Consider the following 72089-nt stretch of genomic DNA (forward strand, 5'->3'; position numbering starts at 1 on the left):
TTGCCCTTCTACATTGGTGACTTATTGCTTCTATTCAGACTTTGTTTAGAAAGCCAACACTTTCTTTGATGGTTTCAGTTCAAATATAATTTAGTTACCTTAAAACCCCAATGTCTGGCCAGTTGACATGTAGCTATTTTACAACTCAGCCCTCTCCACGCTGGGAGAAGCTGGATAACCACAAGCTATTTTATTTGGCTTTGCTCAGACATCAGTGTAGCATCTGTCTCAGTATCTTATAAGGTACAAAGTCAAGTTTTCTGAGTCTTAAAGTATCTTCTCACTGGCTTAACATGATTATTGTTTATCTCCTCACTCACACAGATAGCACAGCTCTTAGCACCTTTGTACAAAGGAGTTCATTCTCAGATTCTCTCTCTCTGTACCCTCAGCCACTTAAAGGTTACTGATGTGGATTTTGAAGTAAGATTTGCAAGGCAGAATGGCAGGCATCCTCCCTTGCAATCCTCAGTAGCCAGAGTCAAGCTACTTGCTTTAGATCTGTGGCTTTGGTCTCTGACATCAGGGCCTCAGTCAAATTTGAAACAGAGAAGTTCTACTTTGAAATCCTATTACATAAAGAGCCATAAAGAGCTGTTGTAAGTGTTATAATGAGATTAACTTAGTCAATCATGTAACACAATGCTTAAAACTTATTTCTTTTTTATTGTCTTTGCTAAACTACACTCTTGTTGCAGTTATTAAAATAATAGATAGGATTCTAGTCCATAATTGCATTTCCTTGGAAATTTTAAAGCATATAAGAGAAGTTGTATTTTTATTATTCAAAGAAGGAAAAAAAATAAATAAGAAAACACCCAAGATCACCATAAATACTTTACATGTAAGTTATCGTATTTATTTTTTCCCTGACAAGAATATATCATCTTCTGCTACTAATTTTAAATTTCACTTTCAGTGTGCAAGCTAGGCAATTTTAAATTGTCAGAGTCACATAAATTACGAACTTACTTTAATAGCAAAGGCTATTTTTTGATATCTAGTGATTAGATGTGAAATATGCTTTATAGCAAAGTATGAGATTAAAGAGTTTCACCTTTAAGGGTGGTATGCATGTGCTTTTGGTACTCCCCTTAAAAATTAACTATTCATCTTTAGTAGAGAGTGAAATTCATCAGGGACACAGCATTGCAGGTGAGCTCATTCTCCTGTTACCTTGATGTATGGAATTATTCCCTCAGCTTCAAATCTAATCAAATATGACCACAATTCATCTAATACTTTTTTCTGGATCTGTTCAGCCTTACCAGTATTACCAGCTAATTAATTCTACAGAGGCACCTATAGGAAAATCCCTCTGTAACCCAGTAATTCTTTGGGTTATTCTATTTTGTTTGGGAAATTGAAGTAGCTTTGAGTTACAAGTACTCTAAGAACTTTGCTGGTTACCTGAGTATAGTGGTGTGTGGTGCAGGATGAATTTAAATATTTTTGCCAAATGCCATAGCCACTTACAAGGAGCTAAATAATATGTACTAGAACAATAGTGTAATATGGCACAAGGTATTTGGATATACCATTTGTGGAATTCCTATTTCAAATCATGGTCTCATCTGTAAGAAATAGTTAGCATGTATAGCCTCCTCCATCTGAACTGCATTTATCACAAAGGTAATCTGTGAGAGTCCCATTTGAGTACCAACTCAAAGCCTAAGACAAACCCTCAGAGAGGGAAATCAAGTAAATCATTATCAAATCTTTTATACTTCTGTCTGTATAAAAAATAATGTACCCAGCTGGGAAGGTGGCTTACTGGTAGAGCGCTTGCGTTGCATGTCTGAGGCCCTGGGTTCGATTCCTCAGCACCACATAAGCAGAAAAAAAAAGCCAGAAGTGGTGCTGTGGCTCAAGTGGTAGAGCGCTAGCCTTGAGCTGAAGAGCTGAGGGACAGCGCCCAGACCCAGAGTTCAGGCCTATGACCAGACCCCCCCCCCAAAAAAAATGTAGGTACATCATGAGTCTCAACAATCTTATATAGCATCAAAATATAAAATTCAAATCCCTAATCCATGCTGACCATGAGCACACACTCCAGTGGCGACCCCCACACAATGCCTTCTGCCAGCTTCCTCAGAATTCTCCTTTGATGCCTGCAGTGCTCAACAATGCTGCTGTCTTGGACTACACAGTGTGTTGCAGTGATTACAATCAGTATGTTGCCAGCCGCTGATGGCTCTTACCTGAAGTCCTAGATATTCAAGAAGCTGGGATATGAGGATCTCAGTTTGAAAACAGTCTGAGCAAACAAATCTGAAAGACTTCTATCTACATTTAACCTGTAAAAAGCCAGAAGTAGAATGTGGCTCAAGTGGTGGACAAGAAAGCTAAAAGATAGTGCCCAAGTACTGAGTTCAAGCCCCAGTATTGATATTAAAAAAATCAATATATTTGAAAGTTAATCAACCTGATTTCAGGTTCTATCAGATAACTTTATTGGTGTGTGGTTCTTCTGAATGGATTTGTCTTCTATGAGCTTCAGTTGCTTATCTGATGAGAAAAGTAAATCAGATATTTAAAATATTTACCATGAGTCCTAGTATATATTACAAAGCAAATGTTAGCCATTTGCATATATATCCTTAAAATGATCATAGTTGAATAATGAATTATGGTCTAAACAATTACAGGTTATGAGGATGGATGAGCACGAGATGTCAATGTCCTAGCAGACAGAAGACCCTAGGAACAGAGAAATCAAAAGTACAGAGTATTCAGAAATTCGATGAGCCATGGGGAATTAGGACTATTGGTCATCAGGAAACAGCATCTGACCTGAGGCCTGAGCTACAGATGAAGAGTTGGCCGCAGTGTCTGTTCTGGAGGAGAGAGAAGGAAAGGTTTTGGTGCCAGATGACAAGACATGCTTCCTGGAGAAGATGGAAGACAGGAATTTAAACACAAGGAAAACAATATGGGACCTCATAGTGTCTGCTAGTGACCACAGTGAGTGACAGCATTCATGTGGCAACACACATCTATCAAAAGTTGGGTTGATCAGCAAAATGATGACTAATCATGGCTCATCTTGGGAAGTCATGGAATTTTACACTATATAGCCATAAATACCCAGAGAAGGGAGAACATTGGTGATAATTTTGATCAAAGCGTGGCTATAAGAGTAGATTATGATCAGTATTTTTTGTGTGTGCCTATTCTATGACTAGAATTCAGGGTCTTACATCCTTGCTTGGCTTGTTCATGCTTGGCTACTACTTGAATCATGCCTATAATGAAGCTTTTGTGCAGTATTTTGGAAGTGGAGTCTTAAGGACTTTTTGGCAAAGGCTGGCTTCAAACCACAATTCTCCAGGTGACAGAATCCTGCATACCTAGGATTACATGTATAAACAACCACTGCCCAGCTAGATAGCTTGATAATTTTCAGGGTCTGGGTGCTGTCCCTGAGTCTTTTTGCTCAAGTCTATTTCTCTACCACTTGAAGCACTGCTCTACTTCCCATTTTTTTTATTGATTAATTGGAGATAAGAGTCTCACAGACATTCCTTCCTGGGCTGGCTTTCAGCCACAATCCTCAGATCTCAGCTTCCTGAAAAGTTAAGATTACAGGCTAGCTCAATATTTTAATTTATTCTATTTATTTTTATTTCTTATGTTTTTTTATTGCAAAAATACTATGTATAGGGGTTACAGTTACATGCATAAGGCAATGAGTACATTTCATATCCAGCATTATTACCTCCTCTTTTGTTTTTCCCCTACCATCCCTTCCTTCCACACCTCCCCCACTTCCCCCCCTTACCCCCTCCCCCCCCACAGAAATTGTAAAGTTTGTTTTCAACATCATGTCTTGTACATCTCATTGTTACAATGGGTCAACCTGTATCCTTATTTAAGGATTTTGTTATTTCCCTTCCCCTCTCCAAATTAGAAAAACAAGATGCAGGGCATCAGAATCAAATACAGTGAAAACAGGTATACTATGGGGGAGGAACATACAAAAGAAACAAAAAAATCACATAGTACATTATAAATACTTTAAAAAACAATTAGCTCAATATTTTTAAAGTAAACATGTTGAATAAATATTTGCTGCCTTCACCTGCATAGGATGATCAAAGAAATAGCTTTAATTCAGCTTTGGTACCAATTTCCAAAAGAAATCTCGTTAATTTGATTTCTGTGGTCTTAAGAAAGTCCCAACTATTTCAGGGTCATAGAAAAAGAAGATAATGGCATGGGTCACATATCCTTTTCTTAGTTTTCTCCTTCTCTGACCTTTCTAACCAAGATTTTTTACTTTTATATCCTTTATTGATATAGTAATAAAACCTAGCATAAAATGTATCACTAGTGCCACCTTATATGTTTGTAATATTGTACAATCATCAATACTGATTAAGCTAAGAACTTTTTTTTTTTTTTTTTGTCGGTCATGGGCTTCAATTCTGGGCTTGGGCACTGTCCCTCAGCTCTTCAGCTCAAGGCTAGCACTCTACCACATGAGCCACAGTGCCACTTCTGGTTTTCTGGTGGTTTATTGGAGATGAGAGTTTCATGGCTTTTCTTGCCAGGGCTGGCTTTGAATCGCAATCCTCAGATCTCAGCCTCCTGAGTAGCTAGGATTACAGGCATGAGCCACTGACTTGAACACTTTCTTTACTATGGAAAGAAACCCAAGTCCATAAACCACTCATACACTATTATTACTTCCTTGAATCTGTAAAATTCCTTGCACTGGTTATTTTGTACTGGAATCATACAGTATCTGGGCATTTGTATCTCGCTTCTTTAATGTATTCTTTGTTTTCCAGGTTTACGCATGCTACAACATGTATAAGTAGTTCCTTCCTCCCTATGGCTAAATAATGTCCATTGTTTACATATATAACACTATCCATTAATCGGTTAATGAACATTTATTTTTTCTCTGTCTTTTGGTAATTATTAATAGTGCTGTTATCAACATCTGTGTATGAGTTTTGTTTGAACACCTGTTATAAAATTATTTGAGTACAAACCCAAAAGTATAATTGTATGGTTATTCTATATAACTTATTAAGGAACTGCCAAACTGTTTTTCTGCAACAGCGGTACCATTTTATAGTCCTATCAGCAATGTACACAGAATCTACTTTCTCTGTAGCCTTGCCAGTATGTTTGTTATTTTTCTTGCTTGTTTATTTTTAATTAAAGTTATTTTAATGGAAATTATATGATATCTGATTTTAGCTTTGACTTGCATTTCCCAAATGATGAACGATGTTAAAACTTGTTGGTTCTTTATACTTGGAGAAATCTGTGCTTGTTACCTTGGTCCATTTTTAAATTGGACATCTTAACTTCTGTTTTGAGTTGTAAGTGCTCTTTGTATATTGTAGATAGTAGGCCCTTGTGAGACAGGTTTTATAATTTCCTTATTCTATGAGCTATTTTTTCCCTTTAATTTCTTGGATAATATCCTTTGATCCTGCCTCTAGTATTTGCTTCCAATGTCACCTTTAGTTATTTTTTTTTTACAGAAACAAATATTGTCATTTCTCACATGTAAAGAAACAGTACTGGATTCTTTCCAAATTGTGCCAATCCAACTCAGTCATTAGGGTATACATTTGATTAGGTATCATGTTGAGTGATCTTAGCAAAGACTGCTCTGCATAAAGTGAAAAGTCATACCAGCAGCTAAGACAATAATGTAGTCTCCATATACTTTTCAAAAATTCTGCTCATATACTGAGCAAAGATTTTTTTCAAAATGTTACATAAAATAATAGGATATGCTACTATAAAGCAATCATTCCTAGCAAAGAAGTGAATGCAACGATTGTTTGTGGATTTTAAGGAAGTAGTAACTTTTCCCTAGGAGCATTAACGACTCTGTTACAGGCATTCCAACCACAGTCCTTGCCAAATCTGCAATTTGGTAAATACCCAGATAGATTGCTCTATTTTAAAGTGATTATCCTGCAGTCTTCAGCTTGATAGGATTAGATCATGTGTGGAATATTGTATACCTCGATTACTTACAATGGGAATGAAATGGGAATAAAAATACATACTAGTTTGTGAATTAACTCAGTCATAAACAAAAAAATCTATCTTATGATTTGAGACAGAAGCATGTTTTTTTCTTTTTTACCATCAATAATATATTTCAGTCTATCCTTATCCCTGTGTTATATAAAAAATCAGCTTGATATGTCTTTACTTTGACATTCCTTTTCTCTCCAAGCTGGCTTGATAGTAGTACCTACAGAACAAATATTGGGTAACTTTTACAGACAGTGACAGAGCAGGCAATGGAAGGGAAACACAACTGCTCCCTTAAGGAGGAAATGTTTCCAGTTGGTTTCACATCTGCATCCAGTTTGACAGCAACTCCCCAACAATTCTGGGGAAAGATTTCTTTACTCCTATGAATTTTATTTTATCAAATAAAGTGTTTATAAAGTGTTATAAAAGTCTGATAAAGTGTTATAAAAGTCTGCCCTAAAGAAAAAGACATTAAAGGGATCCGCATAGGGAAAGAAGAAGTGAAACTATCCCTTTTTGCAGACGACATGATACTATACCTCCACGATCCCAAAAACTCCATCCCCAAACTTTTAGAAATCATAAGTCACTTCGGCAAAATAGCAGGATACAAAATAAACCCACAAAAATCAGTTGCCTTCCTATACACTGATAACGCACAGGAAGAGAGGGAAATAAAGGGAGCAACCCCATTCACAATAACCTCCCAAAAAATAAAATATTTAGGAATTAACCTAACCAAAGATGTAAAAGAACTATTTAATGAGAACTATAAAAAGTTAAAGAAAGAAATTGCAGAAGACACTAGGAAATGGAAAGACCTCCCATGCTCCTGGATAGGCCGACTTAATATAGTAAAGATGGTGATACTTCCAAAATTAATATACAAATTCAATGCAATTCCTATTAAAATCCCAATGACGTACATCACTGAAATACAGAAAACGGTCCAAAAATTTATATGGAACAACAAAAGACCTAGAATAGCCAAAACAATTCTAGGGGATAAAGACAATATGGGAGGGCTATCCATGCCGAACTTCAAACTCTACTACAGAGCTATAATCACAAAGACAGCATGGTACTGGCACAAAAACAGACCCGAAGACCAATGGAACAGAATAGAAGATCCAGATATAAATCCACAGGCCTACAGCCAGCTGATATTCGACAAAGGAGCCAAAGACATACAATGGAAGAAACACAGCCTCTTCAACCGCTGGTGCTGGGAAAACTGGGCAGCCACATGCAGAAAACTAAAAGTGGACCCCAGCCTATCACCATGCACCAACATCAACTCAAAATGGATTAAAGACCTTAACATTAAACCTGAATCTCTGAAACTACTGCAGGACAGAGTAGGAGAGACACTTGAACTAATAGGCACAGGAAGGAACTTCCTGAACAGAGTCCCAGGGTCACAACAAGTTGGAGAGAGACTCGACAAATGGGACTACCTTAAAATAAAAAGCTTCTGCACAGCTAAATCTATCGCAACTAAGCTAGAAAGACAACCAACTAATTGGGAAAAAATATTTACCAGCAATATATCAGACAAGGGGTTAACATCCTGTATATACAGGGAACTCAAGAAACTAATCCCTCCCAAACCTAACAAACCAATTACTAAATGGGCAAGGGAACTAAAGAGGGACTTCTCAAATGAAGAAATAAAAATGGCAAAGAAACACATGAGGAAATGTTCATCATCCCTGGTGGTGAAGGAAATGCAAATAAAGACAACCCTGAGATACCACCTTACCCCAGTCAGAATGTCCCACATCCACAAATCAGCCAACGACAAATGCTGGAGGGGATGTGGAGAAAGAGGAACCCTATTACACTGCTGGTGGGAATGTACACTTATACAACCACTTTGGAAAGCAGTCTGGAGGGTCCTTAGAAAGCTAAAGATTGACCTCCCTTACGACCCAGTCATACCACTTCTAGGCATCTACCCTGAACAACAGGAACCAATATACAAGGACACGTGCACCTCCATGTTTATTGCAGCACTGTTCGCAATAGCTAGGATATGGAAACAACCTAGGTGCCCCACCACAGATGAATGGATCCAAAAATTGTGGTATCTATACACAATGGAATATTATGCAGCCATTAGAAATGACAAAATAATGGCATTTGCAGGGAAATGGATGGAGCTAGAAGGAATCATGTTGAGCGAGGTAAGCCAAGAACGAAGAGACAAACGGTACATGGTCTCCCTGATAAGTGGATGCTAAATCCAAAAGGTTAGTGATACGACAAAACTAACAGGACTTAAGAAACAAAGAACTCCCGCTCATCTGGTTGAACCACTACTAAATATCCTCATGCTGCTGATCACAAATATGGTATATAACATGTGAACACTGTTATATATTACAGACTGTGGTAGACAATTTGCTCCAGGGAAGTTAGAATGAACTTGTGACTTTGAAATTATGTAATCATTTAATCACAATCAAAAAAAAAAAAAAAAAAAAAAAAAGAACCTCGGGGAAGGGAGGGAGGGAGGGGATGGTAGGGGGAAAACAATGGAGGGGGTAACAATGTTCAAGAGGAAGTGTACTCATAACCTCACTCATGTAACTGTGACCCTCTGTATAGTAGCTTTACAATAAAAAAAAAAAAAAAAAAAACAATAGCAAGAAAGAAAAACAAAAAAAAAAAAAACAAAAAAAAAAAAAAAAAAAAAAAAAATAAAAGTCTGCCCTAAAAATGTTCAAAATTTAGAAGAAAAAAAAAGAGGGGGAGGATTGGATAGGGGGGTGGGGGGAGGCTGGGAAGGGATGGGAAGGGTAAACAAAGGAGGAGACTACAATGCTTGATAGGAAATGTACTCATTATCTTGCCCATGTAATTGTAACCCTCTGTACAGTTTGTTCACAATAAAAAAAGGTATTAAAAAATAAAAAATAAAATAAATTTTAAAAAAAGAAAATGTTCAAATTTTATGTGTAGGCTGAATTCTAGAATCATTAAAGAGGTAAATTTGTTCCATAATTTTCAACTTTACAGAATTGTATTCATATTCAGTGTACCTATATATACTTTTGTAATTCTATATGTTCTCATGCATGCACATATATGTATCGGTACATATACTCACCCACATGCACACATGGTCACAGGCAGTTAGTTCACTGTAATAAGTGGTGGCCTCCTAGATGTGAGGCACAGGTCATAATTCCTGGTAATTCTAAATGTGACAATTGGAAAAAATAAGGTTTTAATAAATGTAATCAATTCAATCATATTGAGGTAATATTTACCCAGTATTGGTGGATGCCCAATTCAGTCAGTCATTGTCTTTAGAGAAGTGAGCATGGATTTATTGTCAAACATAGGAGAAGAAGACACAGAAGACAAGGCAATGCTGCTGATGGTTGGTTACAGAACTCCCTCCAGATACCAAATTCTGGAAATGCACATGTTCCTAAAATAGCTTAAAGCTGGCACTGGTGTCTCAAGCCTGAAATCCTAGCTCTTTATAAGGCTGTAATCTGAGGATTATGATTCAAAGCCATCCTGGATAGGAAATTTCATGAGACTCTTACTTCCAGTTAACCACTAAAAATGTCAGAAGTGACTAAAGTAGTAGAGCACTAGCTTTGAGTTCCCAGGCTTTGACTTCAAGCTTTAGGACTGGCCCCCACACACATATACAGTTTAGTGTTTGCTTATATTCTGTACATACTGTCCACTATACTTCAATTACCTCTAGCTTATTTATGATACCTAATATAATGTCACTACCATGTAAGTATTTGTTTCATCACATTGCTTAGGGAATAAAGACAAGAAGAGGGATCTATGTATATTTAGTACAGAAAAATAGGCCTATATTTGCTGATGTGGGAGCCAAGGATTGCAGCAGACTAGCTCTGCTTTTTTAATGGGCTGCCAAAGCTTGCAGACAGCCAACAGAAGCTGGAAGAGATAAGACAATATCCCCTCCCCTAAAGCTTTTGTGGAAACATGTGGCACTGGAATGCTTGATTTCAAACTCCTTGCCTCCAGAATCATGAAAGAATATTGTTTGTTTTTGTTTTAGCAGTCTTAAGTTTGTGGTCGTTTCTTGTGGCAATCCTAGGAATCAAATGTACTGGCAGGTGTGCTGCTGCTGTAAAATTACTGAAAATGTGGAGGTGCCTCTGGGATTAAAACATGACTAGAGACAGGAAGAATTCTGAAGACAATTACAGATAGATTTCCTTGAGGAGGCTATTGGGTAGAAATATGGATACACAAGTGATTTTGCTGAGTTCTCAGAAGGAAATGAGGAGCATGTTATTAAAAACTATAGGAAACTAGTTCTTTGTCGTACAATGGCAGAAACCATAGCAAAATTATTTCCTACAGTTGATTAGAAAACAGACCTTGCGAGCAGTGAATAAACTTGGATACTTAACTGAGCATATTTCTAAACAATGTAATAAACAAGTGGCTTGGTTACTACTTGCTGCCTATAACAAAAGAGGAAGAAAGAGATAAACTCAGGAAAGCACTGTTAAGCAGAATGGAATCCACATTTGGCTATTTGTAGGAGTTCTGAGCCTGTACTGATTTAATAACATACCCACATTAGGCTGTTCACTGTTGGAAAGCCATGCTCTGGAGAAAGGTTCAAAGACATGGCCGGAAAACATTTGCTGAAGTGATTGGGTATGTAACTCATGGACCCAATTAACTTGCTCAATGAGGTTATTATCCAGGGATTACCAAGCAGGATCTGTGGAGATTCCTCGTTGCCAGCAGTGTGTGTCCATGGGACATGCACAGAAAACAGAGCAGGGTTTTGAGAATGCTGTATTAGCAGAACAGTGTCAACTAGGCAGAAAAGGACAAGGATGGGATGGAATGCAGGGTGGCGTGTGTACACTTTTGAAATTCTAGAGGCAAGACGTGAGCTGATAGTGATCACATGGAAAGCAGTTGCCATCGCTCAGGGGAGACACAGAATGGAAGCAAGGACAAGAGCCACATGCAGGTTCCAAAGCCAGAAAAGTGGGTGCAAGAGGGACAGACTCGGAGTCCTAGCCCTTGGGGGAGGATGCAGCTCTGGTTTAGATGACCAAGTCACTGGCAATTCATTACAGCAGTCCAGAAAACAAACGCCTTTGTACTTCATGACATTTTAATTTGTCATTGGCTTTCTCTTTTACGTAATAATTTAAGCCATTTTCCCAACAAAATGGGTGCCTCACATGCACGCTTTCTCTCTTCCTCTCCCTTTCTCTCTCTCCTTTTCTCTCTTTCTTTCTATTACTGTCTTTCTACATCTTCCCTATTTCCCTCTTTCCATCCTTTTTTTTTTTTGTCAGTCGTGGGGCTTGAACTCTGGGCTTGGGTGCTGTCCCTCAAGACAAGCGCTCTACCACTTGAGCCACAGCGCCACTTCCGGTTTTCTAGTGGTTTATTGGAGATAAGAGTCTCGTGGACTTTCCTGCCCGGGCTGGCTTTAGAACCGTGATCCTCAGATCTCAGCCTCCTGAGTAGCTAGGATTACAATATTCTTTTTCTTGTATACATATAAAACCTACACAAAAGCAGAGTTGTAAATATGGCATAGTGGAAAGTATATTAGTATTGGTTAATCCAATTTTAAACCCTTCTATGTAACTTTGAGCAAATGAGTTAACCTCTATAAACATACATAAAACATGTTAGATAGAGATAATGATCTAGCTTATATGAATTTTAACTTACAAAATATATTCTATTTCATTCATTCCTTTCCCTTTTCCCAGTAGAAATATTGTGAATAAGTAATAGGAGGAGGTGACTCTGTAATCACGTACTGGTAATTGCAAATTTTGAACACTGAAAATGGTTTAAATTCATATGACAGAGTTGACAGAATGATCAGAAAGACTAGGGTTTGAGTTTACTGTTAAAATTCCTGTCTGTATTTTTTTGTCTGTTTGAGTGGTAGAGCACTAGCTTTAAGTTCTCAGTCCCTGAGTTCAAGCCTTACAAATGGCACACACAAAAGACAATTCAGTATTTGCTTATAATCTATGCGTGCTGTCTAGACTGGCACCTATGCTTCATGCCTGATCCCAGCAGGAGGCTGAGATCTGAGCATCACAGTTTGAAGCCAGCCTTGGCAGGAAAGCCCATGAGACTTTTATCTCCAATGAACTACCAGGAAACTGGAAGTGGTGTTGTGGCTCAAAGTGGTAGAGTACTTTACTACCCTTCAGTGAAAAAGCTTAGGGACAGCACCCAGGCCCTGAGTTCAAGCCCCATAATGGACCAAAAAAGTCCTATCTGCTATATCTGACTATGATTATTAAGACATGACATAAATATATTGGTTCAAATTATGAAAGCTTTTTATCAACTCATACTTGAGGTCCTTCTTTCCTTCTTTCCTCCCTCCCTCCACCTCCCTCCCTCCCTCCACATCCCTCCCTCCTTCCCTCCTTCCCTCCCTCCCTCCCTTCCTTCCTTCCTCCCTTCCTTCTTTCTATCCTTCCTGTTTTCTTTCTCTCTTTCTCTAAATTCTTTCTTTCTTCTTATCAGGGCCACACCTCTACTTGTAGCTTTTGGTGGTTAATTGGAGATAGAGTTTCATGGACTTTCCTTCCCCAGACTGGCTTTGAACTGTGATCCTAATATCGCAGCCTCCTGGTTAGCTAGGATTACAGTCATGAACCACCAGGGCCCTCCTTGGGGTTTCATTTCTGAAGACACTTGCAAAGTATATCCATGCTATTTTCCTCCTCCTGAATCAGGTTCATTTCACCTCAAATGGGCAGGGTAAAAATATCCTGAAAGGTTGTGTCTATCTGTATGAACGGCTTCTGCAACTTTGTGGTTTCCTAGTGTTCGTGTACAATAACCCTGAATTTGATTCCTCAAAATTATAATAAAACTGGAAGTAAATTTGAAATAAATAGTGCTCTAAAAATAACTGAAGTATAGGAAGAGTCACCCACTACTTTACACAATGTCTAATAAATATTTCTGTTCTCCCCTTAGCTCTTCCTAAGGCAGTGACTCTATGTTCTTTCCTTTGCCCTAGAGTCTAGAGTCGTCATATCTGGGTTGAGTGTGTGCACATGGAAGCCAGAGGCAGAGGATCTCAAGGCCCACAGTAAGTTCCTTTTTTTCTAAAAATTCTATCACCAAATGTCATTGAACATGATGTCGATGTCCTTCTGTTTCCTGTAAGTTGATTGATATCTCTAGATCTTGACTACATGTATGTTTAATACTACTGAATAGTTTAGTAGATCCCCTACATTGGGAGTCAGTTGATACCTGGTTGGTCCATTTTTATGATGTAAGTAGTCATTGATGATCACTGTCCAGGTTTAAGAAAGTGCTATATTTTGATTGCCTCATAAATTTCAATATTTCATGCTACTCTTATCTGTTGAGTCATGGTGGATGTATTGAACACAGAACTGATTATCATTTAGGGAAGCCCTACAATTTTCTATTGTATATTTTGGTCCCTGTTTTATATTACCATGTGAAGATAAGAGACCTTTTTTGAATTGAACAGTTACTTTCTTCTTTCTAATATTTTAAATCATGAAATTATTCTTTTTTTCCAACAGAGTTATATAAGAATGATAGATTTTTATATTATATATTTTATTACATATATACACACATCTTGGCATAGTACTGACCCTTTTGAACTTTACTAAGATTGTAATAAAGTATTTTAAGGCCATAAACTCAGAGAGGCAGGGAGAATACAATTGCAGTGACACTTTGCAAGTTAGAAAGCAGATGGGCAAGAGCTACCCACTTAGCAAATGCTAACTTGGGAATAGAAAACACAGTGAAAGGACTGAAATTAAACAAAAATTCTCAAGAACTGCAGGAACTACTGGTACATATGGAACTGGGAATGAAGCACTTTGCTGTTCAAGAACATTTCATGATGCTAAAAATTTCCTCAATAACTTTTGTAGCAGAGCCTTCGGTGTCCTTGAGATGACCATATACTGGGGATGTGATAGCTACTGAAGGCTGAACCATGCCTGAACTGGACTATTTCCCTGTTGTCTAAAATGTGCCATTATAAAGAAAAGAGTGCATCTACCATTTACTTATATATACTAATGTTTTTGCCCCTTTGATTTCATTTGGCTGTCAAGACATAGGAAACTGGATTTCAGTTTATGACCAGAAACTAGAAAATCTGTCTCCTGGAAAATTTTCCTTCTCAAAAAAAAAGAATGAAGGAAAGACACAGACATCCAGATTTTCTCTTTTAAAAGTTATTTATTTTTATTTCCACAATAAGTTGTACAAAGTGGTTTGAATTCAACATGTCGGTTTGTGAGTGCAGGGAATCTTTTTTTAAAATGTTTTAAAATTTTGTTGTAAAGGTGATGTAAAGAGGAGTTACAGCTAAATAAGTAAGGTAATGAGCACATTTATTATCCAACCTTGTTACCTCCTCCCTCATTTTTCTCCCATCATCCCTCCTCCCTCCTCCCTGCTACAGGGCATCTTGATCCATGTCATTCCTTCCGTCATTCTCCTCCATCTCTCCCAATTCCATCCATCCCCTCAATTTACCTAGTTTCACTTTCACATACAGAAATCGAATATTATGATTGCCTTTACCCTCCATTCATCTACCTCTCTCAATAACTGAGGCAACACCCTTTGATAATCGAACCTGTCAGATAATGTATAATTCGGGAATAGGTAAGAATGAAGGAGCAAATTAAGATGCACTCCAATGAGATTGTGGAACTCCACACATGGAAATTCCCATTACTTTTCCACTGATAAGGTTGTTTACTTTTCTAGACAAATAGGTATCTTGATAACACTTTACCAGAAAGTCTATTTTCCTCATGTCAATGCTTTTTTTTTCTGAAAAAGGACAAATAAGCACATTTGCTCTGTAGAAAGAAGATAAAGGATAATGTCACCAATAAAGTCAACAGATCAACTGGTAGACTGCTGTAACCTGCTAATTGTCTTTAGGTGCAGATGGCCCCAACAGATACTTTCTTTAAGTGAAAATACAGTGGAGTGAGTAACATAAATCAATTCAGGTACCCAATAGCTCAGAATTCAAAGAACTCAAATCATCATTTATAGATCTGGAATGTATAAATGCTTTACAAACTCATAAGAAAAATCCAATCACAGAATAAAAAGAAAATATAAAATTTGCTTTTATGAGTGTTATGAGACCAGTCACATAAATTAAAGAGAACTCAACTTCAGAAGTTATCAGAGGAATATCAACTATGATACCATACAAAATAATTCATAGTTACCACAAGGCTAGAATGGAGTGAATTATTGGTGAGGTTAGGGAAACCTTGGGACATTATGTATCCACAGACTGTAAATTGTGTGATCTCTTTCAGAAACTTTTTGACAGTATCTACAAAGGCAGAATATATAGAAACTCTATAACCAGATACTCACTTCTAAAATATATGCCTAAAGAAGCATATATAGAGACAATAGAGATAGACAGATGATATATGATTGGACAAATAGACAGGTAGATAGATCAATGACAGAGACAGAGATGTACATAGATACTGAAACTGACACAGATGTGCATACAGATCCAAACAGCACACACTGATGTAAACACAGACATATATCTATAGAGATATGACCATCAAAAGACATGTAAAGTTGATATGAAAAAATATACACTAATCGCAAACAAGAAAACAACACAGATGTTTAAGCATAATAGATAATGCAAATTGTATTGCAAATAAAAATAAAACTACAAGCAAAGTAACGAACAATTATCACAAACATAACTTAAACTCTATAGACTACACTGCATTTATAGAAAGCTTAAAAATAGTCCAAATTCATATCTTCTGTTTTAGTTTAGACCATAAATTACTTTTTAATATATATTTTTATTGTAAAAATTCTGTACAGAGGAGTTACAATTACTTGAGTAACATAATGAGTACATTTCCTATCAAGCATTGTTACCTCCTCCTTTGTTTTTCTCCTACCATCCCTTCCCTCCCCACCTCCCTAACTCCTCCCCCTACCCCCCCAAGTTGTAAAGTTCATTTTCAACATAGTGTCTTGTATATCTCATTGTTAAAATGGGTCAACCTGTATCCTTAGTTAAGCATTGTGTTATTTTTCCTTTCCCTTCCCAAATTAGAAAAATGTATATACAAGATGCAGGGCACCAGAATCAAACACAGTGAAAACAGGGGTTATACCATGGGGGAAGAACATACAAAAATAATCATATAGTATATTACAAATACATTAAAAACAATAGCAAGAAAGATAAATCTCTATCTTGGGGTTCATTTCACTTAGCATCATTTTATATGGTCATATGTACATAGCTTTTGACCTTTTCAGCTTGTCCTAGACATATGCTAGTTATTGCAGATAAGGGAAACCATGGGATATATATTTCTTTGGGTCTGGCTTACGTCACTTAATATGATTTTTTCCTAAGTCTTTCCATTTCCTAACAAATGGGGAGGTATCAGTCTTTCTGATGGAGGCATAGAATTACATTATACATTATATTATATTATACATAATACATATATATATATATATATCACATTTTCTTGATCCATTCATCTGCTGATGGGCATCTGGGTTGGTTCCATATCTTAACTATGGTAAATATTGCTGTGATAAAATAGTTGTGCAGGTAGCTTTAGTATAGACTTGTTTTTAATCATTTGGGTAAATGCCCAAAAGTGGGATTGCTGGGTCATAGGGAAACTCTATGTGGAGTCTTTTGAGGAACCTCCATACTCTGCTTTCCAGAGTGGTTGGAAAAGTTTACATTCCCACCAACAATGCAGTAGGGTTACCTTCTGGCACATCCCCTCCAGCATCTGTTGTTAGGGATTTCTTGATTATAGCCATTCTAACTGGGGTGAGGTGGAATCCCAGTGTTGTCTTGATTTGTATTTATTTTATGGCCAGAGAAGTTGAGCATTTCTTCATGTGTCGATTGGCCATTCTTATTTCCTCTTCAGAGAAGTTTCTCTTTCAGTCTTTAGTCCACTTATTAATCAGGCAGTTGTTTCTTTGAGAATTTGTTTTTGGAGGATTTAATTTTTTGAGTTCCAAGTATATTTTAGCTATGAGACCCTTGTCTGTTGTATAGCTAGTGAAGATGTTCTTCCAATACGTGGGCTTTCTTTCTTTCTTTCTTTCTTTCTTTCTTTCTTTCTTTCTTTCTTTCTTTCTTTCTTTCTTTTCTTCCTTCCTTCCTTGCTTTTTTCTTTCTTCCTTTCTTCCTTCCTTCCTTCCTTCCTTCCTTTCTTTCTTTCTTTCTTTCTTTCTTTCTTTCTTTCTTTCTTTCTTTCTTTCTTTCTTTCTTTCTTTCTTTCTTTCTTTCTTTCCTTCCTTCCTTCCTTGCTTCTTTCTTTCTTCCTTTCTTCCTTCCTTCCTTCCTTCCTTCCTTCCTTCTTCTTTCTTTCTTTCTTTCTTTCTTTCTTTCTTTCTTCTTTCTTTCTTTCTTTCTTTCTTTCTTTCTTTCTTTCTTTCTTTCTTTCTTCTTTCTTTCTTTCTTTCTTTCTTTCTGTCGGTCGTGGGGCTTGAACTCTGGGCATGAGCGCTGTCCCTCAACTCTTCAGCTCAAGTACCACTTGAGCTACTGCGCCACTTCCAGTTTTCTGGTGGTTTATTGGAAATAAGAGTTTCACGGACTTTCCTGCCCAGGATGGCTTTGAACCATGATCCTCACATCTCAGCCTCTCGAGTAGCTATTATTACAGGCATGAGCCACCAGCGCCTGGCATTATGTGAGCTTTCTATTGATTTTGCTAGCTATGTCCTTTGCCATGCAGAAGCTGTGCAGTTTCATGCAATCCCATTAAACAATAAATTATTCTTAAAGCAGTGGCTCAAGAAGTATGCAAAGGGAATTTTGAGTTTGGTGACCTTTCAGGTTATGATACATTTGGTTTAATATGAGCTTATTAAATTTAATATGATATAACGCTGGCTGGGTGTGGTGGTACATGCCTGTGAACTGCAGGAGCAGGGGAGGGGAATTGTGTTTGTAGCTTGGGCTACGTGGAAAGCTGTATGCCAGCATAGGTTATACAGGTAGATTTTATTTCAAGAGACTGGAGGGAAAAAAAAGACATGTTTACTTTATGAGCACATAGAGATTATTACTTATTAATTGTATACTTTTGATGTTAAATTTTAGAATAATTGCTAAAATACACTTAATTATACATCAAATACCTCCTTATTTCCATAGCCAGTGCTTATGACTGCATATCTAATAAAGAGTGTATATGTCACAAAGTTCTTTTATTTCTGATTTTATAGTTAGTGACTTCATTTTTCATTTCTTGAACTTACATTCAAAGTGAAACAGAAATAACACTTTTAGTATTAAGATAATCTTAAAACAATTTTTTGTTTAAGTTTTGTGTTAAAAATGGAGAACTCACCATTCAAACAATATATGTCAAAATAAGAGACAGTTCAAGATAAAAAGAACCATGACTGGGTGCTGATGGTTCAAGCCGATACTCCTACCTGTTCATAAAGCTGAGAGCAGAAATTTGCTATTCAAGGACGGCCTGGGCAAGAAGGTCTGTGAGACTCTTATTGTCAATTAACTACCCAAAAGCAGCTGTGGCTCAAAGTGGCAGAGAACTAGCCTTGAGTAAAATAGCTCCGGTATGGTTCCAGGCCCTACATTCAATCACTAGGACTGGTGCCGTGCACACACAAATACACACACACACACACACACACACACACACACACACACAAAATTCATGGTCTCCTGAATAAACGAATAGTAAAGATAGATGCTGAGTAACAGAATCTACGTATAAAGCATGAGCTTTTGTAAAAAAAAAATAAATCAAGTTCATCATTTAACAATTGGTTCCAGGTTAAGCTGAATTGAGAAATAAAGTGTGGCCTTTTATTTTATTTTTTTTTAGCATAAACACTGTATATATTTCTGTCACTTTATCAGAGTATTCTAGAAATCAATTTCAGTTCCAAACTATGAGAAACATTCTCCTAAACATAGTCTGAGTTTCAATGAGGCAATGAAAATATGTGTGGAAACAGAATGATCTGTAGTGATAGGCTAACTGACAGTTTTGCTGAAACGTTTCTGTTTCCCTGGCCTGGAGATGGAGACCTTAGCTTCTAGGTAAGGTTGGGGTGGGATGGATGGGGTGGGGACAGTTAGGATGCTGTGATTGTTTTCAACATGGAGAATTGCAATCTCAAACCTCTATCCTCTACCTCTTGTAAAATAGAACTAGGACATATACTAGTTATAGTGCATAAGGACTCAAATGGTTTTTCTTTCTTGCGATTGTTTCTAACATATTTATAAGATTATTTCTTTGTTGTTTTGTATGTCCCTCCACCACGGTATAACCTTTGTTTTCACTGTATTTGATGTTAGTATAATTTGTGGAGGGAAGGGGAATAAACAAATTGTTTAAATAAATAGGGATACAGGTGGACCCATTACAACAATGAGATGTACAAGTCATTACATCAAAAAACGAACTTTACAACTTTGGCATGGGGGGGTGGGGATGGGAAGGGGAAACAAAGGAGGAGGCAACAATGCTTGATAAGAAATGTACTCATTATCTTGCCCATGTAATTGTAACCCCTCTGTACGGTATTTTCACAATTAAAATAATAGAACTAGGAGCAATTTATCTTAACTTATCTTAGGTCCTTAACATTAGAAACAAAAGATCCAATGTGCATTCTGAAAAGTTAAGAAGATTATGGGAAGGAGTGGAAGAGGAATGAGTGAGAATGTTGAAAGAGGTGACATTGATTGAGATATATTGTATTCATAAACTGCTTTGTTAAATGGCAACTACTTTGTACAACTACTAAAATATAATTTAAAAAAATACAAAAAAAGAAACCTGAAGATGACAAAGATTCTCAGTCAATATCCTAAAACTTAAAAGATGTGATAGGTTTTGTAAACCAAAGTACAAAGAAGCAGTAAAATGTTTGCTATTCCAAAAAATCTGTCCTTAAACTTTAACTGAAAATTTAAAAAGGAACAAAACAGAAAAAAACCCTCAAACCAAAACTTCCCTTAGAATATCTCATCACAACTCTGACCTGCTGTAATTTACAGCTCAAATTCATATTACCAGTTGTTATGGATGGCAATACCTCATAAGAAACTCAGCTAGGAGTCACTTAGTAGTTCTCTAATTTAGTTCTTGTTAGCAAAAAGTTTGGAATCTATATTCAAAGTTTACATGGAATCTAATCAGTAATCATAATTTCTCCTCTCCTCTTGCTAACTGTGCTAGCTGCATGCAGTGCCTTTGCTTCTGCACTTTATTCCTTTGCTTTATTTTATTTTACTTTTGCCAAGACAGAGGGTGCCATTCATGAGCTCAAAACTCTCTATGTGTATTTATCGCATAGAATGAACCCCCATCCCTTAACCTTGGTCTGTCTAACTACATAGGTGATTGAGATTCCTCTTGACCTGGTCTGGTGCTTTCCTATTCTCATTTCTTCTTATCCTCCCTCTTCTTTTGTGATTTACACATACAGCACATATCTGTTATTCACAAATGCTAGGCAAGTTCCCACCCAACAATTTTGGACTATTCCTTCTGCTTGGGACAGTCTTTTCCAAAATGTTCTTGATTATCATTCTCTTCTTACCTGTAAGTCTACTGAGTTATCATCTGTCAATGATTGACCTGTTCCCCTCCTTACATGCATATGTGGAGGCCTCCAATCATTTGAATGCGATCTTATTTGGAAATTGAGTTGTTGTATGTGTTCTTTGCCATGACACAATAAGTTCATTGGGGTGGACTCTAATCCGACAGAATTTGGTTCTTTATACAAGGTAAAATTGAACATAGATCCACACAGAGGCAGAATGCCAAGTGAAAATTGAGACATAGACAGATAAACCACAGAGAGGGGGGTGGGCAGGGAGGGAAGAGAGCTGAGGTGAATCCTGCCCTCACAACCCTTGGAAGGAGCCAATCCTACTGATAACTTGATTTTGGATTTCTAGATTCAAGAACTATGAGTCAACATATTGCTTTTGCTTAAGACCTTTGTAGTTTTATTTTATTTTTGTGGTACTTTGTTACAATGGCATGGCCCCATTGCTCTCTATTCTACCCCCTGCACTATTCACTAGACATCTTTGATTTCTTGTCACAAAAATGGAAGCTACAAAGATGAATAACTTTGCTCTTATTATCAACAAAAAACAGGAAGAAGAAGTAAGAAACTTGAATAAAACATCAAGAAGAACTTAAAATAGTATTTATGTATTCCTTCTCCATATGAGCAAACACACAAACATTGACTAAGCTCATTATAAAATATTCAAGTAACGATGAATTGGCAATTTATGAAAGTTCTTTCAGGAGGTAGAAAGACATGGATTTTTCTTCATCTTATCTCATTTTTGAAGTTTGGTACATATTACAAAATACAAGCATAAAATTCATCATGCTATGTATTTATTAAACCCACATATGTGCTAGATATTAGCTTGTCAACTTAATTTGTTAATGATCAAGTGAAACATATACTTTTTCAGTTCCCATTTTGCCTATGCGGAATGGAAGGCACAGAATGTTTTAGTAGTTTTCCTAAGGTAGAGGGTGGTATTTGGCAGAAGATGAAGGCAAATTAAAAAAGCCTGCCCCTGGAACTTATATGTTGACCACTATGCTGTACTGCTTTCTTTGAGAAAATGCAGAACGGTTTAATGTACCAATCAATACATGTACAAATACATTGAAATTACATTAGATAAACAAATCTAGTAATGTGTTAAAAACACTTCATGATACTGGTGAGATTATTCCAGTATTTTAATAATTAGGTTTATACAAAATAAATACAAAATAAATGATCAGATTAAATGAGAAATGATATATTAGTTTACATGGCAAATCTTTACTTATTCAGTAGTCAGTCATAATTATAAAAATATTTACACATAATTACTTTAAAAATCCTTGGCAAATTTAGTAAACTCAAAAGCAGATTAACTCCACTAACCAGTTGAATCATTTTATTTATATAGATGTTTGTTGTGGATTAAAAATTATAACTTTTTTCTTTTTTCTTAAAACTAGGTTTTGAACTCAAGACCTCTTGTGTGCTAGACAGGGGCTCTACCATTTGGGATCACCATTTCCCAAGTCACTTTCTGTCTTATTTTCACATTTTGCCCCTATCTCTATCTCCTAATCTCTATGAGTAGCAGGGATTTCAGGCATTACTGGTATGCCCAACTATAATGACAATTTTCTTGTACTTCTCTGAAGTTAGAAATGGAATCCTTTTCCTGACCTTCATTCTGAGCTTGCCTGGATAGAGCTGATGAATAAAATATGGCAGGATTAACACTCTGCCTGTCACTCCCTTGGTATTTAAAAATACTTATAACTCTGTCTAGTGCAGCTAGCTAGCCACAGATTAGATAGATAGAGAGTCGCTGAGACTGCATGAAGAGGAAGCAGTGTGCAAACTGAGCCCAGCTCTGTGCAGGCACATAGAGCTGCTGCACTGCTCCTTCTAGCCCCACTCAGGAACTCGCTGGGCACCACTGAGAAGCCCCCTGTTAGAGAACGGAAAGCAGAATGGCCTAGCCTAGAAGATAACATGGATATTGTTTAAAATTGCTCTTTTCTTGAAGAATACATTTTTACACTGTTTGAGAATTATTAAACAAGCTTGAATTCCTAGTCCCAGAGGCAATTTATTCTACAGCAAAATTTGTGAGAATGCCACTGCTTAGACTGGCTTTTGCTAACTGACACAATCATGAAATATAAAAAGCTGGCTTTTATTCAAAGCCACTACATGTTTTTGGCAGTTTGTAAATGAAGAAATAGATAACTAAAGCTAAACATGTTTCCTGAACGTGTGACGCTCCTATAACAAAACCTTCACTTTGTCACATTAGCTGTGGAGTAGGCAGCAGGTAGTTGATGGGAAGATCTCCTGGAGACTGACACTGGATGCTCCGAAGCTGATGAGGCCTTGAAGGGCAGTGAGGAAGGAGAATTGGATGGTTGGAATAAAAGTTGTTTCTTAAACATCTGTGGGACTCTTAGCAACATATAATAACTATATGTTATATAGTATATATATATATATATATATATATATATATATATATATATATATATATAACTAATATGGAAGGTCAGAAATATACTTGCTGATTTAATGGCCTAAACAGGTGATTTCCTGAGCAAACTTGGTTCTAGTGGCATTTGACACATTCGCTAAAGAAGGAATCATCCAGATTTTATGTTGAATTTCAGGGGGAAAGAGAGTATGCAAATGTTGTTCTAAGATTCTTCCTTCTCCTCCTTCCTCTCCTCCACTTCTTTCATTTTTTGTGATACTGAGGTTTCAACTCAAGGCTTCATGTTCAGTAAGCAAGCACTCTGCTGAAGAGCCACATGGCCAACCAAACATCTGAGTATCTCTGTGAAGGGTTTGCAGGGCAACGTTGAAAGCAACTAAAGATTGAGCAGGGCCTGTATCAGGCAAGCATAGGAAGTCCCCCCTCCCCCTGCAATGAAATAAACATAAGACTCATGATGATGCCACAGATTTTTTAAAAAAATAATTGCACTTGGGCAAAATAAACACTGCTTGCTTAGTTCCAAAGGGACATAATTAGTTTAGAAGAAAGACTTTGGGAAATCCCAAATATTGGTGGACAGGAAGGATGTTGAAAATGATACTCGGATATAAGCATAGGTGATTTGCTATTAAGAGGAGAGATGATTCAGAGAATCAGAATCCTGGCATTAGAAAGGCAAAACACAGTGTGAACATTGGAGAGTGAGGACATGTGTCCTGGGCAACCGTGAACTAAGGACATTATGAGAATGGAAGCGTTTCACAATCTATATTCTACGGACTCTTCTGTGTCTCCCTTTTTCCTCTTTTTGAAAAGCACACGTTCACTGTATATTTCCTATGCCCTCTTGGCTATTGTTTTGTTATATAAGGATCATAAAACTTAAAAAAAATTATAGCTCTTTGGATTGAGAGGAAGGTTACTCAGGTTTCTTACCCCCATATGGATCTAAGTTAGATAATTATGGAACATGAAGTCATTGTTCAAATGGGATAACTTTGGGAGAGCAGTAGAGTTTCATTGGAGAGCAATTTAAATAATTTATGGCCACAGAGATGACTATGACATATTAAAATTCCACAACTTCATTTCCCCCCCTCCCCCCAGTCCTATGGCTTGAACTGAGGGCCTGGGCACTGTCCCTGAGCTTCTTTTGCTCAAGGTTAGCACTCTACAACTTGAGCCACAGTGCCACTTACAGCCTTTTCTGTTTATGTGGTACTGAGGAATCAAACCCAGGGCTTATGCATACTAGACAAGCACTCTACCACTAAGCCACAGTCCTAGCCCAAATCCACAACTTCTTTGGTACTCTTTTCAGTGAGTGTTTATATATATTTCCCCACTGATTGAATATCATATAATAACTTTGACAAATGGATCTAACTAATAATAAAAATACTATTTTAATCCTGGGTCTAATCTTAAAAAACAAACAATCTCAATATTTGGAAATCTAGAAATCCATGGAATGAGTCCAGTTTCCAATGGAAGGACACCAACAAAGAGCCCTGCCCATTCACCAAGCATTAACATGGAGCCATCAGCTTAAAATTGCTGAGCAACCCTAATCAATAACTGACTTGTACAGAAGAAGAAATGAACAGTTGCTCCCTGCCTGACTTCCTTACCCATAAGATGTGATGTGAAGCAATTGCTAAGCTACTACATTTTAAGGTAGATTTTGCACAGCAATAGATTACTAACTAGATAGGCAGGAGAATAGAAAGATGTGTGAATCTTGAATGATATACTTGGATTATATTATTTCCAGAGCTAAATCTTTTAATTCCTAAGGTTAAGAATTTATCACAACTTGTTGTATGTGCCTTATATGCTTTGCTTTAATCTCCAGGTCAAATAATATAGAACAGAATAAATACCTAAATCCTGGCTGGGAATTAACTACAATAGAGAGTTGAAAAGCTACCTTTTAGCTTAAACCAAATGAACTCTGACAATGTCCACCATGATTTTAGAGAGACTTTCTTCATGGCTAATTGCCTGTCTTTTTTGGGGGGGTGGGGTCTTTTTTTATTGTGAAAAAAACTGTACAGAAGGGTTACAATTACATGGGCAAGATAATGAGTACATTTCTTATCAAGCATTGTTGCCTCCTCCTTTGTTTCCCCTTCCCATCCCTTCCAAGCCTTACCCACCCCCCCAGCCCTTGCCTGTCTTTTAAGGGCAGAATATCTGTCTGCTGAGATTTTTAAAAAATAATCCTGGTAAAGCAGAGAAGAAGCTTCTAGAATGTGTTAATTGACCTGCACTAGTGAGTACAGATCACGAGAGCTGTGATTTCCTTGGGATATGAAAAACTCATGAAGGGTTAATTTCAAAGTCAGCATTATTAGATAGATGAGAAAATATCTCTTTTCTTAGAGAATATTTTTTCACATCATTTGAGTATTATTAACTAAACTGGCTGAAAGTGTTAATCACAATAGCAAATTATCCAACAGAAATGTTTTTGAGCATGCAATTTCTGCTCATTCTTTTCCCCTGAGAATTTTTATTGTCAAGTGTCTCTTTTGTACATATATTTCTCTATGAACTTGAGGGAACATGTTAGGCTTGACACTTGTTAGTTATCTGATAATCTAAAAGAGATTCATGGATGCTTCCCACAACCTACTTCATATTTTAGGGTAGTGATGGTTGGTGTTTTTTTTATTTTCAGTAAAATTCTGAGAATTATTTTAGGCTAGAGAAATAATTTAACTCAAGCATTATATTTGTGCTATTATCTTTGCTGTTTTTATGAATAGTAAATGGGTCAAACATGACATCAGTTCCTTCTACTTGAAAATCATGAATAGTTGATACAAAAAATGATATAAGAATAGGACGTGTCAAATAGGAATTTGAATTCTATGAGATCAAACATATTCACGGAAGTTCAATTATGACTAGGGAGGCCTCTTCATTTTCTGATAAAAATACCCAAATTTACTTCTCTGCTACAAACTAAGTGCCCAGTTCTATCACTTAAAATTCATGCAACATCTTTCTTTCTTATCACCTTTTTGTTGTTGTTGGTGGTGGTGGTTGACAGGCTTGAACTCAGAGCCTTGATAGTGTCTTTGAGCTCTTTTGTTCAAGGCTATCACTTTATCACCTGGAGCCATAGCTCCACTTCCAGGTTTTGAATGGTTAATCAGAGATATTAATTTGTCTCACAAGGGCTTTCTGCCACAGCTGGCTTTGAACCGCAATCTGCAGATCTCAGCTTCCAGAGTAGCTAAGATTACAGGCATGTGCCACCAACACTCAAGTGTATAGCCTTTCTTTCTCTCCCTTGTTCCCTCTCTTCTTTTTTTTTCCTGTGTATCATCTTTTAAAACAAAAGCACCCAAGAAGTAAAAATAAAAATAAAATTACAGTTTGGCATCTATGTCTTATTTTAGATTTAATATGTTCACATGAATATCATTTTTCTTTATTTAGAGTGAACTCCATGGAAGCTGCTTTACTTACTGTTTCTTCCAAAGGTATCTCTTTAATAATAACCATTCCTAACAAAGGGAAACTTAAATAAATATATGTCAGCCTAATAAAAGGAAACCTGAAAAAATATATCAGTCACCTGCCAAATACTTTAAAGAACTGAAAACAAATACATGCATGAGGACTTATGTGTGCAGGTGTGTGTGTATTTGTATGGCTTAAGTTTTAGCACTTTCGCAAATGCTGTCAGGGTTCAGTAAAGTGTTTGGAAGAAGACCACATCTGCCCATCTGTGTAGAAACCTTTAGCAGAGTCCAGACCGTTGCCTTCCCAAAGAACAAGAAATTAGAAATATGAGGAAGAGCAGCACCCCTGAGACAACCAATCTCCAAGTACTGTACCCTGGTCTGCATGGTCCACAGTCAGGCAAAGTAATCCTCACTGTGGCACTGACCTCTGATCACGAGTTTGTGGATTATAGGTCTGGACTGGAAGGGATACTCACATTGCATTTTTCAGATTTCAAAATCAGCTTTATGGGATAAAATTCAGACACATTTAAAAAAATCTATGTAAGCTGAAGACTGTTTATATTACCCACATAGTTACATGGTATTTAGAGTTCACCCCCCTCTCACCTCCGGCATCTGTCAATCAATGATCTGCCCTCTGTCTTGCAATTTTACTTCATCTAAATTTTCATACAGACCAAATCATGGCATACATGCATCTTTGTATGGCTTCCATCACTAAGCAAACACTTTCTGAGATTTATGTAAATACATGAGTCTATCAGTAGTGTGTTACTTTTGGCTGTGTTCTTTTTGATTGTCTGTTATATGGATATGTTACAATTTGTTTACCTACTCACAAGTTCATAGGGTGTTTTGAGTTTTATCTTGTTATGAGTGAAGCCGCTATGGTTTTTCAGATATAGCTTTTTGTGTGGACAGATGTTTTGATTTTCCCTAAGAGTGAAATAGCTTGTTTATATGGCTGTTGTATTTTTTTAACTGCATGAAACACTGCCAAACCATGTACCAACATGGCCAACAATATGTGAGTATTCCAGTTGCCTTAGATTCAGTCAAAATGTGGTATTCTCCTTTTTTCAATTTTAAAAAGTTGAAAAGTTTTGTAATGGTATCTTGTGATGTTTTTGTGTTCAAATGTTTTTTCTTTATTATGTCATATTTTTCTTATGATGTGCACACTAAGCATTTTTATGATGTATTTATTTTCATTTTCATTAGCATGTATTAACTGCCAAAAAGGGTTTCAAGGTGATATTTTCATCAAGCATATACAATGAACTTCTTCTTGCTGTTTATACTTCTTCCCAATTTTTAGTACATTTATAATATATGAAAGTATCATTCTGTGTGCTTATTCATTCATTTTCTACTCTATTCCACTGATGCACATATTTGTTTTTGTGTTCCCATGTTGATTTTGCTACTATGGCTCTGTAGATAATTTGAAACCATGTGTGGCTATTGCCACAATAAGACTCTTTTTGCCCAGGAGTGCTTGGGATATTTGTGGTCTTTGTGCTTTCAAAGGAATTTTAGAATGGATTTTTTTCTTTTTCTGCAAAGAATTACAATGATATGGGAACAGCATTGACTTTGTAGATTTCTTTTAGTAGAATAGTTCTTTTCACAATGTTAATTCTACTCCATCAGCATGGGAAGTTTTTCCATCTTCTAAAATCTCTTTCAGTTTTTATCTTATATATTTTTTACTTTTTATTATAGAGGTCTTTTAGCTTTTTATTCTTCAAAGGGTCTGCTAATATGAGATTTCATGTTCATTAGATTCTAGGAATTGTCTGATTTTCTCTTTCTTTGTTGATCCACTGATCATGCACAAGTTAATTATAGCTAGAAGCTGTGGTGTATGTCTGTGATCTCAGACACTCTAGAGGAGAGATATGGAGGATCAAGAACAGCTTTTTCTATTTTCCTTCCCCTCCCCAAATAAGAAAAATGTATATACAAGATGCAGGGCACCAGAATCAAATACAGTGAAAACAGGAGTTATACCATGGGGAAAAAACATACAAAAAAAATCACATGGTACATTATAATTACATTAAGAACGATAGCGAAATTACAAAATGCTAGAACTAAAATAAGGATACAGGTTGACCCATTGTAACAATGAGTTGTACAAGACATATGTTGAAAGCAAACTTTACAACTTGGGGCAAGAGGGAGGTTGGGGGGGTGCGGTGGGAGGGAGGAGTTGTGGAAGTGAGGAGGGAAGGGATGGTTCAGGAAAAACAAAGGAGGAGGTAACAATGATCTATAGGAAATGTACTCATTACTTTACTCATGTAATCCCTCTGTACAGTATTTTTACGATAAAATATATATATTAAAAAGAACAGCTTGTGTAAAAAAGTTAGTAGGACCCCTATCCCAGTAGTCAGGATCCTAGATAATTTGGAGATATAGATATCCTAACTAGCACCTATTTTGATGTGATGGTAAATTTCATACTTCATATTCACTATCAATGTAAAGAAACACACTTTTTGGATAAAATGGCTTTGAAGATCCGACTTTCTGAAAAGCATGGCTTCTGATTCCTTATAATTCATTTTATTTGTGATTGTGTTACGTGTGAACTTAGTGGTATTTTTTTCAGTCTTTATGATTTCTTGTCACTTTTCCACTTCATTGGGTAGATCCTTCATCACTAAGATGAGTAGAAGTGGTGGGAAATGAGGTTCTTGTGTTGTTTCTGAAGTTGTAGGCAGTATTTAAATATTGATAATAATTTTGCATTTTTTTCATAGATGTTCTTGATTAGGTTGAAAAAATTTGCTTTTATTTCTATATTTTATTTCTAGATTTATGAGCATTTTAGATATCAAGAAAGGATCCTAAATTATATTAGGTGCTACATCTATATTTATGATGATCATATTCTTTTCTAGAATGAAAATATCATAAACTATATTGAATATTCTTTGAATATGAAATTAACCTACACTAAGATAATCATGACATAGTAATGATGCATAACTTTGCTTTCATTTTAATATTTTTATTATCTTTAAGCAGTTGTACAAAAGAATTGTCACTCAATAAAGCAGTTTATGAATACAACACATCTTGGTCAATGTCACCTCTCTCAACTTCATTTTCAACCTCCTTTCTCACTTCTCCCTCCCAGCCCACCCTCTCCCTCACTTTTTAAAAAATATGCAGGATATACTTTGAATTCTTGCATACATTCTCCCCACTTCTCTTCATTCATCTACCCCTCTCCCCTTGACCTCACTTCATTCCTTTCAAGTACCCATTTCCTAGCGTTAACCTTTGATTTTGCCTTTCTAAGGAATTACACTGCATTCTTCCCTAAATCTATTTTATTTCAGTTAATGCATTTTTGTATATGTGCATACCACCCAATGTATTTACTTATGTTTTAATAACTAATTATAGCTTCCACATATGAGAGGAATCATGCAATCTTTGTCTCTTTGGGCCTAGACTTACTTCACTTAGCATAGTTTTTTTTCAGGTTCTCTGTTTCTTTGATGCAATATTATTCTAATGGATGAGTAAAATTCCATTGTGTATATATGCCTATATTCTTGATCCATTCATCCATTGAGGGACATATTAGCTGATTCCATACCTTGGCTATGGTAAACAGTGCTGCATAAACATGGTTGTGCTGGTGGTTTTATTCTGGATTGTAATCTTTTCAATAAATGCTCAGAAGTGGAATTACTGGGTTATAGGGAAGTTCTATGTTCAGTTTTTTAAGGAACTTCCATACTGCTTTCCTGAGTGGTTGAACAAGTTTATATCCCACCAACAGTGTATTAGAGTTCCCTTTTGCCCATATCTATTCCAGCTTCTGTTATTGTTGTATTCTTCATGATGACCATTCTAAATGGGGTGAGATGGAATCTCAGTGTTCTTTTGGTTAACATTTTCCTTATGGCCAGAGATTTTGAGCATTTTTTTCATGTTGTCTAAATTTCCCTCTTTTTTTCTGAGAAGTCTTTCTGTTTAGCTAATTAGACCATTTATTAATTGGATTGTTGAGTCCTAGAGGTTTTAGTTTTTATAACTCTCTGTTAATATAGTTAATAATGTATTTCTTTGTTTTACTACTAAGATGATGAGCATGACTACAACTAATATTTGTGTTAGTCCTGGGACTTGAACTCAGGACCTGGATGCTATTTCTGAGCTTATTTTGCTCAAGGTTTGCACCTTGCCACTTGAGCTACAGCTCTACTTCCAGCTTTTTTTTTTTTTTTTAGTAGTTTATTGGAGATAAGAGTATCCTGGACTTTCCTGCCTGGGCTGGCTTTGAACCATGATCCTCAAATCTCAGCCTCCTGAGTAGCTAGGATTGCAGGTGTGAGCCACTGGCATTTGGCTTACAATATTATTTTTAACATATTCATTTTTTTCTTCTGCCCTTTCTTTAATTCCATTATAGCAGGAGTTACTGAATACTAGATATTCAACTTGATCTTGTTTTGTTAAATTACTAAATACCTTTAAGTAAGTTACAAGTTTTAATTTATTCATACACAACTTTCTGATTTCTTAAAACTCTTGAAAATCATATTGTTGCCATCTCCCCATACCAGAAAAACCAGCATATGGCTGAAGGAAAATCTAGACTCTCTTTGGTGATAGGTCTCCCAATCCACTTCACTGCAGGTCAGGGGGGTCAGGGATAGCTTTTGTTTACTGGAGTAACTTTTCTCAAGTTCATAGTGAGCATGTGAGCAGAGTCCTAGCTGCTCTCACATTCTGCAACATAGGATGGTTTTTATGGGTGTAAACTCAGGTAATAAGACATAGTAGACACTCTTCAGCTATTCATTCACCCAAATATTCAACAAACGTTTAGCATTTACTGGATACCAGGTAGTATTTTTAGTGCACAGAAAAGAAGTAAAACAAGGAAATAGAAAAAAACCCTCTGCATTTGTGAAGTTTCTGTTTACAAGATTTTAAAGGTCATTCAGTACAACTATAATAAATTATAAAGTAAACAATATGAGATGGCAAAGGAGACCTCCTCTGAGTTCAGTGAGAGATAATTAGCAGTAGTAAACTGAGTTCCTGAAGTTATTAACTTTCAGAAGGAGAGTTCTGAGAAAGACCTGAAGGAGATGAGACACTGAACTAAGTGACTAAGGAAGAGAAATCCAGGGACTTGGGGAAACAGTGAGAATTAAGGCTCCATGTCCAAACATATGCTCTTCTCTGTGTCCTTGTACTAACAAGGAGGGAGATCCACCCTCTGCTCTTTCCTTGAAGACCTAGGCTCTGCCAGTATTCCTGGCCTGATTGCTCTGTTACATGCTAGAAAAAGCTGGGGAGAGCTATATAGTAACTGACTCAGCATCACAGAATTCCTCTCCTCTGAAATGAGCATTGGAGATACTGTATGATAATAAGTACGAGGGTATCTAGGCTTGCTTGGCACTTTACAATATTTAAAAATGAGACACAGAGAAAACCAATTAGTCTGTCACCAGGAGAGATTGTTGTATATCACTGTATGGTTGGGCAGTCTTGATGAAAAATAGTAAAATTGAAGCAAAATGATTAGTATTTGATTCGTTGTTGAAAATACCTAGGCAGAATTGTTCTTGCTTCCTTTCCTTCTTTTACTTTAAGTTAAAACACCCAAGCTGAATATCTTATCTAAATGCAAAAATGCATTATTTATAGTTGTCTTTCATCTATTTAAAGTTTTCAAAATTTAGCTTCCTGCAGGATTCTTGGACTATAAAGAACATTACAAAGTAAGATAAACGTGAAGGCAGGATCATTTATAAAGGAAGTATGTAGCAGTGAAAATTTGAATATTAAACAATTTGTTTATATATTTTATACATTTAAGTAAACACAGTGTACCAAAATATCACTGTGTACCACGTCAGGGTGTGTAATTATTGTCTGTCAGTTAAAAATTAAAAAGAAAAATTATTAAAAGATGTTTTCCTCTACATTTACTTCTTAGTATCTGATTAATATCACAATCTAGTACTAGTTAGTTTACCTTTCCTTTTTGTAACAAATAATTTTTAAGTCCTTTGAATCTTTTAAATCTACATTCTGGAGTATGAACTGTTTATCATCTACTTATATACTTATATATTTCAACTTCCATGTCTCTACACATTAAATATAATTTCCTCTTTTGAATTTTGAATATGAAAGTATGTCTATCCATAAGTATATATATATATATATATGAAAATATATATATATATATACAAACATGTATGTATTTATGACTGAGCTATACAGTACACAATGTACTTAGTTTAACTTTAATTCTCAGTTATTAAATGTGCATAGGTGAATTTCCGGGGTAAGAATTTTTATGGTTAGAATGAGGATTGTTTTAAGCTTTTCATATAATCAAATGATAAAGTTAATTATTTTATATAGAACAAGGTACATTTGTGTGTGTGCGCACACGTGCGCATGCACACACATACACACAGACACACACACACACACAATCTCCATTAGAGGGTAGAAAGCATAAGTGACAATTACCAATAAACCAGTCACATACAGGTCCTCATTCTGCCTGCTCTAATAATTTTCTGTTACCTCACTGCATTTAAAATCCTTCTGCATTTTGTTTCAGAGGAATTAAGTTCAATTTCAAAGTCTATTTAAAAAAAAAAATCTCTATTTTTTCCAGAGAGTGGCTCCACTGATGGAAGTCAAGTATAAGAAGACCCCGAGTTTAATCTCCAGAGCTACTGAAAAGTCTGTGTTCTTTTTTGCTATTGTTTAGGATGAACTTGTTTTTTTTTTTTTAATTGGATTTTAAACAAATTTTCACCCTACTTTTGCCCATTCCTTACCATGACATCATCAAAACGAGTATAATTGCATCATAGCTAAAGTAACTATAAAGCCTAGTCTTTAAGAAGAATTTCTTGGGGAAACAAAATGAGAGAAAACAGAAAGAACATGAAAGAAATTCACTTGGCATCTGGAGTCATCAACATTAAACACAGCCTAACCTTCATCCAAAAACTGTAAATCCTCACACAAAAGTCCTATTTAGTTTTAGTTCATATCATTCAATATCTTGTCTACCTTTCAACACAAAGTTAGAAAGCAAGACAAAAGTTAAGGAAAAAACTCAATGTGGAAAGGTGAGTCAGGTCATCAGAAACAAACCAGTAAAATAACCATGGTAATACAATTTTGACTATAAGGGGGGGAAAGAATCATGTAAGAACAGGTGAGTAATTTAAGCATAGAAATGTACAATCTAAGAATAAAAATAGGTGCTAAGAATAACACTAAAATATAATTTAAGTATAATTTATGGGTACATTGTAGACTCATAAAACCAAAGAAAGACTAACTTAGTTAATGATTGTTTAGTTTCCAGTTGTATATCAAACATTCTGTACTCAAAAACACATTTTCAGACTCATTTTTCCATCAATTCTTTCATAACTCATAGATTACACATTCATCAGTAACATTCTAAATACTCTTTTCAGATACCAGTCTTCTCTAATAACTTGTGACCAGTTGGTATCAATTCATATGAACCAGTAAGAACTCAGCATACTGCTAAAAATGGAGAATTGTCAGTAAATTAGATGTTTTGTTTGAATTTTTCCCCCCAACTCTGTCTATAATACAAAAGCCTAACAGCTGAAATATTTAGTTTACTTTTAAATCTTCATTTAATAATTAGGCCCACAATTAGAAAAAATTATCTAAAACTACTCAAGTAGTAGTACCTGAAATGTGGTTTAAAAGAATATATTTGATTGCATGATTCAGGAGTGAATATGTATCTAGTTATTTCCTCTTGAGAAATCAGTTCTTCTGAGTGTTATGAAAGTCACTTAAAATAATGAACATTTATTTTCTTCTTCTGGTTGGGGCCTCAGTAGTCTTAGAGAAAAACTTTCCACTAATCCCCTGTGTTACTGCACACCTTGTAAACAGAGACATCACCATTCTGAACTAACTATGTTCAAGGATATTCATTCACTGAACAGCTTTGGAAAGTATAGTATGTCCCCTCAACGGAAAAAGGCATATTTGCTTACTTCCCGATTAAAGAGATTTAGTATAATTAAACTCAGAGTTCCTTTCCTGTATCTGAGTGAATTCTGTGTGTTCAGTTATGCCCTTCCCTTTTTGCACTACCATGAAGGAACTGGGAATAGGAACTCAGTGAAGTGATGAGAATCTGGCGCTGCATTTGCCAATAGGAGTACGTTGTTCTTTGTCTCTGACACAGAATCCTCAAATCTTACAATGCTCATTATCGTACGTAATGGATAAAATACAATGTCCCTCACAGCTCTTAACAAACATTACAACAAAATGCTTTCAGTAGGAGTATATGGGTTGATTTTTAACCATGATTTAATCAGGACATAAATAGGTTCTTCTGAAGACCCCATTGAGTGTTGGCTCCACTCAGGGGGAAAAAAAAGTTAAGTCCAGAATAACGAGAAGGGTCAGACCTGGACATGTTCCATTTTTTTTAGGGTTGTATGTCTTTTTATTTTATTGTAAATGCTGTACAGAGGGGTTACAGTTACATGAGTAAGGTAATGAGTACATTTCTTGTCAAACATTGTTACCCCCTCCTTTGTTTTTCTCCTACTATCCCTTTCCTCCCCCACCCTGAAGTTGTAAAATTCATTCCCAACATAGTGTCCTGTGATTCTCAGTATTGCAATGGGTCATCCTGTTGCGGATTTTTTTAATACGAATTCATTCACTTGGATAAGAATGACCTTCCCTTCTCCATAATTCAAAGCCTAAAGGTGGAGTGAAACAGTATACTTGGAAGTAGTTCTGGGATTCTCTTCCAGTATCCATTAAATTGATTTTATTTATATTGATAACATCAGATTTTAGTTAATTACTGGCTGATATTGAATGAAAAAGCACAAACAGTTTGTTAGAACTCCTAAATGCAGGAAAAAATGAAAATGAACCTGAAAGTAAATAGAAAGATAGAAGACTGAAATAAAAAATGAGAGAAGGAGAGTTAGAGGAAAAGGAGGAAGGATGGGAAGGAGAGAGAGAGACAAGAGTCAGAGAGGGGATTTGAAGGAAAAATGATAAACATATAGAATAGAAGGATAAAAGTTTCCCATTTTCCCTCATTTAACTTGTTGCTGCATGGTCAAATTGCAACTTTGTTAAGAAAATGAAGTTTTCACTTATAATTTATTTTTCTCCCTGGTTTTATTGCTCTGATTTGAAAATTTACCATTCCAGCAAATTTGACTGTGAAATTATAATCAGTATACCTAAGACCATATGATATAAGTTCAGTGTGACAGCTAATATCCCTATTCCACGTTGAATGGAATTCAGGAAAGCCAGGGCAAAAAGTATGACAGATTTTAAAGCCATAATGAAAGCAAAAAAGGGCTAGAGGTGTGGCTCAAGTAGTATAGCACCTGACTGGCAAGTTCAAGGCCCTGAGTTTAAGTACCATTATTGATTAAAAAAATAGATGCAATTTTTTTGGACAAAATTCAACATCCTTTCAGGATGAAACCATTTTAACAGACCACATATAGAATATAGAATATTTCTTAATGTAATAAAGGCTATTCATGTGAAGTCCACAGCTGATATTGTATTAAATGGAGAAAAGCTGAAAGCTTTTCCTCTGAAATTAGAAAGTCAACACTAATGCTTTGAATTGCCACTTGAATTTCTCATTGTCATAGAAGTCTTTGCTTAAGAAAGGAGGCAAGAGGAAGAAGCAGGCATTCAAACCAGTAAAAAAAACAATGGTGTAGGGATACTTGATGTTTGCATGTAAAAGAATAAGATTGGATCTTTATCTTACACATTGGTAAAAATCAACTCCAAATGAATTAATTTCTGACTTAACTCTAAGACCTGAAGTTCTAAGAGTCTTAGAAGAAATTATTAGAAGAATGCTTAGAACCTAATCTCTTTGATGTAGGCCTGAGCAATGAAGTTTTGTAGTTGATGCCAAAGACTTAGGTTTACCCCCCCGCCAAAAAAAAAACCAACAAACAGAATTCTATAAAGTGAGACCAACCATTTTCCATAGCAAAATAACTGAATGAAAAAATGTAGTGGTCTGAATGGGACTAAATATCTGCAAATTAGATATCTGATCATTTATTTTCCAAAATATGGAAGAAACTCATACAAGTCAGTAGCAGAAAGTAATCCAATTAAAAACTGGCAAAAAAAGCCCAGACAATTTACATTGTTTTCCAAAGAAGATATTCAAATAACCAAAAAGGTATTATAAAATTAGTCAACTTCACTACCATTGGAGAAATGCAAGGCAAAAATCACATACCTACAAGGTCATCACTTCATCCCTGTCAAAAGTGCAAGGCACCAGTGGTGCATACCTGTAAATAGGTCCTGGCTATGCAGGAGGCTGAGATCTGAACATCTCAGTTTGAATCCAGTTGGAAAGTCTGTGAAATTCTTATCTCCAGTTGCCACCAGGAAGCTGGAAGTAGAGTTGTGGCTCAAGTGGTAGAGCATTAGCCTTGAGCAAAAGTCAGGAACTGTGCTCAGGCCCTTAGTTGAGGCCCCAGGACCAATGCACACATGCATGCATATACACACATGCACATGCACAGTTAAAAGATAATGAAAGTTCATGAGCATAGGGACAAAGAGAACTTTGGTACAATGTTGATCAGAGTGTAAATTGATACAACCATACAAGCAATATAAAGTTTTCTCAAAAACTTAAAAGAAGATTTACTATGTAATAATAGGTAGTTTACTAAAAAAAAAATTAAAAGTATATCTACCATATTACCCAGGAATCCTGTGTATGGGCACATATCCAAAGGCAATCAAATCACTATTGTGAAAAAAACACTTGCATTCTCATGTTCATTGTGGCAATATTCACAACACAATAGAGGATAAAACAAGGTCCATATCTACAGTAGAACTAATATAGAAAATACAGTATTACTCAACCACAAAATGAAGAACTCTTGATGTGTACAAAACATGGATGAACATTTTACAAAATGAAATTTACCAGTCACAAAGAGACAAATCCTCTATGGCATCACTAATATGAGTACTGTAGCCTAAAAATGTTAGTCTGGAAGTAACAAAGGTTAGCATAATGGTTACCAGTGATTGGTCAAAGGAAGACAGGGTAGCCTGCTACTGGTCAAAGGGTACAGCTGTTCAATTATTAGATCAATGAATGCTGGAAGCATAATGAGCCCTAACAAGACTTCAGCTAATAACAATGTTTTGTCACCTCAGTAATTGTTAAGAATAGTTCTCAAGTTCATAATATAACTCACTATGGGAGATGATTGACAATTTAATAGACTGTGGAATCATCTTATGATGTATATGAATACCAAAGAATCACAGTTTTAAACTTAAATATATATGTTCTTTTTAAATTTGTTAATCATTCTAGGGATTTGTTAATCATCTGGAGGCTCAGAAACAATGGTACAACTGACAAGTCCATCTCACCCAGACAGTTCCTTAGTGAAAAACATGGTAAAAAAAAAAGATCTCATAGCATACTCCCAATGAAATTTTATCTATCCTGAGAGTGTTAATGGTAGATATCAGTGTCCTCTGTTGGACAGCATTAACATATTTAAAATCGAAAGTAATGTGGTTATGGTTGTCAGCATCCTGATACACTAATGATTAACATAGAGTTCAGAAGAAATTGAACACCTGGAAACATAGAATGATTGATGCAGTGCACTGAAAAAAATCACCTTCCAATATTCTTAAATAAGGCATGAGAAAGTTTGAAAGACCTGCCTGAATTAAAGTAGTAGATTTGCAGTGGTTTTGAGGGGAGATAAAAATGTATTATTTTAGAAGATATAATGTGAATTCTGTTAATAACTGCTAATTTTACTACTTACCTGTACTGTTGAGGATTTTGAAAGTTTCCCTTTATCACTCGTCATCATACTGCTATAAGATAGATATCCATATTGCATCAATTAATAGCTACACCAAGGAGACTCGAAGTAAGACTTGGGTGTTAGTGTATAGCAGAAATTCATGCTGAATTCTGCTATTTCCTATAAGAAGATAAAAGTACTCCTTGTTATCCAATCATCTACTTTCAGAGGGACAAAGGTGAAGGTCAGAGTCTCCTGAAGAGATTTCTATTGCTTCCTTACCAGTTTGACCATACATCCTGCAAATCTTGTGTCTTTAAAGCCCTGTTTTCCTGTGATGTTAGATACAGGGGCTCTATTTCCATGTCCACTCTCATCAAAAGGCACTTTCATGTCCCACAAAGTCCCAGCATTCCTTTCTTCATGTCACCTCCATGTTCATATCAGCAATGATAGATGGAATCCAAATCCCATTTTGAACCTCGCTTTCTCTTCTGCCACCAGAACTCTCTTACTTTAAAATGACTGTTAATCTGTTTTCTTAAAGCCTAATGATTGGGACCTTAATTAAATCTACAATTTATTTGTTTGTTTGTTTGTTTGTGTATTTATTTGTCAGTCATGGGGCTTGAACTCTGGGCCTGGGCACTGTCCCTCAGCTCTTCAGCTCAAGGCTAGCGCTCTACCATTTGAGCCACAGTGCCACTTCTGGTTTTTTTTTTTCTGCTTTTTTGGTGCTGAGGAATCAAACCCAGGGCCTCATGCATGCAAGGCAAGTGCTCTGCCACTAAGCCACCTTCCCAGCCCTACAAAATCTTTTTTAGCACTACCTAGATTAATGTTTGAACTACCAGAGGAGAAAAATATTACAGGTAGGCAAATCTTAGGCATCACCTTACCACAATCTCTATAACAATTTTTGAAATATGTACTACAATTTTTTCATAGTGACTGAGAATTTATCTCTGTTTTCATGGTAGGATCTGTCCCAAAGTGATTGATAGGCCTTGTCAGTCATTATAAAATCTTTCATTTAGTAATCAATCAGTTTTATCTAGTATAATTTCTATATTACTCTTATACTACTATTCTACTCCAAAACTAAATCTGATCGTTTCCTAGATAAGGTCTATTTCAATTTGGAGGCCTGAATTTAGAGATGGCAGAAGAGGAGCTTAGTTTCTTTTGCCAGTTCCTCCTAATTACCTATTATCACCTGGGTAGTTGCTGGGTCTGAGCCCTTTCACTTTAACATAAGGTATATGAAGAATTAAGAGAAAATGGGTGTTTGCACATGGTACGCTATTAATGTCATAGCAAGACTTGAGTGTTATTCAAAGTCTCCATTTTCTCTTCTGGAGTTTTGGAGATTGTGTAGAGATTCATCTGGTTGATTCTTCTCTCTTATTCAGTCTTTGCACTGAGGAGGGAAAACCAAGAGAGTTTACCCTGAGTTCACAACGGCTGTTCTTACATGGACCCTCATCCGGATAGTCATCATTTAGTATATCTGTGGTGTGCATGCCCAACTAGAAAATGTTTTCACATTTTAACTTTATTCTTCTGACCTGTCAACCTTCCTTCCATTATTATTCAGACAGCATCATTTCTCATGCTTATTTGACAGAAAGAAAATAGGCACTATGAGAATGGAATTTCTATTGCTCCAGAAAGACCTATGTAGTGCCTTCTCCATCATCACTGGAGAACACTGGTCCACATTGCTCCAAGTTGTCCAAGGACACCTTTGCTCTCCAGAGGTCAAGACTCCCACTTTTCAATTTTTCTGTTATTGTAACAAATTAACATCTCTCTCTCTCTCTCTCTTGTTCTTTTCTCAATCTAGTGACTCAAATGCTAATCTCTTTCAGAAACACCTGTATACGCATATTCAGGAACAGTGTTTTGCCACTATTTAGGCATCTTTCAATCCAGACAAGTACACTGAAAATTAATATTCATTCTTATCTTTTGGATACATGATTATCACACTTAACAAGCACGTATTCTCCTAAAGAATTGTATAGGATCATTTTCTGCAAATCAGTATCCTTTTCTCGGACTGTGCATTGATTTCCCCCTGTAAGCCACATTTTTCCTTCCGTTACCATGCATCCAGAATCCATGCTACCCCTCTCCATTTCTGTACCTATCCCTCTTGTCCAGTGTCGCAGTGGGATTGCTGAGTCACTTTCATCCCGAGTCCACAGTCGACTTTCTTCTCATGATAACAGTTGGCCAGTCACAGTTTATTCTCAGCAAAAACTATTCCAATGAATGTAGGTTTATAGCATATCACTTCAATTAAAGCCTCCATTGTGGGTTTATATTGTATCTCTTTACTTACCTTTACAGTAAAACAGCTCACCATGGTACATGAAAATCTACAGATTTGTCCCTTTTTTTTTCTTTTTTTGCCCATTATACCTGTCTCCCGTTCATTTCTTTTGTTCTGACTGACAAATGTCAGAACTCTTATGGTCTGAACACCTGAAACCATTTCTGCCTCATAAACTTTGCTTTTTCCTCTTCTGGGCAGAGGACCCTCATATGACCTCTCATGAACTCTTACAGGTCTTCTCAGGGTGACCTTGCTTGAATCCTAACAATGACATTCTGCCAACCCTGTCTTCCCCTCTTCTGCTTTCTTTTCATCGAGGCATTTATTATGTTCTGATTTGTAATCATATACATCATTCTTGTGCTTCAGTTTTCATCTATCTTATGAATGCCAGTTGTACTTCACAGCAAAATGCTTTTGCTTTGTTTCAAAATTCAAGTTTTTCAAAGAAATTAAATATTAATTTTTGTTTACAATATATTATAATTTAAATTATAATATGTACATAATATATCATATAATATTTATAGTATATTAAATATTAAATTAAGTAAACATTTACCATTTTAGATGTGATTTATGTATTTCTAATTGGTGTTATTTCTCTTCAAAGTAAAGAGCTGTTCTCAAATTCTCTCAACTTGTTAATGTGAAATTTTCTTTGTTTAATTTTAAAATTGCCTAGAGCAATTATGGTGACTGCATTATGTTGATAGTTGTCTTTTCCTTTAAAGATGTGAACCTCTGGCTTACAAAAAAGGTCGTTTGTTCTCTTGATTTTGTACTTTTGTTCTCAGGCTGCTATTAAGACTATTTGTCCCTCTCTTCTTTATTTCTATCCTTGCTTCTTTCCCTCCCTCCCTTTCTTCTTGTCTTTCTTTCTTTCTTTCCTTCTTTCTTTCTTTTTTTCCTCCTTCCTTCCTTCCTTCCTTTCTTTCGTTCTATCATTCTTTCCCCTTTTACTTTTTTCCTGTTTCTTGACATGATATCACTATGTAGCTCAACCTGGCTTTTGAACTCATCATCCTCCTGCTTCAGCCTTGTGAATTCTAGATTACAAGCAATTGTAAACATGCCTGTTTTTTATTGTTTATATATTTTTTAAAATGTATTTGTGATTGATTAGATCTTTTAGATTTGTGAATGTACATTGTTAATCAAATATAGAACATTGTTCATAAAAATATAATAAAAATTGATAGTCTATTTAAGAGGACTAGAAATTATATTTATAATGCTTTATCTGAATGAGTTTTCAAATAGGAAGGAGGTTAAGATATTTACAACCTTTTGTTTAAGGCAAACATAGAAATAGTATGAATCAAGTTAAGCGGGAACATGTGGGAATTGTTTCCATGATAAATTAAGCAAAAACTTCCAGGAGCATGAATCTAAAATATATATGATTAGCAGATTTTGCATACATAGTTTTGACTAGCAAGTTTACAGAGAACCACAAGTAATAAATATGGAGACATTCCTTAATACTGAAAGAGCTGGTGGATTTTAAAATAAATGATGTTATCAAGTTAAACTAATTAACATGATAAAATTACTCAGAGAGCCAGTGTAATCTTCTGCATATTACACAGATGTAACAAAAAGACTGTCTTTCCAGGCTTGGATATCTTACTATGTCACCTTTAATGCTATTTTTTTTATTATTTTATTTTATTTTATTGTGAGAATACCATACAGAGGAGTTACAATTACATGGGCAAGATAAGAGTACATTTCTTATCAAGCATTGTTGTCTCTTCTTTGTTTCCCCTTCCCATCCCTTCCCATACTTCCCCTCTCCCCCCACCCGATTCTCCCCCTGCCCCCACCAAAGTTGTAAAGTTCGTTTTTCGACATGACTTGTACATCTAATTGTTGCAATGGTTCCACCTGTATCTCTAGTTAATTGATTTGTTTTTTCCCTCCCCCTCCACACATTATACCAACATGAAATAAAGTGAAAGCATGGGTTATATCGTGGGGGAGGAACTTACAAAACAACCTAGAAATGATGCTATTTTTAAAGAAACGTTTAGGTTTTAGATGAGAGTTTATAAAGAAACACTATAAAGAAATAGAAATGAAAGATTATTCATCTCTATTAATATTTTTCTATTAGAATTAACAGATATCCTCTAATTCCATAGCAACTGGAATCAAGGTCTAAATACAAATTCCATTGTACATTTAAATTTTTTGTTTTAAGTTTTTAAAACAAAGCACTTATTAAATCCATTAGAAGGACATGATATATAGATTTAAAGCTTATTTATTTAGGGGGTGACTTGAAGTTAGTTTGGGCTTATATGAAGCAAACATCTGTTTTTTCATGAGATATTTAATGAAAGAAGAAAAGCTAAGAAACCTGAAATTTTAAAGTAGAATGCTGTTACTACTAATATCTTAGAGCTTATCCTTTGCTTCAGGCAAATAAATTTAATTAAAGAAACTGAGTACTTTCATAGAAAGAGCTGCAATATCCATGTGCTCATGAAGTGCCTTTGAATCTGTAGGAAATAAACAAAAAGTGGTAGCACATCAACCAGATAAGAACACAGATATAATATTACGACCCAAAATAATTTATTCACACAAATAGTTAAGTGAAATCACCAGTAAATTTAGAAAATAAAACCAGTTGTTTTATTGGGTGTTAGTGGCACACACCTGTAATCCTAGTTACTTAGGAGACTCAGATCTGAGGATCACAGTTCAAAGCCAGCCCAGGCAGTGAAATCTATGAGACTCATCTCCAATAAACTACCAAAAAGCTAAATGTGAAGCTTTGGCTCAAATGGTAGAGCACCAGCCTTGAGCAGAGAAGTCCAGTGAGATTGCAAGGCTTTAGTTCAAACTCCAGTACCATAACAAAAACAAACAAACAATGCTTGATAAGAAATGTACTTTCTATCTTGCCCACATAATTGTAACCCCTCTGTGGGTATTTTCACAATAAGAAAACAAACAAACAAACAAAAAAACAAACAGTTGTTTCCCCTTTCTCCAGTTTCTATCACTAAAAATAGTAAATCTTGTTATTTCAGGTAGAAAGAAATCCTCACTGCTGCTTGAAGAAAAAGTTTAAACTGCTAACTCTCTTTATATATTTACAAAGTATCATAAAGTTCATACATGGTTCCAAAAAATATCTTTTAGCCTCCATCAAATAATACCTTTTTAATATTCAATAAAATGAGGAAAAAAATAAGCATTTAGTTTATTATTTAGTCTATTATTCTCTCACTTTTTAATTATATTCCATTCAGTGCATGATGATTTGCCCTCAGTTTTTTTAAAAAAGTCCATATGGGAATAGCCTTTTTATATGAATAGCCAATCTAGCCAATGTAGATATTAAGTAAAAAAATAATTAAATAAAAGGTACTCTTTAGAACTAGTGGAAATGTAAGGACTCTGTGATTGTATGTCCTGTTGCACATGAGGAAAACAAGGATATCTACACAGGGCTTATCCAAGCAAATTAGAATGCTAAGTATTTGGTCATGTTATTCTCAATTAATTAACAAACTTTCCACAAGGCTCCATTTTTTTCTCTACTTAGAAAACTCGGCTAATAGTGAGTTCTTTTTATATCTCTCTAGTTGGATTTTTTTTTTTCTGTGAAGGGTCAGATAATAAATCTTTTGTGGGATAGATGGTCTGTCAAAACTATTCAAATCTGCAAAAGCAGCTAGAGACAATACATAAATGAAAGTGCATGGCTATTTTCCAATACAATTTTATTTTTAAAAATAATCAATATCAGACAGCTCTGGCTGTAAGTACATAGTTAGATGACCATTGATCTAGAAGAGTGGCAACCTTTTGTTTATTTCACAAACATTAATTCTGGGTATATACTATTCATTTCATTTGCTAAACTATGTTATAACTATTTTCACTCTCTTCCATTTACACACAGAGGCCTCAGTTTTTAAGGGTAAGAATTTTACTCCATTTATTTTAAACAACCAGACATGTTTGCACGCTGAATTGTATCCAGTAAATATGTTAGGTTACAAAACCCATTAGAAATAGCACACTGAGTGGGAGCAGTTTTAAAAGCATGTTAGTGAGTTTCTGGGTTCAAGCGATCTTTAGAGAATAATAAGTTTATTATCAATTCAGGTTTTAGAATATTGCATGATTACAAAATACATTTGAAGGTCACAAAGTGTGTTAGTATAGCAAAAACAATGATGGCTACCTGTCATAAAAAAACAAACTTTTCCAGGCTTGAGATAATATGAAGAGAAAGCTTTTAATTGAATACCTATTTTCATCTTAAATAGCACATGTCTTTTTATCTGCTTGATTGCTTTTCAGCAATAGTAATAAATGCCAATGCTAGGCACTATGTTAACAATGAACATACCATCCAAAAAGCTGGGAAAGATATTCGAGTGCAAATGTCTGTTTCAAAAGTAGAATCTGAGCTGGGAATTTGGCTCACATCTGTAATCCTAGCTATTCAGGAGGCTGAGATCTGAGGATCCTGATTCAAAGCCAGCCCAGGCAGGAAAGTCTGTGAGACTCTTATCTCCAATTAACTACCAGAAAGCTAGAAGTTGAGGTATAGCTCAAGTGGTAGAGCATTAGCCTTCAGCACAAGAAGGTCAAGGACAGTTCCTAGGCACTGAGTTCAAGAAGCAGGACTGCCAACAATAACAACAACATTGAATAAACTAAAATAATATTGAAAAGTAGAATTTGACTTTTATAGATCAGTTTTAGGTTCTTCAGATGGTCCTCTTTTATTTACTAACATACATCTAAGTTTCCTATGTTTATTTTTTATGGCTTAGTAGCTCATTTATTTTTAATGGTGAATAATAATAATATTCCATTGTCTGTATGTGGCAGAGTTTACCCATTCACCCACTGAAGGACATCTTGATTGCTTCCATGTTTGGGCAAGTATGAATCAAACAGCTATAAGCATTCATGTATAGTGTTTTGTGTGGATATATGTTCTTAGATCTTTTGGGTAAATACCAGGGAACACAATTGCTATATCATGTAGTAAGAGCAGGCTTAATTTTGACAGTTGGTTTCCCTGTGAATTTTCTTGCTGCCTTTCTTAATTAGCAGTAAGTTACATAGTTAGTTAGATTTACAATGGGGAAGAAATAAGGCCTGATGAGTAACAAAGATGTTTAGGGTGTATGAATCTTGGTCTTAAAATTCATAGATAAAACACACCCCTGTGTTACACTGACCCTTTGTAGCCTAACTACTGAGAGTTTATGGTTACTTATAAGGGCTTTTAAATCAGATACTTAGAGCTTACATAATGAAATACTATAACATTATTCTTAAAAGAAAAAATGGAGGGGCTAGGAAGGTGACTCAGTGGTAGAGTGCTTGCCTTGCATGCATGAGACCCTGGGTTCGATTCCTCAGTATAGCATAAGCAGAAAAAGCTGGAAGTGGTACTGTGGCTCAAGTGGTAGAGCACTAGACCTATTGAGCTGAAGAGCTTACGGACAATGCCCAAGGCCCAGAGTACAGGCCCCAGGACCAACAAAAAAAAAATAAAAATAAAAAGTAAAAAAGAGAAAAAAATGAAATTAAAGAATTAGTAGTCCTGTGATTAATAGGCAGTATTAAAATTGAGACAGAATACTAATTAAATCAATCCATATAAAGAAGTTTGTACAGATTAGGGTATGTCAAGAATGTTGTTAGATATATAGCATGAATCACACCAGATATTGAGAATCATGTAAGTAGAAGGTTTGACTTGATAAGGAAGATATTAAGATTATGCAAATAAATTCTCAAGAGGATAATGTTAGTCAGATAGCAGATAACAGATTTAGCTTTTTGGGGGGGGGAGGGGTCCAGTCATGGGGCCTGAACTCTGGGCCTGGGCGCTGTCCCTCAGCTCTTCAGATCAAAGCTAGAGCTCTACCACTTGAACCACAGCACTACTTCTGGCTTTTTTCTTTTTGCTTATGTGGTGCTGAGGAATCGAACCATGGCCTCATGTATGCAAGGCAAGCGCTCTACCACTGAGCCACCTTCCCAGCCCAGATTTAGCTTCTTATCTTAACTATGTGAATTTTTTAGTCAATCATCAAACTTAACTTTCATAGATACATAATTAATTTTTATTGTTTGGTTTTAATATAATAATTAATCTTCATGTTTAAATATGATCCGTGTTTCCAGTGATGTAGAGAAATTGAAATGTAATGGAAAGTATAGCTTCTTTAGGCAAAATTAAAAATTCTAGTTTGAAAGAACTATATTTTTGCATCTCTTATACCAAGAGGTTGCTAAAAATTCTCAGCAATAAATTAACAAACGCTAATGTACTTTCTAGGTGAGGTTAAGAATTAGAAAATGTCAGCAATTCAGTATCTCAGAAGAAATTAATAAATAATTCATTAATGGGTTAATTAGAAGTCATTTGGAGGGGTTATCCAGAATGTGGGTTTGCTTATAGAAGCAAAATTATAAAAAGTGTGTTAGTCAATTTTGAGAAAGTAGCTTATTTCATATTACTTTCAGCCTCAGGAAAGTTCTTCAGATGATTGATTTATCAATATTAATTAAATCTTGAGTACATTGATAGGTTGAACAGAATAAAATAACAAACTTTTGTAATGCTCCTTTATCCAGATTAATCTTTTCTCAGTAACATGGAGGAAGATTGCAATTTGACATCACTGTAACTGACTTAAGCTGTTTAGTGGTTCTGTTATATGAAACTATTAGGTTCCCTGACTGATGAGTTTCTTATTTCTGAGGAGCATATAAAAATACTTAATATATTCATTCTATGATGAGAATGGGAGCTGTTCTGTCTCTCTCAGGAGACTTAAACATACTCATGTGCATTGCCAATAACAGTGGGTCTTTCAATTTCTTCTTTGGTTCATGGACTAATGGATAATCTAAAGAATGTTACTATTACATTTCTGAGAACATGTATACACATGTAGACTTACCAAAATCTTATGAGGTCCATACACTCCCCTGAACCTTATCCACAGTACCCAACTTAATTACATGGTTTTTTATGAGGCAGGTCAGAATGAGCCCCTAATGAGCCATGTAAAGGCCAGCACATAGTGTGGCTGCAGACAACACTGTAAGTTCTAAGACTGGATCCCTGTCTTTTACTTCTGTGTGCTACTTCTCGCGGCTTCATTGCACTGTCAAATCTGAATACTGAGGCTCTTTTGGGAGATTGTCTCTAGATGCTGGAACCATTTCACCCACTCCTATGGGGGAGATGAAGAACCTGTGAGCACTTTGACCAAGGATGAGGTTATAGCATTGTGAGAATCCAGCTCCTTGGCCTTAGGTTGGCTGAATGTACAGTCTATTGTAAGCACCTTCATTTTCATGCTTTGCTCACCAATTTGCTACTGGAGTATTTCCTTAATAATTCACATAGCACACAAACATCTTCTTAGGGTTTGCCTAACACTAACAATATTATTTAATTATCCAAATCAGGAAAAAAGTATTTGATAGCAAATGAGGATGCTCTTCTTTATTATGTTGAGATACAAATTATACACAGCAATGGTCCAGGACAAATGAGGATATATGTCTCTCATTGGGCCCCTTCAAAGGGAGCGCTTGGGAAACACTTTTTATTCAAAGTCCCTGTAAGTTGTAAAATATCACTGTATTATACTCATTGAACCCTATGTGACATTCTAATATTTCTAATATGTCTCTAAAATAAATATCTATTAGCTCTGTGGGGAAAAAACTATCTTTTCTATCAGTGTGTTGCTTAAATGTTTCTGCATTGGCCTGGTGGCTTAACTCTTGTTAAGAAAAAGAGGATCGGGCTGGGAAGGTGGCTCAGTGGTAGAGCGCTTGCCTCGCATGCATGAGGCCCTGGGTTCAATTCCTCAGCACCACATAAGCAAAAAGAAAAAAGCCAGAAAGTGGTGCTGTGGCTCAAGTGGTAGAGTGCTAGCCTTGAGCTGAAGAGCTAAGAGACAGCGCCCCACGACCGGACCCCCCCCCCCCCAAAAAAAAAAGAAAAAAAGAAAAGGAGGATCTAGTTTGGGATAAAGAAGGAGTTTTGAAATGTAAGGTTTTGTCTTAAACTGGTTTCTTTTCAAGGTAAAATTAAGACACACCTCAGATTGTTCAAGAAATGGCAGAGTCACTTTATGAAATTCATTTTCAAAGTAGCCAATTGCCAGCAGATTGTGAACCTAAGCTCAACCAGTCTGAGCAAAGGAGCAGGATAAATAGGGGAGCAGCCTGCCTGCTCTGTGTGCTTGTTTGTCAGATCTTTTTGCTGATGGTACATCCTTCTGCAGAAGTAAATTAGATAATTTTTAAATTCATGTCCATTGTTGTGACTCCAGTGATTCTTGGAGAGCATATTTATAACAGCTCACGAGTAACTAATGAGCTTTCTTCAGACTGTCTCTCCAATACTTTCCAAGTCTCCTCTCTGCTTCCATACGAGGTTAGAGTGTAAAGTCTGACTTGTCTATGAAAGATCCTTAAGCCAGTCTCTTGTTTTTGTTCTCATTATCTTTGTTTGTTTGTTTGTTTTTTTTTGGTCCGGTTGTGGGGCCTGAACTCTGGGCCTGAGCACTGTCCCTCAGCTCTTCAGCTCAAGGCTAGTGCCCTACCACTTGAGCCACAGCGCCACTTCCGGTTTTTTTTTTCTTTTTGCTTATGTGGTGCTGAGGAATCGAACCCAGGGCCTCAGGCATGCAAGGCAAGCGCTCTACCACTGAGCCACCTTCCCAGCCCTGTTCTCATTATCTTTAAGATGTTATACAAAGGAGTTCCATTCAACAAAGCAGTTCATCAATGTAAAGCCTCTTGGTCAGTGTCACCCCTTTCATCATTCTCCCCCAAACCCTACCTTAATTTTCTTAATTTTTTTAAAATTAAGTTTTTATTGTGAAAATACTGTACAAAGGGGTTACAGTTACATGAGCAAGGTAATGAGTACCAAAGTTGTAAAATTCGTTTTTCGACATAACATCCTGTACATCTCATTGTTGCAATGGGTCCACCTATATCCCTATTGAAACAATTAGTTTTTTTCCTTCCAAATGTTTCTTTCTTTCTTGCAATTATATTGAGTTTTATGATTGCATTTGCCCCATTTTCCTTGATCTCATACCTCCTTTCAAGTACCTGTTTCCTGCTGTTAATTTTGTTCGACTGTGAATTAGCCTTCTACAAAACTGTACCATTTAAGATCTCCCCCGAATCTACCATTACTCAGTCAAGACACTTACATACACTGGCATACCACCCAAAGTGATCTTCTGCCAATTCATCTTCAAGTATTCTCCCAGAGCTCAAAGCCCATAATTCCAACATTTTCCAAGGGAATCTAGGCATTTTAACTTTTATAAGTTGCCATTGTTTATACATGATTTTTTATGTATTATCAATAAATGTGAATATAATTTTAACTTGTCAACTAAACTTAAGGAATATTAGTTATGAGATTCCATCAAAACTTGAAGGAGTAGTTGTGTGAATTCAATGCAACCATGAAGAGACATTTTTAAACATCACTTTTTTTTTTTGCCAGTCCTGGGACTTGAACACAGGGCCTGAGCACTATCTCTGAGCTTCTTTTGCTTAAGGCTATCACTCTACTACTTGAGTCACAGCATCACTTCTAGCTTTTCTTTTTTCCTGTTTATGTGTGGTACTGAGGAATTGAACCCAGGGCTTCATACATGCTAGGCAAGCACTCTATCACTAAGCCACATACCCAGCCCCTGAAGAGACATTTTTATTTTTTATTTTTTTATTTCTTTTTTATTTTTATGTTTTTTTTAAATTGTGAAAATACCGTACAGAGGGGTTACAATTACATGGGCAAGATGATGAGTACATTTCTTTTTTTGGGGGGGAGGGGTTCCAGTGGGTTGGGTCTGGTCCTGGGCCTGAACTCTGGGCCTGGGCGCTGTCCCTCAGCTCTTCAGCTCAAGGCTAGCGCTCTACCACTTGAGCCACAGCGCTACTTCCGGCTTTTTTTTCTTTCTGCTTATGTGGTGCTGAGGAACCGAACCCAGGGCCTCATGCATACAAGGCAAGCGCTCTACCACTGAGCCACCTTCCCAGCCCATTAGTACATTTCTTATCAAGCATTGTTGCCTCCTCCTTTGTTTCCCCTTCCCATTCCTTCCCACCTCCTCCCCCCTCCCCCCCTACCTCCTGCCAAAGTTTTAAGGTTCGTTTTTCAACATAACGACTTGTACATCTCATTGTTGCAATGGATCCACCTGTATCCCTAGTTAAACAATTTGTTTTTTTCCTTCCCCTCCACAAATTATACCAACATCAAATACAGTGAAAGCAGGGGTTATACTGTGGGGGAGGAACATACAAAGCAACAAAGAAATCATCTTATAAATATGTTAGAAACAATAGCAAGAAAGAAAAACCACTTGAGTCCTTATCTTGGGGTTCATTTTACCTAACATCAACTTATCTGATCTTTTCTGCTTGACTCAGACATATACTAGATATTGCAAATGAGGGAAACCATGGGACCTATGTTTCTTTGGGCCTGGCTTAGTTCACTTAATATAATTTTTCCAAGTCTTTCCATTTCCTAACAAATGGGGCAATGTCATTCTTTCTGATGGAGGCATAGAATTCCATATATACTAGTAACTTCTGAGGGGTTCTATATGAATGATGAGGGAAAAATTCCTTTCATTGAAAAGAATATTGGGTTCTGGACAATTCTGGTTGTTGTTTTTTTAGATTAAAACTTCTTGTCTCAAACTTTGTACCTTTTTTTCTTATGATATATTTAATATGTTTTAAAGGTAGAAATTATATAAATAATAGTCTCTTATTTGTAGAGCTAAATGATCCTAAATCTGTTTTGGAATTTTCTATCTGCTTATAATAAAACAAAATGTAATTGAATTCATTGTAGAGGTGAAGATATGTAAGGAAATAAACCTCAAGATATGGACACAAGAAGTTTTTCTTTGTTGTTTTAAATATACTATGTGATTTTTTTTTTGTTTCTCTTGTATGTTTTTCCCCCATTGCAACAATGATACTCACAAGACACTATATTGGAAATGTCTTTACACCTTTGGCAGGGCAGGAAGGAGAAGGGGAGGGATCGTAGGCACAAAACAAAGGAGGGGTAACAGTGCTCCACAAGAAATGTGTTCATTACCTTCCTCATGTAACTGTAACCCTTCTTACAGCATCTTTTCAGTAAAATAAAATTTTAACAAAGAAATTAAAATAGATTAAGATATGCCGTTTGTCATTGCTAGGGTAAAAATCACCCCTGTATCAAATAGAATACACATTTCATCTATTCATCATCATAGTGATGCATTAAAATAAGCCCACTTAAATAATATTAGGATTTTTGTTGGTATAGTGATAAGATGCTGTATGTTTTCAATGAAATGTAAGTAAAGACTGCTATAGCATAAAATGAATCTCATAATTAGATCTGACAATCTCTTCTTCTTTTCTATGCCAAAGTAAATCTCGTTTTGACTTAGTACCTTAGGGGAAAATGTTTTTAAAAAATTTCAATGAACTGGATGTCTTGCTGAAACCCACATAATTAAAACTTAGGAGATAAAGAATATAAAATAATATAAATTGAATTTGTGAAAAGGTTTACTCTTGTCTTAGAGCCAATTGGGCACAGAATATTGGAAATTTTTGTAATTAAAATGTACTGATATAATTTGGCATGATAAAGCAATTACTGAACTGTAAAAACCAATAGTGATAAAAAGCATATATTTTATATTACCAGATAAATTTGGATTACTAATTATACTTTTAAATTTTTTTCTTAAGACTTCACAGAATTTATGTAAGGATATTGCTGTATAATCTTGTTGCTAAAAGAATCTTATATCTATGTAAAAACAAAATGGAATATCTTACTTTTCAAGAAGTAATACCATGTTTAATATTCAAGGATCTCATTATCTTAACCATTGAGATAAGGTGGTATTATTCAAGTAGAGATCATGGTTTTCTGAGTTGTTTACAAGCACTACCAGACCTAATTTTCTGTAAATACATGTGGCCAATATATATACATATGACACAAATTCTTCCGTAATAGTTAAACTAGATTCATCTGTTTTAAACTATTAATTTTGTGCCATAGGACTAGCATTGGGAAAAGATGAAAAGCAGAAATGGAAATGTTATTGATTTCCCTGTTTTACCAGATCACCAGGAATACCTAAAAATAAAACTTGTTTTCCCTATGTAAGAAAAGTATAAGGAATGTTGGTAGAAAATTATGAGAAAGCATATAAATTTGCTAATTTATATGGAATTGATCCTTATTTCAGACAGTTACGCTAATAATTTTGTTAGAACTTCAGCTTTGGTCATAATCACAAAGGCTCTTTTGGCAAATCCTCTACTGCCTATTCCATCAAAGATCAACCATATTGTCAATTTCTTAAGAGCCAAATTTTATAGACATAAAACTATAACAATTAAGAAGAACCTTGTACATCATCAGCCATTTTGACCCTCAGCCAGTTGGTCTCACTCCTGGTAATTTGCCTTTCTATCCCTTCTGTAAATATTACTAGCTATGGAAAGAATTAAAAAAAAATCTGCTAACCATAAGACGTTTATTTCTTTTTGTTTTGTCAAAGTGATGTACAGAGGAGTTACAGTTACATAAGTAAGGTAATAAGTACATTTCTTGTAAAACTTGTTACCCCTTCCCTCATTTTTCTCCTACTTTGCCTCTCATCCCTTCCCAGGTTGTACAGACGATTTCCAACATGTTGTCTTGTGTATATAGCTGCTGCATTGGTTCCCCCTTGTCCATTCTGTTGTTCCCCTTCCCTTCCCTAATTCAGATAAACATATATACATTACCAGGGTACCAGAATCAAATACCCTGTTGTCACTGTATTTGATTCTGGTACCCTGGTAAGAAGTTTATTTCTGTAACTTGGAACACCTCATCTTTTAACAAGCAATGATATTATCATATGAACAGTGTCATCAATAAGACATGCCTCAAAATAATTTGTATAAGTTCACTCAGACATCAACGTCTGTGTTTGCATCAGATGGAGGAGTTCTCACTAATATCATATGTAACTTTGAAAAGCAAAACAACGGCTTTATTTTTCCACATTTAAACATTATAGATGAATCCTGCTTTTACACTCCTGAATTGACTTAACTAAAATAATGCAACTCACACTGAATCATAAATATATTTATGTTGAACTTGTCAAAAAAAGCCAGTAATCTAGCTTTCACCTGGCTTATTCTGGACATACCACGCAAGGATAAATTCAATTATGTTAAAATCTAATACAATTTAGTAAGAAAAATAAAATATCCTATTAATACTGATTTAGCATTATAATTTTTTGTCATTGTTACTTTCTGTGTTTGGTACATTTTGTGTCATTATTTCCCATATAAAACTGGTCTTATAGTAACAGCATTGTAATGGGTATCATAAAACACATCTGTGATATTTTTATGCTTTATGTTAGATTTGAAACAATTCCCAGTAGATTGGAATGATTGCACATTGGAGTGACAATAACTGCTTTGAGAAGTTATCAGCTGCCTTAATGAAATAGCAGAGTTCAGTGGGACATTGCTATGAGGAATACCAATAGCCAACGTGGGATGGGACATTGGTAAAAAGAGAAGATTAGAAAAAACTTTCAAGAACACGATGGCAAGATTATGAGTTCTTTCTTACTGCTTTGCTTAGAGAACATGAGCTAGTATTTCAAGAGATTAATTATGATCAATCAGAAAGCATTTATAGCATGGACATTTATAGTTAAGTAAGCTCTTTGGAGTTCATTGTTCATGGCACATTCGTTGCCACTTGTTGAAACTTACAAGTGTACTTACCTTATTTGGTCAGTCTGTTCCAATACAAAGACCATGTAAATTACCATGTTTTCCATACAAGATTACCATTATTTAACCAGATGGCTATTTTTATTATTTACAGTAGTTGAAGATAAGAGTCTCATGAACTTTTCCGACTGGGCTGGCTTTGAACTTACATCATCAGATCTCAGATTCCTGCTTGCTAGAATTATAGATGTGAGCCAGTAGCTCCAGGCTTATTTTATTTTTTAATTGTTATTATTTGTGGCTTTATTAATTGTTCAAAATACAAGAATGCATATGAAGTAGTTGTTTAATTAAGGTCTGATTAATTAATTAAATTAAGAGATTAACATGTTAGTTATATTAGTAGCAGCATATTGATAGAAGTTTTATGTTCATGAACTTCAACTTCTAATACCTTCTCAGGAGATATTTAAAATTTTATAACTTTTGGATGCAACCAACAAAATATACTTTGCACAAATTAGTCTAATCAATTAGAGAATATATTGCAATCTCTTGGGCCAAAATTACATACAGTAAGTCCTATTGTGAATTTAAAAGAAAATCTATCTATTTAGTTCCATAATGGCAATTATGAAAACAATAATCATGAATTGCATATTTTAATATTTGTAACTTTATAATCAAAGTGAAGATGTCTTTGTGTGTGTGTGCATGTATGTGTGTGTGCACGCATGCACGTGCATGTGTGTATGTGTGTGTATGTGTGTGTGTATGTGTGTGCGTGTGAGTCCTCAGGCTTGAACTTGTACCTTGGCTTTTGGCTAAAGCCTAGCACTTTACCACTTGAGCCACAACTCCACTTCTAGCTTTTGGGGTGAGTAATTGGAAATAAGAGTGTCATGGATTTTTCTGCCCAGGGTAGCATCAAACCATGATCCTCAGACCATAGGCTCCTGAATAGCTAAGCTGTGAGCATAGCTGTGAGCCATTGGTGCCTGATCTAGTGTTTGTTTTGAACCAAGCTTTTCCTGCAGAAACTGGAGTGGGCTGACAGAATGCAGGAAGAAGATGCAACAAAACATAGACTTTATTTAGTTTTGTTGACTCTAGTTTGACTTCCTCTGGTCCATGAGCCATACACTGGGAACTTACTATTGTTTTCTAGACATTGTTGTAAGTGCTGCACATGTATAAGTATGTTCTTCTATTCTTCGAACAATGTGTGAAATGGGTAGAAATATTGTTCAAGATCACATAACCAGAAAATATGGGAGTTAAATTATGGAGGTTTGGTGCACTTCTCTGTGTAGATTAGGTATCATCACTTCATATTGCTTTCATAACATGAGGGTCTCAGTTCTTAAAATATGGGTTTCCCATTCTTGAAAACTGCAAACTACAAGCCAATATTTTATGACTATCCATTTCAATATTTGTTCATAGCAATCTTTTAAATAAAACATTTATTTTCATATATCACATTAAGTGATAAAATATAGAAAAAATTTCATGTCAATGTAATTTTAAAACTTATTTAGGGCTCACTCATTTTTTACTTCCTCTCCTTTTGGGACCAGCTAAACATTTATTTTTCCTTTTGCCTCCAAAGATAGACCTTACAATTTCTGTGAGCATGATGCTAATAAGAAACTAATTTTGTATACCTGGAGAATAACATGTTCACACAGCAGGTGCAATGTAATTTTGAAAGATATTCTGCTAATCAGAGTTGAAGAGAAATGAATTCGCATATAGCTTAAGTCTGGTTTTCACTCTCTTACCTAATTGTGATATTTCAGAGTCATCTGTTAGATTAAGATATCAGATGTGATAAAACTCCAATGCCAACTGGATCATTTACTTAATCATTCTTGACCATGTTACATTTAACACAGAAGCGTGGACTGCTATAATTTCTTCAACCAGGGTTCTCAGTCCATGGTACTGTTATTGTTTGTTCTTTTCTTACAATGGATAGTCAAGCTAGATTGTTCTTGTACTCTTCCTAATGTCATTACCTGTATCTTTAATTTCCATATAAATCTTTACAGATAGTAGACAGAAAGAAAAAAAGACTATGAGAAATGGTGAACATGCCACATACAGTTTTGATCAAAATGGCCATTTTCATGAAATAACTGTTGAGTAAGTTGATGTTAACTTCTCTTTCTTACGCATTGATGTGAAAAAAATCAAATAACACTAGCAATATATGAAGAAAAGTAATAAATGGACCAGAATATATGTATCCTGTCTTCCTTTCTTCCATTATGTATTTTTTTCTTCTACCCTGTTTTCTCCCAAACATCTCCAGCAGATATTTTTTGAGCATCAACTATGTACCAGGCATTTTGTTACTTACTTGAGTAAAACAAACTGATATCTCTGACCTTACATTTGTGAACTCACATCGACAATGCTCTCAAAATGAAATTTCTTGAGCTGGGCATCAAGCAGAAGGAATTCTCAATGACAACAGGCTTCAACAAGGACCAGAAGTATACTGAGAATAAAAAAGGAAATATGCATATTATGTAATTAGCAGTTTTGTCAGGAAGGTCTCTAACCTTTGCATTAACATCAGTGTGCTGTCATAAATGATGGATATGAAAGTTGAATACAATATGAAATTCAATTGAACCAGGTCTGGAAAAAATGACTGTAATTCAGAGAACTCATCCACTATCACCAAAATAAAGAGTGACATCTATAATCGACTAACAGACAGCATTTTTTCCATCTATCGTATGGGAACAGTGGCTCATGTATATAATCCCAACTATTCAGTGAAGTGGAGCCAGAGACCAGTAAGATATTGGTTTCAAAGCCAGCTGGAGTAAAATATGCTTTATGTCCCATCTCAACCAATAAACCAGGCATGATGTCCTACTTCTGTGATTCCAGCTATGCAAGAAGCCATAAGAGGACTGCAGTATGGGAGCCTGCTTCACACAAAAAGGTGAAGCCCTACCTGAAAAGCAGGTGCAGCAAAAATGGATGAAATAGAGATCAAATGATAGAGCACCTGCCTAAAAAACTGCAGCCCTCATTTCAAACCACAGTACTGCCCCCCCAAAAATACTTGAGAGAAACAGTCGTTTCTCTGATCTAAGTTTATGTGCTTTGCAATTTTCTCATTTGTCCTAAGTAGAAACATTTTTGCTTCTGACTGGTTTTGTCAGGAGTGAGGGGAAAAACCAATGTGTGTGTGTGTGTGTGTGTGTGCGTGCGTGCGCCAGTACTAGGGCTTGAATTTAGAGGCCTGGGCACTGTCCTTTAGCTGTTTTGTTCAAGGCTCAAATCTCACCTCCTTAGTTAGCGAGGATTGCAGGCATGAGCCACCAGTGTCTACCTTGGGTAAACTAGTCTTAGACAGACTACTGGATGGCATCTGAGCTAAATGATCTGCAGTCTCAGAGCCGCTGATTAGTTGATCCCCGTATCTACTGTTCAGAGTTCTCAATTCCTACTTCTAAGTGCAGAAACCATTTACTTAGGGATCAACCTGAGCTTCTTAAGTAACAGGTAATGAGATTTTATGGTGTGGATGAGGCAGGGACTAATGATGCAGTGACACCATCAATTGTTTTCTATCGTATAAATGATCTACTACTTATTAGCATAATGTAATGATTTGAACTTTCTCGTGCTGTACTGAAAGTGAAATGAAACACATTAGTAAACTCTATCAATACTGTAGGTTTTTTTCACAGATAGAAAGCAATTAATGCAATACTATTTACTAATTCACCAGCTTTTAATTGACTATCTAATGTTAGGAATCAGAAACAAACAAAAAATGTACATTCAAAATGTCTTATGAGGGGTTGATTAGAATTCAATGTTACCTAATGCCATAAGAATTTTTCCTTATAGAAAAAAATGTTGAACTCCCTGAGGAAGGTAGTTTATTGTGGGTAACTGTGGTATTTCTCTAGTAGGAAGCATTTCTATGGGGTTTAGTAACTTTCCATGTTCTTGTTTTAGAGACACACTTAGAAGAGAGATGTTTAAGACAATGTTACTAGGGGGCAGAATTGAATGTATAGATGGCTCTTTGTTTTCTCCATTTCAATGTGATTTTTTTCCTAATGCTAAGCAAAATGAAATGAAATAATTTGAATCTGCTGGAACATATGCTTTGAAGATTTGACAAGCCTGGTAGTCTGAAACCCTCAGGGAAAATAAGCTGATTATAGTTGTACTAAACTCTTTCAAAATTAATAGTATTGTATTCGTCTGAAATACTAATTTTTTTCTCATATGGTACTTAATATTCAAGTTAACAGTTATTAATTTCTTACTATATTCAAGATCCTTGTGTGGAATTTGGTGTATACAAATTCAACAGAGAATAAAGAGAATTTGCTCTCAAAACAAGCTTAATGTTTGACAAATGATAACATTTGATGATGATTGAAGGCAAGCTGGTGACTACTTCACTAGAAGTAGAAATGGAAGACAGAGAAAGAAAGCAAAATAAATACTCAATAGGTGTTTTTTTCTTAATGATCTGATCTTTTCAGGCAAGGATACAGCTGTTCATCAAGAGCCAGAAGAAGAGGTAGGACTGAAATAACTGGGAATAAACACAAACAAGCTGCAACATAGCTTTCCCTTCTGCTATTCTGATCAGTTGCAACCTATAATATGAACACATGATGCCTTTACTTCCAAACACAGTCCCTTGGCAGCTCCTAAAAACAGAAGTTAGAGAAGTTACATATCAAAATATAATTTCTATTATTAGGCCTTACCTTGAGAATGGAGAATGAAAATAGTCATGCTTCTTTTCTTTTTTCTTGAGAAGTGGTTGGCCTTCCAGTGAATGTGAACTGGTTTAATGATTTCTGGACTGGTATAATGTAGAATAATTAATTTTGTGGGACCTGAATGTACATTAAACTAACTCTTCCAGCTTCTATTGTGATCTCTTGGAATGCTCACGCCTGTAAAAGAGCTGTATACAGTGAAAAAGCTCCAACAGCCCTGTGGAGAGGTCCGTGTTTACAAGACATAAGACACCTGAAATAAATGCCCCTACTGAACTCCAAGTGGACAAGTAGCAGCAGTTTTCTTACACCCAACAGTTAACAATCACTTGCAGCAAGATGAGACATTTTATGTGTGGAATTCACCACTGTTATCAAGTGTCACTAGTTGATGCTATAGGGACCCCAGACAAACTGCCTGGGCAAATCCTTCCCAAATTCCTGAAGAAAAAAATAAGCGAGATAATGACACAGATTTTTGGTTTGGGCCATACAGAGATTTAAACTCAGAGCCTAACATTACTTCAGTGTTGACCTTAGCCTTTTATGCTTTAGTTTATTTTCAAATGGGCCTTGCAATTTAGGGCTTTGCAGCCCAGTCTTTAATCTTCCTACCCCTAAATTCTGAGTAGCTTTTATTTAAAAAATGAATTCATTTATTTGGAAGCCTACTGTCATTCCAGAAAGCTAGGAAACTATCACTATTCAGCTTGCACTGAGGGTAAGTAGAGAGAAAGACATGACTTAAAAGGAAGTGGAAAGACTAGAAATCTGAAGACAGTCCTCCAGCCAACATAGCATGCAAGAACAGGACTTTTATCCTCTTGAAAAATCTGAATTACCACAACAAAATAGCACCAGTATGTGTGTTGGGGAACAGGGGGAGTTCCAGCTGTTCCTTGGTCTTAAGATTATGGTGTTGCTCCAGGGTAATGGAAGCTAAGACAAAGAACCACGAAGAGAGGAAGATAGTCAGGGGATTTACTAGCAAAGCTAAGTATACCTCAAGGTGTGAGCCAGGGATTTGGATAAGGCCAACCACCATGGTTTGTTTTAAAAAATAAGCTCTCTTGCTAAATTTTTGCCTAGGCCTATTTTGACCTGCATTCTTCCAATCTCTACCTCCTGCTTAACTGGGATTATAGAACTGTGACACCATGCTGTCACTGCACATGTGTGTTTAGATCATACAGTTTGGAAGTCATTTTTTTTGTGTGCTGTAATAGAAAACTCTAATGGATATTCAGAATTGCAGCCTGTCATTCTGGATTTTTGTTACTTGCTATTTGGCTGGTTGGAGGTCATTTTCCTGAGGTCATGATACAGACTATCTTCTCCAAGCTACCTAAACTGAGTTTCTTTGCCTTTATGAAACCATGTTTGTTCGGTTTTTACTTTTCTTGAAAACTTCAATATCTCCTTTAACCCTCCTGGCTAAAGGTAGCAATTTCTTTCCTCTGGTTGCCAAAGGAGCTATTCTTCCATTTGGGTAGGTTGAAGAAAGACTTGTAGCTTCCACTTTGAACTCTTGGAATGTTCACTCCCTTACCAGAATGGTAAGGAGAAAGCTCCATCTACCCAAGGAGAGGTCCTTGAATAAGACACTTGGAGGAAATGCCCTACTGTGCTCCCAGTGTAGACAATGGAACCAATTTTCTTAAATCCAACAGTCAGCAATACATTGAAAGCACAGAAAGTGAGCTATTTCATGTGTATATTCTCTAGCTCTTGTTTGAAGATTGTATAGCAACTGTAGTTGGCACTACAGCACAGGAAACGGGAGGATATTTCTTGAGGCCATTTAGTTCACTTCCATGCCAACTGATCATGCTGAATGGACAGGTAAAGCACACCTGGAAATAATGATCCAGCTGTACACTTCTGACCATATATCTCAAAGAATAAGCCACTAAATGCAGCTAAAAATACTTGCACAGCTGTCTTTATCCTACACCTCTTTACTTTAGCCAAGCGATGGAATTAGCCTAGGTGCCCATGGGTGGATGAATGGTTAACAAAATGTGGCAAGTATATACAGAGGAGTATTTTTCATCTATAACAAAGAATACAATTTCATTGTTCACCAGAAAATGGGATGGTAGAGAGATCATCCAATCTCACAAAGACAAGATACACGTTTTGTCTCATATGTGCCATCTGGGACAGGGAGGGAAGGATACTAAAGCAATTTGGGACTATTAGAGATGTGGAAATGGAGAAGGTGGAGGTGAGAGCAATAAGAAGAGGATCACAGAGGAAGGGAATATTGTCAAAGTACATTAAGTCATGAATGGAACTACAATGGAGTCCCTTACTTTGTCAATTAACATATTAAAAGAACATAATCAAAGAGGAAGCAGATATTTAGGTCAAAGTATCAGACTTTCTGCCCCATAGGTCTAAATGTGCTACTCTTTCACTGTGAGAACATATTTTTATTAGGGAACTTATTTTCTTTTGTAGTACTGAATCCCTTAAAGCCAAATAAATTTCTCTCTCTCTCTCTCTCTCTCTCTCTGTCTCTCTCTCTCTCTCTATCTACCATGTCTTGAGCTTGTAAGACAACAGGTTTTTTAAAGTTACCATTCACTTCTCTAACTTTATAACACTACATGCATTGGCAAACAGATATCTTGAACCTATCATTTTATTTGTGTGAGACTTCTCTTGTTCTTCAGTACAGTCACTAAATACCAAGTCCCTTATAATTATCATTGCACCATACTGATCAGAGCAGCATGGCTTGATTTTTCTACCTTGGTTTCTTTCTGCATATGAGCCTAATTAATCACAGGTGAAAGCTTTTATAATTGTGATTCTACTAAATTTCAGGCATTGTTGGTCCCTCACTTATCACCAGCAACAGGGTTCCTCTTGCTTTCAGACAGGTAGACAATGAAATTTCAAATTATCAGCTTGGTTGTTTACTTTTGAGAATGCCTTCTGGCATCAATTGCCTTGGCCTAGATTTCCTAGAAAACAGGAGCTAAAATGAATCTTCCATGCAAGGCATAAAAAAATGAGGAGAAAGGAAGCAAAAACAGGAATGGGAAAAAAATAAAATAAATTTATTGCTCTGTTCATACCATCAAAGGTATAAATTGCTAATGGTTGGGTCTATATATAATTGATGAATTTTGGGATGGGGAATTCCAGGAAGGAAGTATTAAAATAAAAAATCATCTAAGGAAAGGGAGAAAGAAATTTATTTGCCAGTTCCTTTCTGCTCCTCATTAGTTAGGATTTGCTTCTTTTTTTTTTTTTTTTTTTGTCGACAATGGGGCTTGAACTCTAGGCCTGGGTCCTGTCCCTGAGCTCTTCAGCTCAAGGCGAGCAGTCTACCACTCAAGCCACAGAGCTACTTCTGATTTTCTGAGTAGTTTATTGGAGTTAGGAGTCTCACAGCCTTTCCTGCTCAAGCTGGCTTTGAACTGCAATACTCAGATCTCAGCCTCCTGAGTAGCTGGGATTTGCTCCATTGAGTGTCAGTCTGAGAGATGCTTTCACTGAAATGGGTCTAGTACATGTGATGCAACATTCTAGCCTTGTTTCTGGAGAAGTATGAGTTACATAGAGGTGATAGGAGATGTGATGATAGAGGAAGCATATGGGGCATGAAGATTGTATATCAAATGCTACATATGAATATGTACCAAGGTACAGATAACTATATGGAAAATATTTGGACATTACCAACTATGGTCTATTAGAACCAGGTTCTTATCTGCTTCCACAGTTTGCAGTTTTATTGGATTATACTAGCCATAGATAAGAACTAGACTGCAAGGATTTTGGTTCATCAGTAGTACATTTAAAAACAACAACAACAACAAAAAAAACGTTATTTCTCCTGACCTATTTTTAACTTGGGTCTCTTATGTGTGATTTATGTCTGTTTTGCACATTTAAAGGGACACACTTCAAATATAGTTCATCTTTCCCATAGGAAGAAAGGAGGAAAATATTAAGGACTTTTTTTATCTTTTTTGAGCATGAAGTCAGGAAACTATAAAAACATGAGATATTGTGATATCATCAGACTCTATATAGACACAAAAACATTTGCTTTCAGCTGCCGAGGAAATTGGATCAGATTATTCACTGGTAGTACTTTTTGGGGGGTAGAGGTGGGAATTTAAAGAACTGAAACAAGATAAATGGATGATGAAACAGGAAAAGTATTCAAAGAGATAGATTCAGACATAAAGTGTAGGAAGAGCTGGGAAAGGAAAGAAGAGCATGACCCCTTCTTTTTAGATGGTAAGTGAGAAGGTGGGAGTCATAACTGAGCAGTGTACATTTGACTTTTTTGAGATGTTAAAAAAGCTGTAGTCACAAGAAGGGCCAAACCCATCTGCCCATAGGAGTCTCTTCTGGATTTGGCCTTCAAGAACACCTTGAAAGTGACTGTGTAATAGGGCAAAGTGCAGGTAGGGAAAATGAAAGTAAATGGGGACTCAGTCTAATTAATGTGCTGTGCATGCCTGTGGTGAAATACCATTCTGAAAACAACAATTAGCATATACAAAAAATGAATGACAAGAAGGAAAAACAGGTCCTGTGTGGAGGTACTAGTGGGAGGGAGAGGGAAAAGGGAAAGGACATAGAAGGGTGAAATGGTGGAAATATTTGACATACATGTGTGAAAATGGAATAGTGAAGCATGTTGAAATTGATTTGGAAAGTAGGGAGAGAAAATGAGGGAGAGTGGCAGGGTGGCGGGAGGGGGATGAGTCTGTGAAGGTACATTGCATTTATAGACATGTCAACACCAACCCTCCTTTGGAAAACTAAGTGATACTAATAAAAATGTGAATAAAGAAAAAGCTGTAGTCTTTGCAATAGGTAGACACAGGAAATTGGAAGACGTGCCTGGCAATTCATCTATTGTCCTTGCATCATGGATGGGCTTAAGTTACACTTTATGTTTTAGGACAGAAGTCACCCATCTCCCTCCTTTCCCCCCAAAAAAACCATTAGCTAAGGCTTAAGGGGGGTAATTCCCAGCTCAGAAACTACTAACGCCGCAAATAAGAGCAACCATTTCCAGTTTTCTATTTCTATTTTCCATGTGTGGAACAGAAATATTTTTCCATATCTTTCCCCCTTTTCTGTTATATTAAGTATAATAGAATATAATAATATAATACTATAGTGAAATATAATATTACATAACAACAGATGCTGGAGGGGATGTGGACAGAAGGGAACCCTACTGCATTGTTGGTGGGAGTGTAAACTTGTTCAACCACTTTGGAAAGTAGTATGGAGGTTTCTCAAAAGACTCCACAGAGATCTCCCCTTGACCCAGCAATCCCACTTTTGGACATTTAACCAAATGATCACAAATAAGACCATACTAAAGCTACCAGCACAACTATGTTTATTGCAGCACTATTTACCATAGCTAAGATGGAACCAACCCAGATGCCCCTCAGTAGATGAATGGATCAAGAAAACGTGGTATATATACACAATGGAATTCTATGCCTCAATCAGAAAGAATGACATTGCCCCATTTGTTAGGAAATGGAAAGACTTGGAAAAATGTATATTAAGTGAAGTAAGCAAGGCCCAAAGAAACATAGGTCCCATGGTTTCCCTTATTTGCAATAACTTGTATATGTCCGAGACAAGCAGAAAAGGTCATATAATATGATGTTAGGCGAAATGAATCCCAAGATAAGGATACAAGTGGTTTTTTCTTTCTTGCTATTGATTTCTTTGTTGTTTTGTGTGTTCCTCCCCCACAGTATAACCCCTGTTTTCACTGTATTTGATGTTGGTATAATTTGTGGAGGGGAAGGTAATAAAACAAATTGTTTAAATAGGGATACAGGTGGACCCATTGCAACAATGAGATGTACAAGATGCTGTGTTGGGGGGTGGGGAGATGGGAAGGGATGGGAAGGGAAAACAAAGGAGGAGGCAACAATGCTTGATAAGAAATGTACTCATTATCTTACTCATGTAGTTGTAACCCCTCTGTATGGTATTTTCACAATTAAAAAAATTAATTAAAAAAAAAGACGCTATGTCGAAAACGAACCTTACAGCTTTGGGGGGAAGTTGAGGGAGGAGGGGGATAGTTGTGGAGATGGGAAGGCAGGGATGGGAGGGGAAAAGCAAAGGAGGGGCAACAATGCTTGGTAAGAAGTGCACTCATTACCTTGCTCACGCAATAGTAACCCTCCTCTGTATAGTATTCTCACAATAAAGAAGTTATTAAAAATAAAAACAAAGGTCAGATTACCTGTATTTTAAGGACTTGTAACTTGTTCTTGTATACTACATGTTTTCCAATGTCCACACTAAACAAAAAAAATTATAAAGATACATCAGATTGATGAGTTTTTTTTAAAAATTTCCAATAATAAACAGCTACAATGAAGGAAAAAATGGCACTATTATATAAAATAATATAAAATATTATAATGTAATAATTAAAATATAACCATTGCTATGTGAGACTCTGTTTTTTGTGAGATACCTTGAAATGCTTTTCACATATAAATCTCAAGGACTTTAGATTTTGTATGAAACTTAGGAAACATCCTTGGCCCTCTCTCAGAAACAGATCCTTGAAGTATAGAGGAAGGAAGAGACTATTGTTTCATTAGTAAAAGGGCCACTTTTATGTGATTTATGTCTATGAGAAGCACACAAAATTATGATACAAGCTTAAGGTCATACTTTTAATTTTAAAATTAAATAGGAACTTCAGTTCACATTTGGATTCCCATTTGGTTCTAAGTATGTTATAAAAGTAATTATAATGCTGTAATAAACATAGTTGTGTTGGTAGCTTTAGTATGGTCTTATTTTTGATCATTTGGGTTAATGCCCAAAAGTGGGATTGCTGGGTCATAGGGGAGCTCTATGTGGACTCTTTTGAGGAACCTCCATACTACTTTCCAAAGTGGTTGAACAAGTTTACACTCCCACCAACAATGCAGTAGGGTTCCCTTCTGTCCATATCCCCTCCAACATCTGTTGTTATTAGAGTACTTGATTATAGCAAATCTAATTGGGATGAGGTGGAATCTCAATGTTGTTTTGATTTCCATTTCTTTTATGGCTAGAGAGGTTGAGCATTTCTTCAAGTGTCTAGTGGCCATTCTTATTTCCTCTTCGGAGAACTTTCTCTTTAAGTCTTTAGCCCACTTATTTATCAGGCAGTTATTTTTTTGAGGATTTGTTGTTGGAGGATTTAATTTTTTGAGTTCCAGTTATATTTTAGCTATGAGACCCTTGTCCATTGTATGTCCTCAGTAGATGAATGGATCAAGAAAATATGGTATATATACACAATGGAATTCTATGCCCCCATCCGAATGAATGACATTGCCCCATTTGTTAGGAAATGGAAGACTTGGAAAAAATTATATTAAGTAACATAAGCCAGGCCCAAAGAAACATAGGTCCCATGGTTTTCCTTATTAGCAGTAACTAGTATATGTCTGGGACAAGTAGAAAAGGTCAAACACTTTGTACATATGACCAGATAAGAGGATGTTAAGTGAAATGAACACCAAGATAGGGGCATAAGAGGTTTTTTTCTTTCTTGCTATTGTTCCTAACATGTTTATAATGTACCATGTGATTTTTTTTTGTTGCTTTATATGTTCCTCCCCCATGGTATAACCACTTTTTTCACTGTATTTGATGTTGGTGCCCTGCATCCTGTATATAAACTTCTCTAATTTGGGGAAGGGAAGGAAAATGACAAAATGCTTGAATAGGGATACAGGTTGACCATTGTAGAAGACACTATGTTGCAGATGAACTTTACAACTTTGGTGGGGGTGGGGGTGTAGGGGCGTGGGGAGATGGGCATTGTAGAGGTGTGAGGGAATGGATGGTAGAGGAAAAACAAAGGAGGAGGCAGCAATGAGTGATAGGAAATGTACTCATTACCTTGCTCATGTAACTATAACCCCTCTATACAGTGTTTTTTCAATAAAAGATGTATTTAAAAACAAAAGAATATTGACACTTTAAAAAAAGTAATTATAAAGTAAATTGATCAGTATCTGTATTTTCTGTGTCTATTTCTGTGTCTACTAATTGATGCCTAGAGAAACAAATAGCGATTTCAAAGTCTATGATTTTGTTTATCCCTAGTAGAATGTGATTTCATTTGACCGTTCTTCCACAATTTCCTTGATTCTATTTTCCACCTCCCAACTGCCTATAACATGGCTTCCTCTCTATCCACGTTTTTAAAAAAATTAATTTTATTATCAAGGTGATGCACAGAGAGGTTACAGTTACATAGGTAAGCTGGTGAGTGCATTTTTTGTCAAGCTTGAAACCCCTCCTTCGGTTTTCTCCCATTTTCCCTACCACGTTGTACAGTTCATTTCTAGCATATCTATCCACTTTTGAAACTCTTTTTGGGAGGTTTCTAATACTCTTTATGTGTGGGGGTGGGTTAAAATTACCTTTTACCATTCAATATTTATTAGCACTTACTTACCCAATTTAGAGGATATAATACATTTGATATGCTCTATGATCTCTTTTCTCACCCAATGTTCCCTTTCACAGTTATTTGCTTTCTTGAACAGAATACTTTATCTTACCACCACTCAGATTGGCTGGTAGCCTTTCTTACAATATTTCCTGAGCCATTTCACCTGTTCCTATAAGTCTGTGAAAAACAGAATTCTACTGAGTCCTTACTTCCATTCTAGTTAGATTGTGTGAAATCTGTTCTGCCACCAAATCCAGTTGTGACATCATTAAATTGAATGTCGAACTCATAAGGTTTGCTACACAACATTTTTCTCCCACTTTGTCCCATAATTTACTTAAGTTCTGAAGCCTGAATCCTGCTTATTCCAGGTTTTTTTCCCCCTCAACTAGGAAGTCTACTGCTCTGGCATCCACTTCAGCGTTTTTACCCCATAATTCTCATTTGTCATTTTGAATTTAGTCTGCTTTCCCAAGAATAGTTTTCTCTCTGATTTTACCCAGTCCATTCTTTGCAACTGTAACAAGGTAATTTTTCAAATATCAAATAAGTAACTCATCTTAAATTGAATTTGATGTATGAAATAAAATGCCAATTGACTTTTGTTAAATTGAAAGCTAGTAGTTCCAGATCTACTTACAAAATATTTCTTATTTTAGTTGTGATATCCATATTACTGTAAAATCAATTCTTATATATAATTGAGCCTCCTATTTGGGAAAATTCTTCCAACTCATTGATATTGTCACTTATTTGAAGGCAGTATGGATTTATATTACACTGAGAATTTTAGAAAACTAGCTTGTTCAAATGAATCATTTTTTTCTGTATTATCTTATAATAGCCTCCTGTCAGCTTTCTTCCAAATCATTTTATTAGTGCTGCCCAAAAATTGCATCTAAATTGCATTTCATCAGTGGTGTAATATAACTATTATTGCTTTTGAATAACATGATCTGCCAAGCTATTTGTTCTTTTACATCATTATATCCTTAAAGCATTGATTTCTAGTTTCATTAATAGATTTCATACAAGAACATAGAAAAATGTATTACATGCAGTCTTTGCCTCTTTCTTTTTCAAGGTATTAGTATAGCAAGACTACTGTCTCGTAATAATTTTGTATAATTTGTCCTTGAGGAAACAGTTCCTCTTCTTTTGAGCACAAACTGTAGTTTTCTCATGTCACCTATCTTTGAAGACTAGAGTAAGTTCTAGTTTGGGGATAGATGGCAAAAGTCTATTACACTCACAACTGGTAATCACTCATTGAGATAATGTGCATTACTGATATTTTCTATATTCTCTTCTATGTTTTGGTATGCCATCAGCTTCTATGCTGGATTCAAGCAACTCAAATTCACAAAAGACTAGTGAGTAAACTAGACTGTTAACTTACTATTTTTAAAATAGTATGTACCAACTTCTAGTTAACAGAGTTGCCAAATAACGATTATAACAGTATAACATTATAATTCCCTACAGGAATTATGAGTGTATTATTCACTACGGGAATAATGACTCCTGTTTATTGAGAAAGTACTCATCCATGCAGGAAGGAAGTATAGTATAGTCTTACCTTTCAGAGTTTTTATTATGAAACTTGTTTTTTTTCCCCCAAGTCATGGAGCTTGAACTTGGGGCCTAGTTGCTGTCTCTGAGATTTTTTGCTCAAGGCTAGCACTCTACCATTTTGAGCCACAGCTCCACTTCCATTTTTTAGGTGGTTAATGGGAGATAATATTCTAATGGACTCTGCAGGCTGGGTTGGCTTTGACTGCAGTCCTCTGATCTCAGCTTCTTGAGTAGCCAAGATTACAGGCATGAGCTACCAGCATCTGGCTTAGATGGTCAGACTTTTTAAGGTGCATTTCAGCTCTTGTGGTTAGTCATTCAGTTTCATAGGCATGTAACCTAACTTTTAAGCACCTCAATTTTATCATCTGTGCTGCACATAAACATGTACAGAATCTCTATGGAACCGTTGTGACAATCAAATGATAGATGTAAAGAACCTAGCATAATGCTTGTCACATCTTAAATGATAAAAAATTATATATCACTTAGATAGCAAGATAGATTTTTGAAGGTATTAAATGTAATCTAGCTTAATCCTCCCATCCATGCAAAGTATATTCTCTCCACTCTTTCTATCATTATGACTAAAATATGAGACTTATAATCCAAGGTAATTTTCTCCAAAGATTTTTTTGGGGGTCTATCAAAATGATCCATTGTAAGTTCAGGCTTTGTTGAGGTGCTGAAAAATGATACTAAATGACTTTAATTATTAGGAGATAATCTTGGTGTTTTCAGACCACCTAGGAGCAGAGCCCTCAGAAAATGACATGGGAGAAACAAGTATTCTCAGGATTGAAAGAATCAAGGAAGACTGAGGAACAAGTCCTATTGAGTTCCAGGAATGATAGTAACTCCAGTGGTCTAAAACCAGGGAGGCTTAGACCTGGCTTACTTTTCTACTTGCAACAGTAGAAAGAGACCTGTAGACGTGTGAACCTCTAAACTAGAGGATAAATGATAGAAGAGCATGTTACAATCTGGGTCTGGAATGTTCCCCCAAAGCTCATGTATTGAAGGCTTGGTCCCCACTTGGAGATACTATTGGACAGTGACAGAATCTTTAGGACATGGGGCCTTGTTGGCAGAAGTAGGTATCGGGGAGTTGTGTGTGTCCATGAGTGGCATCCTGGGGTCCTGATGCTTCTCTCACTGATCCTCACACCAACATTGACCAGAATCATGTTGTTAAAAAGGATAGTTTGACTGTCCATCTGATCTAGAGTTTGAGAATTTGAATTTGTCAATAACCCCTCACTGTGTGCTGCTGCTGCGGATACACAGCTAACTAAATGCTTCAGTTTGGATCTGAAACGTTCCCCTCCAAAGATGTTGAAGATTGAAATAGCTGAAATGTAGGCATGTCCCCTAGTTAGAGAAAGTAGTTCACTAGGGAAATGCATTTCAAGGGTACGCTTTGGCTCTAGCCTCCCCCCCCCCCTTTCTCTCTTTCTTATTCTCTCTCCTTTCCCTCTCTCCCTCCTTCCCTCCTTTCCTTCCTCCCTCCCTCCCTCTTCTTTCTTCTTCCCACACCCTCTCTCTTCCTTTCCCTCCCCCCACTTCCCTACTACTCTTCCTCTCCCTCTCATCCCTCTCTCTCTCCTTCTCCCTCCCTTCTCAGTGGGTCCAGAAGAAAAGGAGCCAAAAAACCAGGTGTCAGTGACTCATGCCTGTAATCCTCACTACTTAGGAGGCTGAGATATGAGGATCATGGTTCAAAACCAGCCTAGGCAGGAAAGTCAGTGAGACTCTTATATCCAATTAACCACCAGAAAACCAGAAGTGGTGCTGTGGCTCAAGTGGTAGAACACTTGCCTCCTTGAGCCGAAGAGCTGAGGGACAACACCCAAGCCCGAGTTCAAGCCCCACAACCAACAAAAAAAAAGAAAGAAAAGAAAAGGATCTAAGTAACTAAGGAGTAAAACTTCTTCATGAGCCAAAATCATCCTTTCCTCATTTAAGATGTTTTCCTCAGGTACTTTGTCAGGGTGACAAACAATACATAAATTATTTGCAGATGTAAATATGAATAATCTGTAGAGATGGGTGATGATGAATTATCTTGAATAAAATTATTTTTCATGTTTTTGTCATTAAGACTAGAAAGTACCTTTACAGAGATTTCTGCTTCTTAATTTCATCCAATATTCTTTTGACAATTGTATTCATATGTACAATGTTGCAATTATTTCATACATTAGAAACAACTTATTGAACAACTATGAGATTTCCTTGGTGAACAGATTAGGTAATTCCTGATCAGAGTAGCATTTCATTTCTGTGAATTGCCCTATTTTACAGTGTGTACTGTATTCTCCAAGGTGCCCTTTCAAATTCTACTCTTTATCAACTCTTTTAAAAGTTTCCAATGCCCCATTTTTCCCTAGAGTCTGGTATTATTTATGGTAATGTTTTATGAAAAACAGTATTTTCGATTTTTTCATTAGCATTTCTATATCCATTATTAGCCTGTTGCAATTCTCAATGCATATAATCTCAATAATTACACAATTAATGAAACATTCAACCAGCACCTATTTTTTGGGATTGCTTTGCAATTTGCTTTTCACGTTATCATTCAGGTTCACAAATAAATTGCCACTAAGAGCCCG

The sequence above is a fragment of the Dipodomys spectabilis genome, unplaced genomic scaffold (assembly GCF_019054845.1).
Source record: "Dipodomys spectabilis isolate Male_0828 unplaced genomic scaffold, ASM1905484v1 ptg000089l, whole genome shotgun sequence".
Lineage (NCBI taxonomy): Eukaryota > Metazoa > Chordata > Mammalia > Rodentia > Heteromyidae > Dipodomys > Dipodomys spectabilis.